The following is a 51,164-nucleotide window of genomic DNA, read 5'->3' as shown; positions in this document are numbered from 1 at the left end:
AAATAATGAATGTAATTGTCTTCAAAGTACACAATATTTTGAATAAATTTTCATTAAAAATGTAGAGCAAGAAAATATAAGCATACAAAAATAAAAAAATTATCTTCCATGTAAGTTTAAAATTTTTTTAAAAGTTTATTATTTTGAACTTATAGTGCAGACAACATTCTCAGTAGCACAAAAAATATTCAGTTCCTTCATCCTCTCAAATAAAAGCTAAACTCTAACTAGGTCTGCAACATTTTCTTTTTTTTTTTTTTTAAGACTTTTTTTTCCCCTTCCCCTCCTCCTGCCTTGCTGTTCTTGCTGTCTGTGTTGTTTTCTCATCTCATTTTCTCTCTACTAGGATTAACCAGGATTCGATCCTGGAGACCCCCAATGTGGAGAGAGGTTCTCTGTCAAATGTGCCACTTCAATTACTGCACTTCCCCTTGACTCTCCCCATGTCTCTGTTGTGATGCATCCTTATCTTGCTGTCTGATTCACTTGCGCAGGCACTGGCTCACCATGTGGACACTCACCCGGGCACTGGCTCGCTGAGCAGGCATACTTTCTCCTCTTCTTTTTCACCAGGAGGCCCCAGGGATTGAACCCAGGTCCTCCCATATGGTAGGCAGAAGCTCTATCACTTGATCCACATCCGCTTCCCACAACATTTTCTTTTAGCATCTTCTCTAGTGGCTAATAATCTATAAATTGGGGCTTTGAAAAAATAAGGGAAAGTATATTTTTATTAATAACTGAAACATAATGAAGGAAATACGAAGTATTAAGTTAAATCAGTCAAGGGTAAATTAACATTCTCTCTGTCCCCCACCCAACTAGTCCAACTAGTTTAAAAAATATTAGATGTCTGCACACCGATGTTCATAGCAGCATTATCCACGATTGCTAAAAACTGGAAACAACCTAGGTGTCCATCAACAGATGACTGGATAAACAAATTGTGGTGTATACACACAACAGAATATTATGAAGCTGCATGAAGAAATGAAGTCGTGAAGCCAATGACAACATGGATGAACTTAGAGAACATTATGTTGAATGAAGCAAGCTAGACACAAAAGGACAAATACTGTATGATTGTGCTATTATGAACTAAACAATTTCGTAAACTCATGGAGTTAATAATTTGAATATAGGTCACCAGAAAATAGAATGAGGATTGAGAATGGAAAGCTGAGGGTTAATCTTTGCAGAACAGGTTAAAAAGTTGTAAATCTTTGGAAATGAATAGAAATGGTGAAAGTACATAATAGTGTTTGTAACTAGTAGAGCTATTCAATGAGTATGACAGTGAAAGTCTAAGGCCATGTACATTACTGAAAATAAAGCTAAAAATGTAACATGGCACTGTGCAACACAGTGAAACTTCATGTAACATATAAATATGGGTAATACTGCATATATAAGACTGTTTTTACAAAATATAAATACAAAAAAACTAGAGAGATGGAAACAGAATAGCAGCTATGTATAGTAGGGGAAGCATAGAGAGATTGAGAGGTGATGAGTGTTTGTTTTTTGTTTATTACTGGAATAATCAGAATGCTCTAATAATGATTGAAGTGATGAATGCACAACTATGTGATTATACCAAATACTACTGACTGTATACCTTGGATGGATTTATGATTTATTAATATGTATCAATAAAATTGATTTGTGAAAAAACAAAAACAAATACAAACACCAGAGAACTTCAACATACCTCTACCACCCCAGATACCCATATCCACTAATTTCAACATTTTGCCACATTTGCTATATCATTCCATATAAGTTTCAAGTTATTTTTCTTTTAAACTATTCAGAATTATCAATTAAAATAAAAAAACAAAATATTTATTATAATTAATGAATTTCAGCATTTTTTTATTAGAGCAGTTGTAGGTTTTAAGAAAAATGCAGAAAGTACAGAATTCCCGTATACCCTCCTCTCACACATAAACGAGTTTTTCTATTATTAATATTTTGCATTGATATAGAACCTTTACCTTTGTTACAACTGATAAATATTATATTAATTATGTAATATATATATTATTATATATTATATAATTATATTATAATTATACTATTAATTATAGCCCGTAATTTACACTTGGGTTCACTCTTTCTGTTATACATTTGTTTTGTATTTTTTCTGCCAACTTGTGTACAACTTACATTTTTCCATTTATCCACTCTCAAATACACAATTCAGAAACTCCATACCAATCAACATTAACTCCCATTCCCCACTCCTTCCTGGCCTCTGGTAATCTGTATTCTAGTTTCTGGCTTTATGAAATTGTATATTCTAGTTATTTTATATAAGTGAGATCACGCAATATTTGTTCTTTTGTGTCTGGCTTATTTCACTCAACGTGGCTCCTTCAAGGGTCATCCATGTCGTGGCATGTATCAGGACCTCGTTCTTTTTTATGGCTGAATATTCCATTTTATGTATTTACCACAGTTTGTGCATCCATCTGTTGATGGAATTCGGGTTGCTTCTACCTTTTCACTATTGTAAATAATGTGACTATGAACATTGTTGTGCAAATATATCTGTTTGAATCTCCGATTTCAATTATTCTGAGTATATACAAAGAAGTGAGATTGCCAGGTCATACAGTAATTCTATCCTTGAATTTCTGAGGAATTGCCAAATTGTTTTCCACAGCAGTTGCACCATTTTCATTCCCATCAACAATGAATGAGTGTTCTTCTTTCCCCACATCCTCTCCAACACTTATTTTCCATTAAAAAAAAAAAAAAAAGTAGCCATTCCAGAGGGTGTGAAATGGTATTTCATTGTGCTTTTGATTTGCATTTACCTGGTGGCTGAGGACATTGAACATCTTTTCATGTGCTTATTGGCTACGTGTACATCCTCTTTGGAGAAATGTCCCTTCAAGTCTTTTGTTCATTTTTAACTGTGTTGTTTGTCTTTTTGTTGTTGACTTGTAGGATTTCTTAATATATTCTGGTTATCAAACTTTTATCAGATAGGTGTTTTCCAAATTTTTTGTCCCATTCTGTAGGATGACTTTTCACTTTTTTGTTAAAATCCTTCGATACAAAGTATGAAATTTTGGTGAAATACCATTTATCTACTTTTTTCTTTTGTTGCTAGGGCTTTTGGATATAAAGTCTAAGAAACCATTGCCTAATACTAGGTCCTGAAGATGTTGCTCTATATTTTCATTTAGGAATTTGATAGTTTGGGTTCTTGTATTTAGGTCTTTCATCAGTTTTGAATTAATATTTTTTATACAGCATAAGGTAAGGGTCCACCTTCATTCTTTAGCATATGGCTATCCAGTTTTCCAAGCACCATTTGTTGAAGAGATTTCTTTTCCCACTAAGTAGACTTGGAACCCTGAATATCAATATTTAAAGTCAAAATTATTTAAATTGTCAAGAAACTAAAACTTTATTTCAACTTTATTGTTGAAAGTTTTACTTTTTTGATAATTTAAAAATTGAATGTTGGTATAAAGATAAAACTATGAGCAATTCTAGCAAAATTCATGTTTTAGTTATATTTTGCTGCTTAGCATACCGCCTCAGTACCTGGTGGCTTAAAGTAACAACCATATACTATTTCTCACCCTTCTATGGATTAGCTGGGTGGTACTTTTCACTGGTCTCTCCTGGGCTCATTCATGAGATGGCAGTCATCTGCTGGGCCCTTGAGGCTGGAGGGTCTATGATGACCTCATTCACACATCTACAACATTTGTGGAGACGGCTGAAAGTCTGGGACGGCTCTCTCCACATGGTCTCGCATCATTCAGCGGTCTGAGCAATGGTGGCTTCCTTGCATGATGGATGAATCCCAAGAGAAGGAAAGCAGAAGGTGCCAGGCTTACGGCCTGGGCCTTGAATTGGCACAGTATCATGTCTGCCACATTCTATTGGCCAAGGCAAGTCAGAAGATCAGCCCCAATTCAAGGGAGGAAAATAAACTCCACCCCTTTATGGGAGATGTGGCACAAGTGGACAGGGATGGGAGGAATTATTGGCAGCCAATATATAGACATGGAATATTCTCTAAGGTAAATTGCAAAATAAAAATGCAAGGGGTAGAATAATAGGCATAACCTGATTTATTTATTTATTTAATTGAGATATATTCATATACCATAGAAACCATACGAAACATACATTCAGTAGGTTTTGGTATAATCACAGAGTTGTGCATTCATCACCACAATCAATATTAGAGCACTAAAATAATTTATTTTATATATATACACACACAGACACACAAACATACTCATATAACTGCATAGAAAAAGAACTAGAAGGAAATACACCAAACTGCTAAGAGTTTGGAGGTGCGAAAGGGAGCTTTCATATTTTATCCAGCCATTTATAGTAGCTTCATGTATTTCTCATATGCAAAATGGAGATAAAAAGATCTCAGTGTTCTTTTTAAAATTATATAATTATATAATTCACACACCATAAAATCCACCCTTTTAAACAATGTATATAAGCTAGGGTTCTCTAGGGAAAGAGAATTGACAAGAGATATCTGTAAATAGTATGAGATGTTATAAGAGTCTCTCACGTGACCGTGGGAATGCACGAGTCCAGATTCTACAGGTAGGCTCTTTCATTTAAATCTTTAATCCATTTGAGTAATTTTTGCATGTGGAGGAAGGTCACAGAGCTCTTATAAGAATTCAATGAGATGGTTATTTTATACTACATGGTACATAGTAAGCTCTCAGTCAGTGTATTAGTCAGCCAAAGAGTTGCTAATGCAAAATACCGGAAATGGGTTGGTTTCTATAAAGGGTATTTGTTTGGAGTAGGAGCTTACAGATACCAGGCCATAAAGTATAAGTTACTTCCCTCATCAAAGTCTATTTTCAAGTGTTAGAGCAAGATGGCTGGCAATGTCTGCCAGGGTTCCTCTCTTCCCAGGTTTTGCTTCTCTCTGGGCTCTGGTCCTCTGTTTTCTCTACAAGGTCAGCTGTAGACTATCAGGTAAATGTCTCTGTCTCTCTCCCTGGGGTTTCTGCCGTGTCTAAAGAACTGTCTCTAATCCTCTGTGTTCTTTTACTGGCTCATGTCCTCTCTTTCCCAGGGTTTGCTTCTTGGAAAGAGCTCACTTCCTGGAGCTCCAGCTCAAGACTCCAGCATTAAACTCCAAATCAAAACTCCAACATCAAAATACCTCAACTCTGTCCTTTGCCATGCCCTTTATCTGTGAGTCCCCACCCACCAAGGGGTGGTGACTCAATGCCCTAATGACATGGCCCAATCAAAGCCCTAATCATAACTAATCATGCCCAGGTTCAGATAATTTACAAACATAATCTAATATCTATTTTTGAAATTCATAACTATGTCAAACTGCTACAGTCAGCAAAACTAGTATTATCATTGCATGATTTGGGTAAAGAAACCATCAAACACAACAGTCACCTCACAAACTACACAGAAAGTTCAATCTTATTACTTTATGGCCACATCCTCTTTTTGAGTGAAAACATAAAAAACCACCTCTTTTGGTTGCCCACCTAGTCACCACCCTTGCTATGTGTACGTGAATATGTATGTGTGTATGTGTGTGTGTAGTTGTTGTTTCCAAAAGGATGAAGATTTGCCACAGGTAGAGAATTCAACGTAGAGGACGCTCCCAAGGGCAGACCCGTCCTGGACGATGACAACACCTCTGGTGCAAGTGTCGACTTCCCAGGGTGACTGCAGGAGGAGGGAAAACCACACACTTTGACAAGGGTATTTGGCGCGAAACTGCATAGTTTATCTTTGTGTTTCTAAGGCCATGTGCATATCTATTTCTTCAACTGAGTTTTGTACAGAATTAACTTCTGGATACTCACCCCTAAAAATTCAATGTTACACTACCCAAACACTCAAGTCAGGGCCCCAGCTACCCAAATATGCCGAATTTCTTCCCTGGATCTTCGGTATTCCCAGTGTCCCCATGTGGGTCTTTCTTTGGCACAGTCTTGTTGCATAGTGGTTTTTAATGGGCAGGGGTGGAGAATGATTCTGCCTCCATGGACTTTGGGGAATGCCTGGAGATGTTTTGGGGTATCACAACTGAGGGACTGAGGGGGTCCCTGCTGGCATAACAGGGCAGCCCCAAACAAGAAAGCCCAAAACATCAGTAGCACCAAGGTTGAGAAAGCCTGGCTAGATATATTAAGTTAGTCATGTTCATACCTTGAACCACCTTGAAGATGTGATAACTCTGGAACCAGGCAGGCCTGGGTTTACTCCCAGCTCTACTACACCACCTCTGTGACCTTGAGTGAGTTACTTAACCTCTGTGAGCCTTAGTTTCTTTATCTAAAAACACCCTAATATATATTATACATAAAATACATATATGTATATATCAAGATCTATATGTGTGTATATATATATAATTACCTAATATATCTATAAAATGTGTGGCACAGTGACTGGTACATATTAAATGCCCATATAATAAATTAATATTGTATGTGAGTATATAATACATAAATATGTTAACTCACATTAACATAAGTGATGCCAATATCCTTCAAAAATAATCCTTTAGTTTTTTTATTTTTTATTTTTTCATTTGTTTGTTTTAGGAGGTACCAGGGATTGAACCCAGGACCTCAAACAGGGGAAGCAGGCTCTCAGCCACTTGAGCTATATTCACTCCCCCTCAGTTTTTTTTTTTTTTTTGTCAGATTGATTGAAACATAATTTATAGAGCATAAAAGATAAAATACACCCTTTTTAAGTGTGCAGTTAATGAGTTGGGGTTTTTTAAAGATTTATTTATTTTTATTTAAAAAAATAAAAATATTTTCCCTCTCCGTTGTCTGCTCTTTGTATCTATTCATTGTGTTCTTCTGTGTCCACTTGCATTCTCATCAGGTGGTACCGGGAATCTGTGTCTCTTTTTTGTTGCGTCATCTTGCCAAGTCAGCTCTCCATGTGTGCGGCGCCACTCCTGGACAGGCTGTGCTTTTCGCACAGGGCAACACTCCTTGCGGGGCGTACTCCTTGAGCGTGGGGCTCCTCTATGTGGGGGAACCCCTCGTGGCATGACGCTCCGTGCGCGTGGCAGCACTGCGCGTGGGCCAGCTCCACACGGGTCAGAAGGCCCTGGGTATTGAACCCTGGACCTCCCGTGTGGTAGGTGGATGCTCTTCAGTTGAGTCACTTCTGCTTCCCAGTTCAATGAGTTTTGACATGTTTGCAATCACGTAACCACCACCACCAAGATGTCAAACAGATCCATCAAACCCCGAATTCCCTCATACTCCTGTGCAGAAAATCCTCACTCCCAGCCCCAGCTACAGGCCACCTCTGGTCTGCTTTCTAAGGTTTTGCCTTTTTCAGAATGATATGTAAATGGAATCATACAGCTTGTGGCCTTCTGAGTCTGGCTTCTTTCCCATTGCATAATGCTTTTGAAATTCATCCAAGGTTTTGCATTTAACTGCATCTTGTTGCTTTTTATTGCTGAGTCGTATTCCACTGTTCGGAAGTATCACAGTTTGATTATCCATTTACCAGTTGAGGGGCTTTGGTATTGTTTACAATTTTTTTCTTTTATTTGGTTTTGTTTAGCTAGTATGAATAAGACTGTTATAAACCATTAGCATACAGGTCTTTTGTGGACATGTGTTTTCTTTCTTTTGGAAAATACCCATGAGTGAAATTGCTGGGTCCCATGGTAAGTGGATATTTAACTTTATAAGAAACTGTAAAGCTGTTCTTCAATGTGACTATATCATTTTGCATTGGTTTTTTTTTTTTTTTTTTGCATTTTGCATTGTTGACCACATCCTTGTCAGCATTTGGTATTATCAGTTTTTGTTTTGTGTTGTACTTTTATTTAGCCATTCTAAGACATAGGTAGTGGTATCTCATGCTTTTAAGTTGCATTTTCTCTCACAACTGGCCATGTGGAGCTCTTCCCTTTTGATTTTGTTTCATAACAAACAGACTATTTTAGGTGATTTAAACCTTACAAAAACTGTATCAAGTAGATAGGAATAAGCAACATGTTCATACTGACAAGAATTAAATGCATGCATTCTCTCCATCACCTGTACAATCTCCAAAATGACGGCTTCCCCATTTCCCAAAAGAAAAGAACGTCTGGTTTTGTGCACTCTTTAGCAACCCAGAACGGCAGCCTATCTGCGTCATCTCTGCCATGTAATTAGAGGCCAGTGGTGCCCACGTGTTTTTAGGATCATTTTTAGGATTCTGTGGGCTGCATGGTCCAGGTTAGGTTACATTTCGGCATTTCACTGCCTTGCTTCTCCTTTTTCCCCTCAATGTTCTGTTTCTCAGAGGGACTTCAGACAGTGAAGAATCCACACTGTAGTGCAGAGTCTGCCTCTCTGAAGACAGTGGAATGATGAGAACGCAATCAAGCCTGCTTTCTAGAGCAGGCAAGGAAAGGAAGACAAAACCTGCCTGCCTGGATGGCTCAGATCTTGGCTCACCCCCCACAAGAGTGTACCACTTCATTTACTACAGTCATCTATCCACAAGAATTCTGTTTCACCAAGTGGGCACCGGCCCTGCTCACATTGTCCACATTTTCCTCTCCCATCGTCTCACAGAGAACCTGTCACCAACACCTCTTATCCTTGCCTGCCTAGTTAGGGTTGCCAGAGAAAAAACTAGATGCCCAGTTACATTGGAATTTCAGATAAACAATGACTAATTTTTTAAGTATAGGTATATCCCATGCAATAGTTAACATCTTCCTTCACTGCCAATATTGGAGAAGCTCCTTTATTTTTATGAAGGGAGCCAAGCTCTTACTTGGGAGAGAAACAAGAACCTATCTGACTTCTGTTAGACCTATTGCTCGTTTTCTGTCAGCAGTGGGGTACAGAGACAACTGCTTATTTTCACCACCTCTGCATCAATCTTGAGACTTCAGAAACATAGAGGATCCAAGCTAAAGGGCAGGGACCTGCCTTTCAGTAACAATCCTTGTAAAAACGAAACAAAAAGCAAAGCTCCTTCTGCACTGGCTCTGTCTGTGGTCAGAAGAAAAACTGACAACCCCTCTGTTCACCAGGGCATGGCCAGGAAAAGAAGCAAGACCATCTTTATTAAAAGGTCACTTAAAGTTATTTCTGGAACAAGGCTGGTGAAAATTACTTTATTTCATTTTAATATTTCTGAGTTCCTTCAGGGGCTAACAAACCCCCACAGATAAGGAACATGAGCAATTTCAAACCCTTCAGCCTCTCACATGAGGTCAACAGAGAATAAATGCAAAATACATAAAAAAGTAAGTAGAGTAAGCATTACTTTTAAAATAAGAGGAAAATACCTATTAAATGTGTCATGCCGCCAAGGTCCCAATGTGTGTCAGCTGGTTTTATCTAACATACCTGTGAATCAGGTGTTATGAGACTGAGTTAACAACTGAATTGCCCAGTTATTCGTGGGGGGAGCTTGAATTTGAATTAGGATTAGTCTGATTCTAGAACCAGAGGTTTTCCTGGTAATCCAAACAAGTGTCAACCATAATCATCCAAGCCAAGAAAAGGAAAACTTCCCAACAGCAATGTCTGGTAGCTAAGTGGGGGTTGTATTAATTTTGTACCAGATTAAAAGTTTTTGAAAATAATTCTTGGTGGGAGCAAAAGTGGCTCAAGCAGTTGAGTGCCTGCTTCCCACATGGTAGGTCCTGGGTTCGGTTCCCAATGCCTTCTCAAAAAACAAACAAACAACCAAAACAAACAAAAATAACTGATTCAGTGGGGCTGGTGTGGCTCAGTGGTTGAGCACCAGCTTCCCACATACAAAGTTCTGGGTTCAATCCCTCGTCCCTGTTACCTACAAAAAAAAAAAGCTTGGTAGTGTGTGGGGAATAATATCACAGTAGACCAGCCCCAGAGCACCAGCCTATGATTCTGCTGACCGAGCAGCAGAACCCGCCCAAGTGGCGCTGACAGTGATGCAAAGGATGGGTTCGAGGTGCCACAGCCACAGACTGTTTAAGAGGCAGCACTGGGATTCGGGCGAAGGGTCAGGAGTGGAGACTGGTATCTCAAAGGGGAGTAAAACGATCTTGTCATGGCCAGAGGCCAGAGCAAGGAGGAGCTCAGGAATCCAGCAGAGAAATCAATCACTTTTCTAGCTACCGAAGCACTATGGTGGGGCTGTGACTCTGAGGTAATGTCTGGGCCAGGTTGGCAGGGGGCTGGGACCTGTATGCTGAGGTGTAAAAGCCAACAACAGCAAGAGCTAACACTTCCCTAACCCTTACCTGGAACCAGGCTCTGCTCTGAGTGCTGTACACATATTAACTCATTTAGTCCTCACAACAGCTCAAGGTAGGTACTCTTTTTACCCTTTTTTGTAGGTGAGGAAACCAGGGCACAGAGAGGTTAAATACATTGCCCAATGTCCCACAGTGAGAAAGTGGCAGATTCAGATCTGGCAGTCTGGCTCCAAAGTCTGTGCTCTTAACCACCTTGCCAGGCTGCAACGTAGTAAGTATCTGTATGAAGGTTGTGGAGCAAGGGAGCACCAGTCAGGCCTGAAGTCAATGGAGGGATGGAGGAGAGCAAGCCGCTGAAGTAGACAAGGAGGGAATAATCAGAGAGGTGGGAGGGAACTCAGCGATATCAGGTGAGCAGGAGGATGAGGAAGTTTCAAGAAGAAAGTTCATCCAACAGTGTCCAGTGCTACAGGGAAATCCAGGAAAATAGGGCCTGAGAAATGGTCATTGGAAGTGGCCATTTGAAGCTTGTGTTGATGAAGATATGGGTTATTCCATAAAGATGCAGCTGCTGTTAAAAAAGCCAAAATCATAATGAGAAGTTTATTTCTCTCACATAACAGTCCAGTAAAAACAGTACAAGGCTGATATGGCAATGCCACATTGGTGGGGACCCAAGCTCCCTCTATCTTTTTGCTCTTCCATCTTCCACAAGAGATTTCCACCTCAGGTCTAAACTGACAGTTCTTGCCATTTCTCCAGAATGAAGATGAAAAGAAAAAATGTATGACACAGAAGTTACATGCATGGCAATACCTAGTTGCAAGGGAACCTGGACAATGATACAGTCTTTGGTGGGGCAGTATTATACCAGCTAAAACTGGTAGTTTCTATTACTAAAGGAAGAAGATGACAAACACTGGGATACAATTCTCTACCACAGAGGTCATTGGTCACCTTTGCAATTACAGTTTCATTAGGTGGGCTGTAGGTATGCAGGGAGATGATGGAAATACTAGAAGAAGAGAAGTTCCATCTGAGAAGGTTGGTAGTCACTGGAAACAGAGAGAGAAAACAGTTTGAGTAGTAGAATAGAAAAATGTACAAGATGGGGAAGTGGTATGTTTGTAGAGAGCAGAAAAAAGCAAGATGGAAGAAAGAGACCAGACACTGGAAAGGGTGAGGACAGTTGATGGATCAAGGCTCCAAAGAGATTGGAACCAGTCAGAATGGAGAGTACAGTTGGAGAAGTTAGACTTGGACACTTCTTTCTCTGAAACAAGAGGGAAGGAAAAGAAAATGAGTGAAGATACAGAGACACTTTATTTATTTATTTTTAAAGATTTATTTTTTATCTCTGTCCCCTTCCCCCCCCACCACCAGTTGTCTGCTCTCTGTGTCCATTCGCTCTGTGTTCTTCTGTGACTGCTTGTATTCTTGCCTGCAGCACTGGGAATCTGTTTCTTTTTGTTGCATCGTCTTGCTGCATCAGCTCTGTCAGCTCTCCATGTGTGCTGCACCACTCCTGGGCAGGCTGCACTTTTTTTTGCACAGGGCGGCTCTCCTTACAGGTCACACTCCTTGCACGTGGGGCTCGCTACGTGGGGGACACCCCTGTGTAGCACGGCACTCCTTTCATGCATCAGCACTGCCTGTGGGCCGGCTCACCACACGGGTCAGGAGGCCCTGGGGATCAAACCCTGGACTTCCCATGTGATAGGCAGACACTCTATCAGTTGAGCCAAATTCGCTTCCCCAGAGACATTTTAATGTGAAGAGTAAGGAAGGTGGGGAAGCCTGGGTTCAGGTGGCCCTAATCCCAAATGTGCAGGAGAGATAATCTGCCTCTGTAAACTGTGTTTCCAATTGTCAATGAGGCTGCCAGTTTTCAAAATGTAAAGATGCTGATTCATTTGTGTAGCCAGCATCGTCTACCTGGGGCACCAGACCACCCTGCCTCTCAGGAAGCGATTAATGAAAATGCAGTATTTCCCTCTTACAGCGTTAGTAGAACATGGCAGAGCTGCTCCTAAACCACAGAGCCAAATAAGCACTGTACACAGGGTGGGCCCGCCATATTTGTTAAATAAATGAATGGTGTATGAATGAATGAATGTATGAATGTATGAATGAATGAATGAAAGATGTATGAATGAATGAAAGAATGAATGAACACATTTCACACTCCATGACTTTGGATAGTTGTACATGTTCAGGGCATTTAAATCCTTTCTCAAGTAGTGCAATTCTTTGCAGGCTGACATTCATTTCAACAGATTCTATTTCCAAAGCCGCATCCCTCTTCTCTGACACATGAGAATTACATGCACCCTGGAATTTCTGAGATGTTGAGAATTTTACTAGGCAGCATCTAGGTCTTTTGTTTGCATTATTAGAGGAGCTTGGGAGGATCCGCAAGGCTAAATGTCAATTCCCCCCAGTTTAAAGAAATAAAATCAGCAATAGGCTGGTTTTTTTCCCAAAGGGAAAATATCCATTCATGGAAGTTCTTTTTGTGTATTTGTTTCCGATTGCCGTGGGTCACATCATTTCAGATCTCAGGCCAGCCATGAGAGAACTCAGGAATCCAGATATTTTAAACAAAGAAAACAACCTGCTCCCCCTCGGTTTAAGACATAAATGCCTCTTATCTGCTTTTGTTTTGGGAGATTACTTCCAGAGAAGACGGTGACATTAGAAAGAGAAAATCAGATCAGCTGGGTTTGAACCCTGTACCCTCCCATATGGTAGGCGGATGCTCTATCAGTTGAGCCACATCACTTCTCCTGAGGTTCTTTCTAAAACAAGCTCATTCCGTTGGAAAGACACATAGCATCTCCACTACAGAGAGAGACTCTTCAGATTCAACCATTACAACTCCACGAACTTCAAGCAGGTGGAATGGTTATGTCACTGCTAATTTCAACTCCCCTTTCTGAGGAAGCAGAGTTCTTGCTTTTTTCCACACCTCCAGACTGCTGCCCGAGCAGCCTTCACCTTCCGAAGGGCAAAGTTGCCTCTCATCTTCCAGCCTTGGAAATCTCCCTGAACTTGTTTCTTTCCAAGACCCTTTCTGTCTGCCTACTTTAAAACATTCTTTACAGCCCTGCCTCTCTAGCAGACAAAACCAGGTGTGCGAGGGTGTGGGGACAACCATCCTTGTCATTCACCAAGGGGGCTGGCTTTTCTTTTTTAGAAGAGTTATGAGCTTACAAAATAATCATGCGTAACATATAGGTTCTCATACATCACCCCACCAACAACACCTTGCTTTGTTGTGGAATATTTGTTACAAATGATGAAAGAACATCATCAAAATATTACTGCCAACTACAGTCCCTAGCTTACATTCGGTGTATGTTTCCATAAACCACCCTATTACTAACGCTGTGTATTGGTGTTGTGCATTTGTTCTAGTTTATGAGAGAATGCTCTCGTAGCTGTACTGTTAACCCAGGCCATCATTCACCACGGGGTTCGCTGTGTGAGACGGTCCGCTGCTGTGTACAATCCATTCAGAGTGTACGCTTCTTTCTCATGGTATCATTATCTGGCGTTGGTATGAGGGTGATGTGACCTCATAAAATGAGTTAGGGAGTCTTTCCTCCTCTTCAGTTTTGTGAAAGAATTTGAGGAGGTTTGGTGTTAATTCATCTTAGAATGTTTGGTAAAACTCATCTGGAAGTCTCTGGGCTTTTCACTGTAGGGAGACTTCTGATTACTGATTCAATTCTTTTTACTATTTACTGGTTTGTTGAAATCTTTCTTCTTAAGTCAGTGTATGTAGTTTGTGTGTTTCTAGGAATCTGTCAGCTTTTTCTAGGTTATCTAATCTGGCCTAAATTTGGCCTAAATTTGGGCATAGCATCCTTTCATAATCCTTTTTATTCTGGAACATTTGTTTCAGATTATGAAAGAACATGATCAGTCTATTACCACTAACTATGGTCCATAGTGTACACGTGATATAACTTTTCCATACACCCCCTATTATTAACACTGTGGGTTAGTATTGCACATTTATTATAGTTCATGAGAGAACGCTCTCATATTTGTACTGCTAACCACAATCTGTCATCCACCACAGGGTTTTCCGTGTTATAAAGTCCCATGCCTTGTATAATCCATCCAAAGCTTATGCTCAGTGACTCTGTTTCATCACAGACATGTATTGTCATCACCTCAATCTTAGAATGTTTTCATTACTCCAAAAGGAAAAATCCCGTACCCCCCATACCTCCCTGTTGTTGATCCTTAGCACTGATACACCTTCACTTCCCTTGATGCAAGAACATCATAATATTACTGTCAACTATAGCCCATAGGTTACATTAGTTGTTTGATTCTCATGTATCATCATATTCTTAACAACTTGTGACGCACATTTGGTCTAGCGCATAGAGGACCATTCTTGTGTTGGTCTATTAACCACAAGCCTCGTCCACCGCTGAGTTCACTATAGAGTGCCTAGCTTTCTTTCAAGGGCACTGGCTTTTTTTTTTTTCAAGTAGACATGCTTTTAATACTTACAGGACCCAATGGTGGCCAGTTGGGAGGTACCATGCCACCTCTGGGGGGCTACAGGTTTATGTAGGGAAATACAATGGAGGGGGAGTGCTCATATAGAGAACAGCGGGCATAGGTTATGGGTATAATGTAAGCAGGTACTGTTAATAACAAACGTGTTTATAGCCTACATGCATAAATACAGGTTAGCATCTTTTCACCTATTTACTGTCATTCCACCTGAGAGGGTGGGGTTGCTGGCCAGTTCAGCAGGGGACTGGCTTATGATGAATGTATTTAAGCACTACCTTGGCCTCCTCTCTCCTCTTCCAGAACACTGCACTTCCCAGAGCTGGGGAGCAGGGTATCAATACCAACACACATCCAGATTATTCCTCTAGCTTCTGGCTGGGGCCACCCCCCATTATTGGACATAAGAGCCTCGGCCTTTGTAGCCAGCACCCCAGAGTGGCCAGCGGGGCTCCTCCTGCCAGTGCACAGGGACACTTTCTTGCTTTTCATTTTTTTCCATCTGTGACCTCCCTCTTGTCTATACTGCGAAGACTACTCCCAGAGCAGGTCACACATTTTCACAGTGTTTAGTGGTGAAAACTAAAGGGGTAATTGTACTCAAACTACAAAGTAGCATCTGTGCGGAATCCTTGGTTTCCATCCTATCTCCTCCTCTGACCACGTGGTTTGGGTCACCTGCGATCTGTTCCTCTGCCAGGTCTGTCTTGGCCCGGGCCAGAGTCCCCGTGCTGGCCCAGCCCAGCCTGGCCTCCCCTTCTAATTACAGAGAAGCGATTCAGTGGTGGTTTTGTGTCTGAATCGTGTCCCATCATTTCCTGACACAACCAATATTGCATACCCAGGGTTTGGTTCTGGGTATTTAAGAAATACCACTGTGGGAGCCAACCAGGCAAAGAGGGACCTCGAAACCATCTCACGCTGAGAGTGGTCAGAGAAAACGAGCACATAGAGAAGCGAGGCCTCAGAGGGTGAACACGGACATCATACAGAGAGGGCAGAACCAGGGCAGATGAAACGCACGGGGGGTTTTCAGCTCAACATAAAGGATATTTTTCTTATACTAACCCAGCTTTACTAGAGCAGTGCAGACTGTTCCAGAAAATGGTGTCTCTTTACCTAAATTGTCCTAGCAAAGATTTGCTGGCCCTCCAGAAGAGAAGTTCCAGACAGGATTCTTTGGTTGGGTGGGAGACTGGCCTTCCAACGGCATAATCATCTATTTCTATGAGGAAGACAGAACAAGGGTCACGAGGTTTTTGGCAACTGTGATCCTGTTAAACCTTGCTGCCTGCTTGGCTCTAGACATCAGACAGTTTTCACCTATTATTATTTCCCTTTGAAATTCTGACATGCTCTCCAGGAATTTAAAATATTCTCTTCTGCAGGGCAACACAGCTTGCCAGCTTTAAATTTCAAACTTCAAAGTTGCTTTGGAAATAAAAGTTCACTTTTACAATTTTCAAGATTCCTAGCCATAGGAAAATGGACTTGAACTTTGGAAATTCACTTTTGAAATTTAGACGTATTGACCAATTTATTGGTCAGCTTGAAAGTCCCTTGGGCATGTCCAAGCAACCTGTTTGACTTACCCTTGCTCTCTGAGTGATTAGACCTGTCTCCCCAATGTAGAGCAGTTGTTCCCAAGCCTGGCTGCTCATTAGAGTCACTAGGGAGACTTTAAAAATCCCCTAAGTGTCCAGACTTCACACCCAGAACTGTGGATTTAATTGGGCTGGGATTAGGCCCAGGCCTGGGTAATTTAAAATACTTTCCAGGGCCATTGTAATGTGCAGCCAGAGATGAGAACCTCAGTTCTAAAGGGTTTGAGTTCTATTTGATCCATCCCCCACCCCACTATAATGGTGGGTGTGACAGTTTGAGATTATTTCATGAATCCCAAAAATAGATTTTGTTTTTAAACTAACCTATTCCTGTGGGTGAGGTGCCATTTGATTGCTTTAAATTGCTTGAAGCTCCTTTGATTAGATTACCTGATAAGATCACCTTAGGTCTTTTGATTGGACAAAGTCAGTGAAGCACGACTCAGGTTGAGTCTCTGCCCTCCTGATGGGTCTGCTATAAATGGGATACACAGACAGAGAAAGACAGACACAAGAAAAGCCATGTTTGATCCTTCTGTGTAAGAGAGAAGACTAGAGCATCGCTTGAGCACCAAGCCCTAGTGTCTGGGCCCACGAGAAGCTCAAGAGGAGACGAGCCCTGCTGTATGACTGATAGCTTACAGCTGAACTTAGGAAAAAAGGGGAACAGCCGAGACTCGCATAGGGGGCCCAGAAAGAGACGAGGCTGTGCCTGGTTGCTCTCAGCGAAGCGCAAACCTCAGTAGAGACTGGTGGCCGTCTTGCTTCAACAGTGGACTTTGGTGAGAAAGCATCTCCGCTGGTGCCTCAGTGTGGACTTGTCATGGCCTTGGAACTGTAAGCTTTTACCCCAAATAAATCCCCTTTATAAAAACCAACCGATTTTTGGTACTTTGCATCCGCAGCCCTTTGGCAAACGAACACAGTGGGGCTGAAAGTGAGGTAGAGGTTAAGGGATATTTTAGCATCTCTCATGACGAAATTGGGATTTTGTTACCACACTAAAATCACCTACAGTGTTTTGAGAGTTTCTGTTGAGTGCCCCTTGCTAAGACACAGCTTCCCTATGCCGGAACAAAAACATATTTCTCTGAAACTTCCAAGATCCCAGACAAGGGAGAGCCCTCCTTTAAAGAGGCTTTTTGACATGCTGATTCACAGCTGTTTGTATTAGCTGGGAAAATCATGCCCATCTTGACTACTGGAATGTAAGCGTCGTGGGAGTTGATGGGCCAGTAGCCTCACCCCTTTGCATGGTGCTAGGCCCAGGTCATCCTCACACACGAGTCAGCGCCATGAAGGCGCAGACCTCATGGCTCTTGCCTGCCTTGTGGGCCTACAACAATGTCTGATACAAAGTAGGTGCTCAAGAAATGTGTTCAATGGATAAATGAACGAATCCATCAGTCAAATGACAGCCAGGGCCCAGCTCCAGCTCCAGAGACTGCCAAGAGTATTTTAAAATAAGTAAATAAAATTCTTATTTCCAGAGTCTGGTTTCCCCAGAGCTTCTCAGAAGAGCTTAGGTACCAGGAGAGAAGGGCCTTCAGGATGGCCTCGCGAGTTAACTAGGGAGAAAGGGGGTGGCCAGGACAAAGAGCGGTCAACCTAGAGCCGGGGCTCTTAACCAGGGTCCGTGAGCTTGAACTGACATTCAAAAATCGTTATTCTTGTGGGGACGTGTTGGTGCCGGTGTGATATGTTTATTAAATAATACACAGTACAGCGTGCACTTAGTAAGGGGTCCGAGGTTTTCGACTGGCGAAGGAGTCCATGGAACAAAAACGGTTAAGAACCCCTGGTCTAGACGAGGCCTGGGATCTAATTCTAAATTAGTCAGCCTAATGCTCTCTCAAAGGCAGTCTCCCTGGTCTCCATCCTCTTCAGCCTGAAGTGCACCTCTGCCAAGCTGCCTCCCTCAACACAGGGGCTGGTACAGTTGTCCCTATTATTAACTGCACTAACTCCCACCCTTCAAATCCACCTTAAAAAAAAAAAATTGCCAGGTCCAAAAACTGACCCCTCCAAACCCTGGATAATTCCATTTTCACCAATCATGGACACTCCTGTTCTGCCCCGTTCCTCCTCAGAGAAAGCAGTGTGGAAAATCTTTGTGTGTGTGTGTACCTCAGAAAACTAGAACTAGGCTTGTCCAGCCCTGACAGAGTTAGCAATCATCTGCCAAAGCAGCATGCAAATCTGAGTAAAAGAAGCCAAGCAGCTGCATTCTCCCAATCCCCAGGGCTCTAGAACACACCCACAATGAGTAGAAATCTTTTCTTGGAAATGTCAAACTGTGGGATTCAATGAAAAGATTCTGACCTAATCACCTCTCTTCTGGGTGCTCATATTAGCCGCCTATAAGAGGCCTGATTTTAAAGGGAAGTACTCACATCCAGTGCTTTAGTTCCCTCTTTAGCATTGGCCTCTGGCCATGTGACTTGGAAACAGCTGAAAGGTTCTTCCTGAGTCTCTGACTGGTACAATAAGAAATTTTTACCTTGCAGCTCATTAGCTTTCTGAAGAAAGGTATTCACTATGTCTCGTCGTAGGGATTGCTCATGTCCAAGTCCACAAGGAAGAATCTGAGGCTTGGACCCAGTTAGCGAACATGTTGAATCTCTTGTATTTATCACATTCTCTGGCTGTGATTCAAAATGAAGGAATAAATGCCGGTGACCTGGGTGCTAGCATCATAGAGTGGTTCTGGGAAAATCTGCTCCCTACATCATTTCAACTGGGAAAATTATTCCCTGTGGCCTGCACCTCTAGGACATTCATCTTAACTGAAGAGAGATATATTCAATCAACTCGATCTGTAATAATAACCTGTGATTGTTAATAGAGGCTAATGTTCTAAGAGAAACAGCATTCAAATTTCTAACCAAGGGGTCATTTTTACTGATAATTGTGATCTCCTCCCTGCTTATCTCTCTCCCTGAAATACATATCCTAGACAGGGTGCAAAGAGATCACTCCCTCAGGAAATTTCACTGTCTCATATTATTGCAACCCCTGGGAGGTTCACTGAAATGCATGGTGGGATCAGGGACTGAGAAGGAAGGATGAGACAGATAATACGTTTAAAGTGGCATCTGGCTAGCAGGCGCCTGGTGCAGCTTTTCCCAACCTCCTCCTAAAGTACATGCAGACACAGAGAAAGATGAAGAACTCTAAGTAATTCAGTCATTTAAAAAATATTCATTCCGACATGTGCTAAATAAAAGACAGTCCCTGCTTTCAAGGAATTTATATTCTAGTCACTAGACCAAAGTTGGTCTATTGCTGAATAACAAATTATCTCAAAATTTAGTAGCTTAAAACAACAACATTTATTGTCTCACTATTTCCGTGGGTCGGGAATCCAGGTGTGGTTTAAGTGGGTCCTCTGGTTCTGAGTCTCACGAAACCTCAGCCGTCTCAAGCCTCAGCTCACTGGTGGTTGTTGGCAAGATGCAGGTGCTCAAGGTTGTGAGCCCGAGGCCTCCCACCAGGGCCTCTCTGTGGGCACATCTCAGCATGGCTGCCGGGAAGGGGTTTCAACAGTAAACCAGAACGGAGTCAGCCTGCAGACAGGCAGGAACACTTCTGAACTTTCCACCCACCCCCCACTCACTGCTGGGATTGGATGGCTATCTTTTTTTCCTTAAGACTTATTTTTTATTTCTTTCCCTCCCCTCCCCCACCGCCCCCATTGTCTGCTCTCTGTGTCCATTCGCTGTGCGTTCTTCTTTGTCTGCACGCGTTCTTGTCAGCAGCACTGGGAATCTGTGTTTCTTTTTGATGTGTCATCTTGCTGCGTCAGCTCTCCACGTGTTAGGCGCCACTCCTGGGTGGGTTGTGCTTTTTTCACACAGGGTAGCTCTCCTTACGGGGTGCACTCCTTGTGCGTGGGGCTCCCCTACGTGGGGTACACCCCTGCGTGGCACAGCACTCCTTGCACGCATCAGCATTGTGTGTAGACCAGCTCAACACATGGGTCAGGAGGCCCTGGGTTTGAACCCTGGACCTTCTATGTGGTAGGCAGATGTGCTATCGGTTGAGCCAAATCCGCTTTTGGATGGTTATCTAAAACATTTAAGGCCTACTTTCTGCCTTTAGGCTTTCTTCTCATGGCTTCCTGCATTTATGTATTCACTCCATGAACATTTTGGTGTTCTTTTTGTGTTCCAGGTATTATTTTGAGAAAGGAGGATATAACAGTGAACAAAACAAATTTCCAGGCTTTATGGAGTTTACATTCCAGTAAAGACAGAAATAAGAAATATATAGTATATCAGAGGTTTGGAAGGCTGCTGTAACAAAGTACAATAGATTGGGTAGCTTAAAACAAAAAGAATTCATTCTCTCACAGTTCTTGAGGCTAGAAGTCCAAAATCAAGGTGTGCCAGGATATGCTCTCTGTGAAGGCTCTAGGCAAGATTCTCTTCTTGCCTCTTTGAGCTTCTGGTGGTTGCAGCAATTCTTGGCATTACTTGGCTTGTAGCTGCATCTCTCCTGCCTCTGCCTCCCTGTGTGGCTTCCTGAGTCATCACACGGGCCTTCTTACAACCCCAGGCATTGGATTTAGTGCTTACCCTCATCCAGTAGGACCTCACCTTAACTTGATCGCATGTGTAAAGACCCTATTTCAAACAAGCTCACATTCACAGGTACCTGGGGTTAGGACTTCAACATATCTTTTTGGAGGACACAGAGTAAGGGAGAGGAGAGGGCCAAGGTGTGTATATGTGAGTGCATTTTGGGTGGGTGGGTTATAATAAGATCCATTTGAGCAGAGAACTGGAGAAAGATAGAGGCCCTGGGGGATGGGGGATACTTGGTATGCTGAAGAAATGGCAGTAAAGGCAATGGGGCTGGAGCAAAGTCAGTGAAGTGGAGAATAGTAAGACTTGAGGTCAGAGGGGTAGTTTGGTAGTGGGGTTTCTGCACAGTAATTTGAAGGGCTTTGTAAGCCATTTTATGACTTTGGGTTTTACCCCAAGTGAGATGGGATAACATGGATAGATTCTGTGAAAAGGACTAAGATCACTCTGGTTGCCAGATTTGAGAATAAACTATCCATGGAAACAAGGGTGGAAGTCAGAAGACGAGTAGGAAAACTATTGAAATAATTCAGGTAAAAGTTATTGGTTTCTTATAAAAATGTGGTAGCAATGGTGGTGGATATATTTTGAAGGTAGAGTGAACAGGATTTTTTTTGAAGGACTGAATATGGAATGTGAGAGAAAAAGAGGAATTAAGGACAATACCAAAGTTTTAGGGCTGAGCAACTGGTAACATTTATAATGATGAGGAGCACTGGGATAGGAGCAAGCTTGGGAAAATGCAGAAATCAAGAGTTTCCTTTCAGATCCCTTCATTTAAGGTGCCTATTAGACATCCAAATGGAGATGCCAAGTAGTCAGTTGGAAACATGAATCAGGTATCAGGGACTGATTCTAGGCTAGAGATATAAATCCATGAACTCACTAGAGTTAGGGTAGATAGAACGCTGGGCATTCCAAGAGTGAGAAGCAGTGGGGATGAGGAGGGATGATGGGGAAGCAGGGGAGGAGTGGCCAAGAAAGGTAGGAGGAGAATCAAGAGAAAGTAGTGTCTAAGAAAACAAGTATTCCAAGGAATTGAATCTTCCTCTAACTTATCTGTGTTTTCCAAATGCTATTGTTCAGAAGAATCAGTCTACAGAATATATATATACAATACCTTATTTACTCACTTTGTGAGAAACAAACAGTTTTTAGGATAATTCTGATGTCCTTGATTGTCGCTGTAAGTGCTGACTGAAGAACGTTAATTGAGGTAGGATTGAACCCCACTCTAGGTTCCAGAATGTTGGGAGGAATTCCAAAGTACTGTGAGGGCAGAGGCAAGAGCCTTTCAGGTGGCTGGGGAGTCGAGCATTCGGGGTTTGTTTGACTGAATTTTTTTTTTTCTTTGGATAATTGCATTTTTCTGTTTTTTACTTTTTACTATAGGGAATATCAGATACAAAAAAATTAGCAGAATATTATAGTAAGCCTCTGGGTTCCCGTCATGCAGTCTAATAATTATCAACTTATGGCCAGTCTTGTTTCATTTATATTCCATCTACCACCACCCCATATTATTTTTTTAATTAATTAATTATTTTTAAAATTTATTCCCCCCCCCTTCCTGCAAGATGCCTCCCTCGTCTGTCTGCTCATCTTTAGGAGGCACTGGGAACCGAATCTGGGTCCTCCCATGTGGGAGGTGGGCACCCAATTGCTAGAGCCACATCTGTTCCCCTATATTATTTTTCTTTCTTTTTTTCATTATTCCCCATATTATTTTGAAACAGCCCCTACATCATATCATCTGTAAATACTTCAGCATGAATCTTTAAAAGTAAAGTCTTTTTTTTACATTAACACAATACCATTATCACCCCAAAAGTTAAAATTACTTGATATTATAAGAAATCCAGCCATGCCCAATTTTCAATTGTTTCATAAATATCATTTTTTTAACTGTTTGAATAAGGTCCACAAATTGAGACTGGGAATGTATCTCTTAAGTCTATATACATTCCCCCTCCATTATCATATATGTATATATGCATTTCTTCCCTCTCCTTTCCCCAGCAAATGATTTGTTGAAAAGAGCAAAGTATTTGTCCTGCAGAGTTTCCCACAGTCCAGATCGTGGGGGCTGCATCCCCATGGTGGTAGTGTTTGACAAATTTAATATGTTCCTCTGTCCTCTGAATTTCCTGTAAAATGGGAGTAAATCTGAGGCTTAATAAAGTTTGTTATTAATAGATTCTTTTTACAAGACTACTTTGTAGGTGCTACTGTTTTCTTTTACCAGGTGTCCCTTAATATCTGGTTTTGTCTCTTTTCATTTGCAGCTATTGATGATCAAAGCCTAGATCCATTATCACATTAGATATTGCAAAATGTTCTAACTCTATCCTTGTTTTTTCATTTATTAACTGTAATATTTCTACAAGGAGAAACTTTCCCACAATCTGTATTTGATTTCTCAGTGAAACAGATCATATAGGAAAGGCAAGAAAATGCTTGATTTTTTACCTTTACCCACCTATTTTCAAAATAATGAGTTGATTTCTAGTATCCTCCCACAGAAACGATTCAAGGCTTTACTTTTTGGGGGGGGGGGGTGTATTATGAATCCAGGGATTTAATTATTGGATGTGTTTCAATTCACTGCGGTTATCCTCACTGATGCTGAAATTATCCCCTCTTTGGCCAGTGGAAGCCCCTTCACGTTGGAGCTCACATCCTTCTGACACATAATCCTCACTGTCTGGTATGACAAGATGTTCAGATTTATCTTATATATTTCCTATCCAGACCTGGAATTGGTCATTTTCCCCAAGAGGCCCTGGTTCCTTTTAATGGGAAAGGACTTGAAGTTGTCATGTACTATGTTAGGTCACAGAATCAGAGTCAGGCAGTAGTTATAGGAGATGTAACCTCAATGAGAAAAGCTATACTAGAGTCCTCTAGAGAGCAGAATTTGACTTGAAACCATTCATACCAACCTTCTCTCAAGCTGTTGATCTAAGAAAATGATGCTATCATCTCCTAAGCAGACAGTGGGGGCCAAGCTGAAGGGTAGAAATGAAAAACTGGAGCCCATGAAAAAAAGTACTACTGGACAGGAGAGCGGATCCATCTCTCTGAAGAACACGATGGAGGACAGACAAATTCCTGGAAATGCAGACTACTGAGGAAAACAAAATGAAAATGTTGGGAAATTGTATGGCATTCTCAATAGAATGGAAAAAGAAACATCTTTCATAAAACAGCAGGTGCAGCTATATGATAGAAGTAAGCTGAGAAGAAAATAAAACAAGATAAATAGAAAGGAATATAGGTGAGATGAAGAAATCTAAGGGAAAATAAAAGCACAAGAGCAAGAATATGATCAGACTATATGTATTGTTTTATAACCTATTGTCTTTTACCTAACACTATGGGAAACATCTTTCCGTACATCATGAAATATATATATTTTTTACCATGATATTTCTAATGACTGGGCTGCATGGGTAATTCAACATATCAACTATCCTACATCATTTAACTAATCCCCTCATGTTAGAAAATTAGGTCTTTTCCACTTTGGTTTTTTAAAATTATTTTTGTTCTTTTTGCCCTTATGAGCAATGTGAGGAGGACACATTCTTGTACATCTGCCCGTTTATTCAACAACTATTTATTGAGCACTATTAACTGCTAGTAACAATGCTAGATGTTGGGGTACATGCTGGTGAAAAAGATGGACATAATTCCCCCATCTTAATGGATCTTGCGGTCCAGGAAATGAAACAATTAATTAAGAAATTTCAACACGTTTATGTAAATGGTAGAGAGAAGAAATACATGGTGATAAGGACGTACATGAGCAGGAAGAATAACCTATTTTAGGTTTTCCTAAAGTGACATTTAAACTGAGAACTGAAGAATGAGAAGAGGTAAGCTAAGAAAAGTATGGAAAAACAGTATTTTAGGAGAGAATAGCATGTTCAAAGATCTGAATGTGAGAGATAGGAAGGCACACTTAAGATGTTGAAAGAAATTCAATCTGAGACTGGACCTGTGGTGACAGGTCATGAAGGGTTTTGCTACTAGAGGATTTTAAGCTTGGCAGTGCCATGGTCAATATTTTTCTTATAGAAGGAGATTCTGGAGCACAATGGAGATTAAAGCATAGATAATAGAGGTAAGGGAGGTCAATTGGAAAGCTGTTCAATAGCCTAGGCATGAAAATGGTGGTACGCTTATAACAGATTGTTGACAGCATGAGGTGAAAAAGCAATGGATTTGAAAAATATTTTGGAGAGAATGATTCATTTGATGTGGATGGCAAAGGAGAATGAAGTCAAAGCTGGCTCCCAGGTTTCTGGCTTTAGCAACTAGGTGGTGTCATTTACTCTTAACGGGAAAGAGGTGGGAGAAATAATGGGTAATGTTGCCCTTAAGTTTCCTACAAAATTTCTAAATGGGGAGCTCAACCAGTCAAAGGCCCACCCCCAGTTTCGGTTCCCAGCGCCTCTTAAAGAAGACAAACAAACAATGAGCAAAAACAACAAGCAGACAACAAACAAAAAAAAACCCCAAGTGAGACAAGCAAAAACAAAACCAAAAGGGAGCAGATGTGGCTTAAGCAGTTGAGCACTGCCTCCGACACGGGAGGTCCTGGGTTTAGTTCCCAGTGCCTCCTAAATACAAAAACGAAGCAGACAATGAGCAAAACAAAAAAGCAAAAAACAATGAGTGGACCTGTACAAAAACAATGAGCAAACAGCTGAGGGAGCCATCTCTGAGGGAGGGGGGAGTTCCTAAATGGGCGTCTCCACTATGCAGTTGGATTTACAGAACTGGAGCTCAAGAGAGGGATCTGGCCTGGCATTTTAGGTTTGCGATCCATCAGCATGTGGTTGTAGTTGAAGCCATAGGAATGGCTGAGGTCTCCCAGTAAGAACATAGACAGGGGCAAGAGAAGGAACCTAGGACAGACCCCAGAGGCACAGCGTCAACATGTAAAGGACGGGCAGAGGAAGAAGACCCTGCGGAAAACACTTAGAAGAGAGGTAGGAGGAAAACGGGGGGAGGGGGCGTGGACGGCTGATTTGAAGAAGCAAAAGGAATAGCTGTGTGAAGAGGAAGGTAATGGCTAAGAGCGTCAAATAATTCCAAGAGGTTAAGAAAAACAAGGACTGAAAAGTCTCCATAGGATTTAGGGACCATCGATGTGAACTTGGTGACCATGACAAAAGCAGTGGCCGTGGTGGGTTGGGCCTTGTAACCAGATTTCATTGGTAAAGAGTGAATTGAAGGTGAGGATGTCTTCATTTTTCATTTGACTTTTGACCCAATTTCACAATCTTTCGCTGAGTAGACTATGGTGTTTACCATTGTCTCCTGAAATGATTTGGAAGGTAGACAGCCTGGTTTTAATTCTACTACTCAGTGGTGGAGCCAGAATTTAAATCCAGGCAGTCTGGATCCAGAGTCCATGCTCTCAGCCACTAGGCTATATTGACTGCTTGTGACCCAAAGCATCCTAACAGACTAGTAAATTAATTTGCCCTTGAAAACCATATGAGCAATAACCCTACCTCTAGAAATACACCTTAAAGAACTAATCAAAGAATTATGCACACAGGTATTCACCGCAGCATTATTTATAATAGCAAAACAATGTAAATTTGCATGGATTTTATTTTTTTTAAATAATAGGAATCAGCTATTCTGTCTATTGCTTGACTTATCTTTTGGTCTGTGTTAATAGTTTTTAGTCTGAATTTTGGTTGTACATTGATCACATTCTTAAAAGTTGATTGAAAAACTATATATGTTGAAATTTATGCTCTGCTTGCTTCCAGGATTGGCTGACTTTACAGCACAGAGCAAGGCTTGACATCTAGGACTGAAAGAGCTGAGTCCACCTGAAGAAGGCAGAAGGGACAGGCATTTTCTGGTACCAGAGTTAAATATATTGCAAGACCTGGGAAATTTGGTTCTAAGATGTCTGGCAACAAAGCAGAAACAAACATAATAAGTTACAGAATTTTCATTGTCCAATATGACAAATAATCTTAACAAAGTCTTCTGCGGAGGCATCTTTTTTCTGGGATCTAAATTCAGGCAGGAACCTAAGATGGGAATGCTTATGTAACAGGTATTGAAGGACACTGCAGTTTATTGTTAAGCAGTTTTATAAAGAAACTGAAAACCATTCAGCTGCATGGCTGTCCTTGAACTTGCCGTAAAGGTAGACAGCAAGCCACTGGCTTCTAACTTGAAGGCATTTATGCAACAGCTAAACTGCGGGGTCCAGGTATTTTGCCTTTTGCTCCTAACAGTTTCTCTCCTCTGTGGAATTCTACCACCTTTGATGCATGTTCACATCCCGTGCTGCTCTGGCTTTGCAGTAAAAGCACCTTCACATGAATACAAGCCGGGGGCGTGTGAGAAGAGGTTGTAGCCCAAAAAGGCCAGCTGTAGGCTAAAAATTTCTTTGAAGATTTGCAATTTATATTTAAAATTCCTGTGAATTTTACAGTCTGTTTCATAATATGTGTTTATATATAAAAATGTGTTTTTCCCCTTAAAAACTTCTAACAAAATTGGTGATCCAGGAAATGGGCTGCAATTATCCTATTTGAGTATCCCTTGGCAAGCCACATTGGACCACCCCCCCCAATAACCTCATCCTCACAGGCATACTATTATTTTAATTTGCTCTTGGGCCAGTATTCCCAGAGTCTAGATGAGTAAACTGCTTCTTGCTAATATTAAATGCCTTAGAATAAAACATAATATACTCTTCCAATATATAGAGCAGAGGGTCTACGTAAGTTTTGGTTGACAAGTGTTTAAAAAAAAAGGTACATTACTTTGTGAGCATTTATGAGTTGGGTTTTCTGTGTAGGCACAAAGATCAGGAGTGACCACATTTGACGTTTTGGCAATTTTTTTAAGAAGAACCTTTTAATCTCTAGCATTGATGATTGATCAAGACCTACCTGCCTTAGTTAGGCAGGTACAAAGGCCCAGCGAGAGCAGTCTGGGTGGTGGGCATCTAGCAGGCCTGACCTCACTGGAATAACAAGGAGTTTTGAAATCCCCAAAGTGACATCGGCTCTCTGTGAGAGCAAGCATGCTTGAAGAACTTCTACACATTCGGGTATTTATACTGTAAGCTCAGTCCTTTTCAGTTGGCTCTTTCTCTGGGCAGGACTTCTGGGTCATAAAAGCAGCTCTGAGGGGAGGGTGCTGGTGGACAAATCCTCTGGCTACATTTAGGGGGCAGCTGGGTAGTCCATGTGGAAGGAAGGCCCAGGATCACTTGAGAAAAGACCTATTCTCCTGAAACTAGAGGCTGCAACCTCCATGAACAGGACTCCGAGAACATGGGCCATAGGTAACCCAGCGGGCCTCCAGAAAGTTCCAGCTAATGAGGAAAAACATACTTCATCGAGAGAAAGTATTTAAAGTAGATGCTGACCACCTCTTCATGGAAGACCCTCGAAATGGCCTCAGTGGTACAGTTATTTAAAGAAAAACTATCCCTCGATGAACCATCAGAATGAGCAAGTTATAAATTGCATTCCTAAAGAGCTAAAATTTTGAACTATCAGGTACCTTTTTTTTTTTCTTTTTGAGGTACCGGGACCTCATATGTAGGAAACTGGCACTCAACTACTGAGCCATATCGGCTTCCCTTAATTGTTTTTTTCATTTGTTTTGCTTGTTGTTTGTTTTTTCAGCGGGCACCGGGAACCAAACCTGGGACCTCCCATATGGGAGGCAGGCACTCAACAACCTGAGCCTCGTCTGCCTCCTATTAGGTACCTTTTTTTTTAAGATTTATTTTTTATTTATTTCTCTTCTCTTTCCCCACCCCGTTGTCTGCTCTCTGTGTCCATTTGCTGTGTGTTGTCTGTGTCTGCTTGCATTCTTGTTAGTGGCACCAGGAATCTGTGTCTCTTTTCGTTGCGTCATCTAGCTGTGTCGGCTCTCCATGTGTGTGGTGCCACTCCTGGGCAGGCTGCACTTTCTTTAATGCAGGGCAGCTCCTTGTAGAACGTACTCCTTGTGCGTGGGGCACCCCTATGCGGGGGACACCCCTGCATGGCATTTCTCTCCTTGCGTACATCAGCACTGCCCGTGGGCCAGCTCACCACATGGGTCAGGAGGCCCTGGGTTTGAACCCTGGACCTCCCATGTGGTAGGCAGATGGTCTATCCGTTGAGCCAGATCTGCTTCCTAGGTACCATTTTTAAAGAGTCATTTAAATACTCACAGAACGGGTAAGTAATACTACATGGTTTGGTCAGTGGGAAGCACCAGCAGAAGATCAGAGGACAGAAGTAATAATCTGGGATATTTATTCCCACTGAGCCACCCACAGGGTATTGGTTTCAGTTGTGACATTTCTCTGGTACAGTTACAGTTCTCAGCAGATTCTAGCAACTACTTCCTCCCCTGCCCCTTCAGGCTTGGGGACAGCAATGTTGCCCGATAGCAATGCTGCCCACACATTTGTAGATAATCCCTTCAATAAACTCTCCTCAATTCCTTTTTTGGGCTGAGTGGTTTTTCTCTGCTGGGACCGAAACCCAGACATGATCCTCATGCCAGGACTAGGCTGATGAAGTAGATAACCATCTGAACATGGCTGGACAAAGATCACAGTGAATTGTACCTTATTCTTAAGACTTTTTCCCCAGAAGTGCCACACAACATTTCTGCTCATTCATTGGCCAAAGAAACATAGGATGTATTAATTATCTATTGCTGTGTAACAAATGATCCCAAAATGTAGTTACTTAAAACAATAAACATAAGAACTCAAACAACTTTCTAAGGGTCAGGCATCGGGGAGTGACTTAGCCAGTTATTCCAGCTCACAGTCTATTTAAAGGTTTGACTAGGGCTAGCAGATCTTCTTCCAAGATGGCTCACTCGCATGCCTGACAAGTAAAGACTGGTTGTTTGCAGGATGCCTCAGCTCCTTGCCATGTGAACCTCTCTAAGGTCCTGCTTGAGTGTTCACATGACATGGCACCTGACTTCCTCAGGAATGAGCAGGATGACAGAGCACAGTGCCTGCTTCGGCAAACACGTGTACTAAAATTGTAGTGGGGAAACGGACTTTGGCCCAGTGGTTAGGGCGTCCGTCTACCACATGGGAGGTCCGCGGTTCAAACCCCGGGCCTCCTTGACCCGTGTGGAGCTGGCCCATGCGCAGTGCTGATGCGCGCAAGGAGTGCCGTGCTACACAGGGGTGTCCCCCGCGTAGGGGAGCCCCATGCGCAAGGAGTGCACCCATAAGGAGAGCCGCCCAGCGCGAAGGAGGGAGCAGCCTGCCAAGGAATGGCGCCGCCCACACTTCCCGTGCCGCTGACGACAACAGAAGCGGACAAAGAAACAAGACGCAGCAAAAAGACACAGAAAACAGACAACGGGGGGAGGGGAGGGGAGGGGAATTAAATAAAATCTTTAAAAAAAAAAAAATTGTAGTGATACAGAGAAAATTAGCATGACCCCTGTGCAAGGATGACACGCAAATTTGTGAACTGTTCCATATTTTAAAAAAAGAGCACGCAAGGTGGAAGCCACAAAGCGTTCCATGAGCTGGTCTCAGAAGTGGAACACTTTCACTTTCACCATTTTCTCTTTATTATGCGTGAGTCACTTGGTCCAGCCCACACCCAAGAAGAGAGAAATTCAGCTACGTCTATTGAAGGGAAGAGCATCAAAGCCTAAGTGAATATTTTAAAACCATTGCAGCAGGCCACACCTAACCTCAAAGCATACGCTCTTCCCGGGAGGAGAATCGCAAGCATTCGGCCTGAAGTACTCATGCCTACCACTGTGTGGTTATTTTTTTTGTTTTTGGCTGGAAGAATCCTAGGAGATTTTATCAGCCACTTATGAGTTAAGCAAACTCTGGATCCAAGCCTTGCTCTGTGTTTGTTCTAGAAATCTTTGCTCTGTGAATCTTAGGGTTATGGTGTAGGTATATCATTTGAACCTCGGGTGGTAGGGGAGGAGGGACAGAACAGCCCCAGGGACTTCCCTGAAAAGGTAAGTGCTTCCCCAGGGAAGAGGAGGGTCTTCACCTAAGAAACTGGGTCACATCCTTAGGGGAGATGCCGTGGTCACGGGGTGGTTTTCCCGGGGCGAGGTTTATCCGTTGCACTCTGGATGTGCTGGCCCCTGCGGTTGCCCCGAGGGTGGGAAACTTGACTGTGTAATTGTAATAGGGGGGAACTGTGTCTGCACGTTCCCCTGGGGGGGAAAGAAAAGGAAACTGGATCACCAAGTGAGGGTCTAGGCAGGGATGAGTGGAGTCTCTACCACTTTCTATGAGCCTCCTTGTCCTGACCTTGGACTTCCCTGGCAGAAGGAGCCAACGCAGTATCCCCCTGTGGAGGCAGGAGGCCCGGAGCCAGAGAGAGGGACATCTGGAGAGTCACAACGTCACCCCTGTCTTGTGAGCCAGTTGGTGTTCATTCCTCATTTGTATGGTCCTATGCTTTGGGCAAAACCTTATAGAAGTGGGCTAGTCTTAGCTCAACTGTCTGGGCCATAAGAGAAATACTAAGTATTCACAGAGCAGTAAGGCAGAAGCAGTGAGGGAGTGGCAGGGCTAGGTGAAGAGAGACTCCCAGGGAGAGGGTAAGACCCCAGCTCCAGCTGCCTCTCCCACCAAGAGATTCTGCTCCCTTGACCAGACAAAGAGATTCTAGGTTTTAATAATGTACTTGGTATTCCATACTGCCAGCTACCCCATTCTTCATTCAGTTCTTGAGTTCACAACCACAGCTGTCAGCACAGCGGCCTAGGAATGTAGGCAGTGTTAAGATCTTGATCCATGGGTCCCAATACCCAAGGATGTATCTGTGAGGGAGGTCTGCAGTCATTTCTAGACCAGAGATGGGTGAGAGCTCCAGGCCAAGGCAAGACCTCCAGAAGGGCTGGAGATAATTTCTATCTCATGGATCTGAGGCCCTGCAGAGACCTGAGGGAGGACGTCCCCAGGATCTGGGTGAACTTTCTGGTCAGCTGCTCTCCCCCCAGCAAAGAAATGTCATCGGAACAACCTCGACACTTTGTGCCGGCCCGCCTCTCTGTGGCCTTTGGACTGGTGGGGTCAGGGCAGCGTCCCGGCCTTGGAGAGGCGGTTTACAGGCCTGGAGCTGGGATCTGCTGTGCCATCCTTTCATTGATTGCATCTGTGTGATGCACAAGCCTGGTTTGTGACGAAATCAAAACACAACTTTATTTTTTGTCCCCCACTGCCCTTTAAACTTTATTCAGTGGGGAAAGCTTTTCTTCTCCTACAGGATGAAAACTCAGCAGGCCTTATGATTTTTCTGCCTAGTTTTAGGTAATAGCCTTCTAATTCGTTTAAGTCAGAAAGAGTTTCAAATCAGTAATTAAATATTAATCACTCTCTGGTCTGCACATAAAGGAAAACCTCCTTCCTCTCCCTCGGCCAAGGCTTATAGCTGGTGTTACCATCTCTTGGAAAGGGGGTACGATGGGCCCCTTTTTTCTCCAATCCAACCACCTCCCCCTCCTCACTCCATAGCGGCTGCTTCAGTATCACCATCGTGAGGGAAAGGGCAGGGAGGTGAGGTAAGGCGACTCTTCACATGCTGCTTGGCCGGATGGCTTTGCACTCTCTGGGCTGGCAGAGAACTAAAGCTGACCGTCCTGGGTGCTCTGTGGATTGTCCAGAGACTCCGTCCCTGAGACCTTTCTCCCACCGTTCCCTTGACACCGGTGATGCATCTGTTTTCTGGATGGTCACTTGTGATGTCTTTACATCCAGCTTCTTGTTGCTAGGGCCCCAGTCGCGCCCTCCTCTTTTTGGTCTGATCCATGGGAAACGCCACACTTCCCTGTGTACCATGAACTCCAGGATGATCCTAAGGCAGTGCTCTGCTTTTAAAACCCCGTGTCAGCTCATCTGTTGGTAACACTCCAGAAGGGAAACAGACCCCAGGCCTCTACACACCCCCGCAATTCCAGAGGACTTGTGGTGTGGTTGCTTGTCTCTAATGATGGCTGGCATCACTTCCTCCCCCCTTTATATGTCTGACACTCAACTATTGAAAAGTAGAGTCTTTTACTCCATCGCTTAACTCGAAATCACACTGTGACTGCTTAACCAATAGCATGTGGTAAAGTGACTCTATGCCCGTTCTGGGCCTCACCTCTAAAATAACTGCAGCTGTCTTTTATTCCCTCTTGAAATCCAGCCACCATGCTATGCGGAACCCAGGGAGCCACATCGGGGAGAGTCAAGACCCTGGCCAACCATGGCAGCCGTCAGCCTTCGGCCCAGCACTAACGTGCCAGCCGTGAGAATGAATCGTTTTGGAGCTGATACTGTGAGGAGCACAAGCAAGTTGTTCCTACTCAGGCTGGCCTGAATTGCAAAATTTTGCACATATTATTGTTGTTTTAAGCCACTGACTTTTTTGGCGGTGGTTTTTTCAGCAATAGGTAACTGAAACACTTGGTAAGCTCTCCAAGAGGCCCCATGTAAGTCTTTCACATTGGGTTTGAGGTGAAGTAGATAATACCCCACTTCCTTCCCACTTGGGTAGGGTGAGGATTCAACATGGCAACAGATCTCTCCAAAGACATCTCTTCCTAAATCATGCTCTCTCCCCACAACCTAATCCCTTTATATATCCACGATCTGACTGAGGAGTCCAAGAGAAGTGGAACTGGTTCTTTAAAATTGCCTCTGTGTAGGACGACCAGTAAGATGGTGGCAGAGTAAGGAGCTCCTAGAGTCAGCCTCTGATACACGGCTGTTAGCAAACACCCAGAGCTCTCTGGAGCTAGCTGAAGCACCTGTTTGGGGGCTATAGGAGACCAGAGAAGCATCCTGTAACATCCTTGAAGAAGTGGAAGGAGGAGACTGCCCACCTGCAGAGAAGACTTGTAAGCAGAATGCTCCATGCCGCGGAGGCTGGTGCCCATCCTCAACGGAGGCACAAGCTGCCTCGGGAGCTGTTCCAAGCTCTTCCGGCTGGAATTGAAAGCTCCACTTCCCCAAACAGGGGAGGAAGACACAGTTGGGCACCAACTTCAGCTACTGATGAGTAAGTTCGGCAGGCTAAAGTATAATTCTAAGAACAGCTAAAGTTTGAGTCTGTCTAGGTCAGAAAGAGGCCGGGAGCTGCCATCTTAACACTGTGCCTGGCACAAGGGGAAGCGGGGTGGACTGAAAATCCCAGTGCTGGTGGGGACCGGCTTCCTTCCCTCCAGATCAGACTGCAGCTCTAGCCATTTCTGCTGTTGAGATTTGGGGCTTTGTAAGTGCTGGAGAGGTGCTCCTGTTAGAGATTCCAGAATGTGGCTCCTTCATTCTCTATCCAATCACTACTACTCTCCCCAAAGCATCATTATTTATTCAGACTCTGCCTGCCTGCACTAATACTCAGGCAACACAGCAAATGGTTCTCAACAGCTTACCTGTGGTTCAGCCCAGCCGAGCCTCGGCCCATGGCCGCCTACCCGGACCGTCCTGGCCCCGAGGCTGGCCCTGGCCCTGCAGGCTCCGCGCTGCCGGACCAGAGCCTCCTGTGGAATGTCTTCCAGGGGGTTGATAAAGACAGGAGTGGTGTGACATCAGACAGCGAGCGTCAGCAAGCACTACCCAATGGTACATGGACTCCATTTAATCCTGTGACTGTCAGGTCCATCATACCTATGTTTGACCGAGAAAACAAGGCTGGCGTGAACCTCAGCGCGTTCACTGGCATCTGGAAGTACATCACAGACGGGCAGAACGTCTTCCGCACCGACGACAGGGACAGTTCTGGGATGATTGACAAAAACGAGTTCAAGCAAGCACTCTCAGGGTACCGGCTCTCTGACCAGTGCCACGATATCCTTATTCGAAAGTTTGACAGATAAGGAAGAGGACAGATTGCCTTTGATGACTTCATTCAACGCTGCATAGTTCTGCAGAGGTTAAGGGATATATTCAGGTGCTGTGACACCAACCAGGACGGCTGGATCCAGGTGTCTTACGAGAAGAGCACTGGCCTGTGCGAGCAGCAGTGGGACTCACCGAACAGACTGGCAATGCCAAACCTCTTACCCTGTCACTGAACGAGAAAACACGGATGCAGCTCAATGCTGTCCGACCTTCAAATTTTATATAATTAATATTTAGGGACCTGACTGTATATATGTGGATAAGCTGATTAACGTTTTTGTAATCTTAATAGCTGTATCAATATTCAGACACAAACATTTGATTTGGTGACTAATTGTGCCACTAGGTAAATATCAATTCAGATACTCTGCAGGAGCAGAATGCATCATGTGCTGTTCTGATACCTCTAGTTCTATAGTGGAAATGCTATTATTAGTCAGTAGGAATTTTAAATGATAGGGAATTTGAACATAAGGCTTTTCATGTGCCTTCCTTTTCTAAAAGGTCTTTATTGTATTCATTTGAATATACAACGTAAGCAATAAAGTAAATGGTAAACACTTCGTTTACTTGCAACTTTTCAAAATAAAAGGCTGAAGAAATGCAAAAAAAAAAAGGGAGCTTACCTGTGTGACTTGGTCTATGGCAAGTCATAGGTAAACATATCTTGTGTTTAAAATATAAATATAGGGAAGCAGACTTGGCCCAGTGGATAGGGCATCTGTCTACCACATGGGAGGTCCACGGTTCAAACCCCGGGTCTCCTTGACCCATGTGGAGCTGGCCCACGTGCAGTACTGATGCACGCAAGGGGCACATGCACATGCAAGGAGTGCGCCCCGTAAGGAGAGCCACCCAGCGCATAAAAAGTGCAGCCTGCCCAGGAATGGTGCCACACACACGGAGAGCTAACACAGCAAGATGACGCAACAAAAAAAGGAAACACAGATTCCCATGCCACTGACAACAGAAGTGGACAAAGAAGAACACAGCAAAAATGGACACAGAGAACAGACAACTGGGGTGGTGGGAGGGGAAGGGGAGAGAAAAAAAAAATATATATATATATATAGTTAAAAATAAATTAAAGGGCAGGTGATTGGAACGTCTCCTGTGGCTGGGCCCTTGCCCTTGGTGTGACCTAATGGGGGCAGCAGCTGTGGAGGAGATCAAGGCCAAAATCAGACATGTCTGGGAGGCAGATGCAGTCTGGAGGGGCCATCTGGCTCTCTGAGCCTAAGGTCCCATCTCCTACCAAGGTCCTGCGGAGGTCCCAGCCGAAATCAGGCTCTGATCTCCCGAGCACTCTTCCTGAAATCTGGCTGAAGGCGCCCCATGCAGTTCCAGCCTGAAAGCCCATCATCTTGAGGAAGATAGTGGCCCATGTCTTAGAGATCCCAGCTGTCCGGTCACCTCGTGGGAGCCCAAGAATTGCCTTTTTCCTGGAGAAAGGAAACAACCCTCCTAGGAAGGAAACTACCAAGGAGGACCTCTTCCAGACAAGCAGCGTACCTGTCACCACAGCCACCACTCCGGTGCTGTACCCCTTGGAAGTCAAGTCCAACTCCAAGAAAGGACACCCAGACCCCAGAGACTTGGAAATGTCTACGAAAGTCAGGCGTCCAGCCTCCACCTTGGCCTCCACCCAGGCCGCCGCTCCTGCTTTGGCTTCGAGGGGCTGCTGGGGACAGAAGACTTGGCTGGAGTCTCACCTGTCGTGGGTTCAAACTCAGCCGAGGTCCCCAGGGTACCCGTGAAGCCCTGGACCCCAGACATGACCCTCCCTGGAATCTCTCCAGTGACCGTGAAAGAGAATCGGGAGAAGGTGCTGGCAATCCTGAAATGGGAGCTAGATGAGTGGGCCGCGGCCGTGAATGCCAAGTTGGAAGCTGCTGAGCAGTTTGATCTCCTGGTTGTATGAGATGAAGTGGGGGTGCCCAGGCTCCCCCCCTCCCCCATCATAGCCCTTCCCTGTGGTAACTGAGGAGATACTTGGGGTCGCCCTACCCTGGGCTGCCTTGCTGGTTGCCACATGGGAGGTGTCTACCTCTCAGGGCTCCTGCTGCAGTGGTCCGGTTTCTAGTCATTGGCCCATTGGCCTCTGAGTAGCCGGGCCAGAGGACGTTAAAGGGCTGGGCTTGGAGGGAGAGCTTCTCTGCCCTCACTGACATGTCTGGCTGCCCCAAACCACCCCCAATGGGAGTCTGGCACTGAGGCTGTGGGCGGCTTTTGGCTTTTCCTCCTGGGTTCCCAGCCACAGGCCATCTATGTAAAGAGGCATCAGGTTTCACAGGTTTCCTCTAAGATTACCTTGATGGTCCTGGAGAGAACTGATGGGTTGGGGGACAGTCCTCTCTTCATGGAAGATGCTGGACTCTCAGCCTGTGGAGCCTAAGTTAGGAGGAGAAGGGAGCCCCGGTGGGTCTTGGCCCAGCTTTTCCTGCATGGACGATCTGATTTATAGTTCTGTGCTCTGCGTTGCTGATGGAGCACTGGCTGTCTGGGGCTAGGAGGGTACGTTTAAGGACAGGGGCACCAGGTGTTACAGGCCCTGGGTACCATGGACACTGAGGCTCACGGGCTGGGAGATGTCACCTGCACAGAGACTGGAGGCTCCCAGCTCTTGTCCCTCACACCCATTTCTGACACAAACATGGAGCCTGCTCAGCTATAGATTTATGGGCTGAAAAGTCCCAGTCCCTTCTGCATTTTATAAGTATTTATAAAGTTCTAGGAAGCTTTTCTTATGCCCCAGGAAGGGGCAGGGCTTGGTAGAGATTTTAACTTTGAGCTTTCTTTATAGATGAAACCTTTGCTCGAGGTAGGTGCTACAAGTTGAACTGGGGGTCCTGTTGTCTCAGGGGTTTTCTACCCTGTTTCCCAATACTGGTAGAGAGTATGGTTTTGAAGGCTGCCCTAAGCACCGCTGCTCCACCGTACTCCAGCCCATTACAGCTTTTGACATATGCAAGTTGGTGTACTTGGGTGCTCAGTGGGATGTGGAGGGGCTTGCAGATAACAGAACATCGGGGAAAATGAGTGCTCAAAGGGGCACTTGGATGAAATAGTGTGGGCCCCGTGGCGCTAATGAAAACCCTTGCAAGGCCTGGGAATCCTGGGATATCTGACACACCCTGTGCCCTGCAAACAAGCCCTCTTCCCGTTGGACCCAGTGCCCTTCCAGTCAGACCACACCCAAGAATCACCCCCCATTGGCTGACAGTTCTTGGGAGATGTTTTCGTCCTGCAGAATCCAGGGTAGACAGACATTGCGTTCTCATCACTGCAAACTTTTCACTGGCCCAAGGGACTAAGATTGTAGAGTTAAGGAAAAATTGGGATTTTCTTTTTTCTTATTAAAAGACCTAACTGAAGAATAATTAATTAATTAAAATGTGTATACTTAAGTTTCAAAAAAAAAAAAAGCTTGTAGCTTTAGCCTGGGCCCCAGCACCACCTCCACAGGGAGGAAGCTGGGGGGAGCTGTGCCAGCCGCTCTGGGAAATTACCAGCCAAGGGGGGAGGTCAGTGATTAGCCTACTTTGGCAGCACAAGCTGCCTCAGGAGCTGTTCTGTGGCTGGAACTGGAAGCTCCATTTCCCAAAAAAGGGAGGAGAAGACGGTTGGCCACTGATCAGTAGACTCAGCTGGTGAAGGTATAACCCTAGGAACAGCTGGGGTATAAATCTAACCAAGTCAGAAAGAGGTCGGTGGCCTCCATTTTGACTCCACCCCCAGCATGAAGGGAAGTCAGGCTGACCAAAAATCACAGTGACAGTAGGAACCAGTTTCTTTCACCCAGATCAGCCTGCAGCCCTAGCCTAAGCTTCAGCCCCACCTCTGGCAGGGAGGGGGCTGACAGGCCCTGTACCAGCCTATCCAGGTAACTGCAGGTACATTTGGCTGGAACAGACTAAATAATTGGAAGGCTAATGGGACAACTGCAGTCAACCTTGGACCCATACTGCATAGATTGCTGCCCACACCTGCAGCAGCATTCCTTTCCCAGCCAGGGGAGAAGGGTGAGAGGCTTCATCAGTCTCTATGGGCAACTACAGTCTAGCCCTTCATGGATTGTATTATTCCACACAGCTGTGACTCCGTCCCTACCCCTGGCAAAGGAGAAAGTTGGGAGAATCTTCATTGGTGCCTGAGGCAATGAGGGCAGCTTGAGCCTCCACAGCTCCTAGCACTAACTACATCCTTGGCTCATGCACCATCAGCAAGGGAGAAAGGGCAGGAAGCCCTAAACTAAAGAGAAAAACTGCACCCAGAATAAATAGCTAGATGCCAAGACACCAACAAAAAATTACTATCCACACCAAGAAACAGGAAGCTAAGGCCCAGTTAAAGGGACAAGATAAGCCTCCAGATGACAGAAAGGAGTTGAGACAACTAATCATAGATGTCCAAACAAATCTCCTTAATAAATTCAATAAGATGGCCAAAGAGATTAAGGATATTAAGACGACTTTAGATGAACACAAAGAAGAATTTGAAAGCATACATAGAAAAATAGCAAATCTTATGGGAATGAAAGGTACAATAAATGAACTTTAAAGAACATTGGAACCATATAATAGATATGAGGAGGCAAAAGAAAGGATTGGTGAGCTTGAATAAATACCCTCTGAAAGTGAACATGCAAAAGAACAGATGAAAAAAAGAATGGAAAAAATTGAACAAGGTCTCACGGAACTAAATGGCAGCAAAAGACATGCAAACAGGGAAGTGGATTTGGCTCAACAGACAAAGCATCTGCCTACCACATGGGAGGTCCAAGGTTCAAACCCAGGGCCTCCTGACCCATGTGATGAGCTAGCCCATGCACAGCGCTGATGCGTGCAAGGAGTGCCATACCATGCAGGAATGTCCCCTGCATAGGGGAGCCCCATGCACAAAGAGTACGCCCTGTAAGGAGAGCCGCCCAGAGTGAAAAAAGTGCAGCCTGCCCTGAAGTGGCACTGCACACATGGAGAGCTGATGCAGCAGTATGACGCAACAAAAAAAGACACAGATTTCCTGTGCCACTGACAATAATACAAGCGAACACAGAAGAACACACAGCAAATGGACACAGAAAGTAGTCAACTGGGTTGGGGGGAGGGGAGAGAAATAAATAAAAAATAAATCTTTAAAAAAAGACATGCAAACAGATGTGTCATGGGTGTCCAGAAGGAGAAGAGAAGGGAAAAGGGGCAGAATTAATATCTGAAGAAATAATGGTAGAAAATTTCCCAACCCTATCAAAGGACATAGATATCTGTGTCCACAAAGCACAACGTACTCCCATCTGAAAAAATCCAAATAGACCTACTCGAAGACAGATACTCATCAGAATGTCAAATGCCAAGGACAAAGAGAGAATTCTGAGAACAGCAAGAGAAATGCAATGCATAACATATGAGGGATACCCAATAAGATTAAGTGCTGATTTCTCACCAGAAACCATGGATACAAGAAGAGAGTGCTCTGATATATTTAAGACACTACAAGAGAAAAACTTGCAGCCAAGAATCTTATATCCGGCAAGACTGTCTTTCAAAAATGAGGGCTAGATTAGATTATTCACAGATAAAGAGAAACAGATAATTTCTAAGCAAGAGACCAGATTTTCAAGAAATACTAAAGGGTGTGCTAGAGCTTAAAAAGAAAAGACAGGAGAAAGAGGCATGGAAGAGAGTCTAGAAATAAAGATTATATCAATAAAAGTAACTAAAAGTGGCAAAAGAGTGGTGAAAATAAAATGACAGATAAAACTCAAATTGTCAGGAATAAACTTAACCAACGATGTAAAGCACTTGTATTCAGAAAACTGCAACTCAATGTTAAAAGAAATTTTAAAAGGCCTAAATAACTAGAAGAACATTCCATGCTCATGGACTGAATAAATATCATTAAGATGTCAATTCTTCTCAAATTGATATACAGATTCAATGCAATCATAATAAAAATTCCACCAGCATTTTTTTTTTAAGTTGAAAACACAATTACCAAATTTATTTGGAAGGGTAAGGTGTCCTAAATAGCCAGAAACATCTTTAAAAAAAAAGAGTGGGGAAGCAGATGTGACTGAAGCAATTGGGCTCCTGTCTACCATATAGGAGGTTCAAGGTTGGATGCCCAGGGCTTCCTGGTGAAGGCAAGCTGGCCCACGCAGAATGCCAGCCTGTGCAGAGTGCTGGCCTGTGAGGAGTGTTGGCCTGTGAGGAATGATGGCCTGGGCAGAGTACTGCCCCATGCAGGAGTGCTGCACTGCACAGGACTGCTGCCCCGCGCTGGAGTGCTGGCTCATGTGGAGAACTGGTGCAGCAAGATGACACAAAAAAAAGAAACACAGAGAAGAGATAATAAGAGATGCAGCAGACCAGGAGCTGAGGTGGTGTAAGAGAATGATCGCCTCTTTCCCACTCTGAAAGGTCCCAGAATGGGTTCCCAGAGCTGCCCAATGAGAATACAAACAGACACAGAAGAACACACAGTGAATGGACACAGAAAGCAGACAATGGAGGGAGGGAGAAATAAATAAATATATAAACAAATCTTTTTAAAAAATAAAAAAGGAAGCGCGAACCTTAACTCTCCAGACTTTAAATCATATTACCTAGGTATAATGGTAAAAACGGCATGGTACTGGCATAAAGACAGACACATAGGGAGGCGACTTGGCCCAGTGGATAGGGCATCTGTCTGCCACATAGGAGGGCCACAGTTCAAACCCCAGGCCTCCTTGACCCGTGTGGAGCTGGCCCACATGCAGTGCTGGTGTGCACAATGAGTGCCATGACATGCAGGGTTGCCCCCACTTGGGGGAGTCCCACGCGCAAGGAGTGCACCCCGTAAGGAGAGCCGCCCAGCACGAAAGAGGGTGCAGCCTGCCCAGGAATGGCACCGCACCCACTGAGAGCTGACACAGCAAGATGACGCAACAAAAAGAGACACAGATTCCCGTGCCGCTGACAACAGAAGTGGATAAAAAGAGGAACGCACAGCAAGTGGACACAGAGAACAGACAATGGGGGTGGGGGTGGGGGTGGAGGTGGGAAGGGAGAGAAATAAATAAAATAAATCTTAAAAAAAAAAAGACAGACACATAGACCAATGGAACCAAATTGATGGTTCAGAAACAGACCCTCACATGTATGGTCAAGTGATTTTTCACTAGTTTGTCAAACCAACACAGCTCAGGCAGAACAGTCCATTCAACAAATGGTGCTGAAAGAACTGGATATCCATAGTGAAAGGAAGGAAAGAGGACCCCTATCTCACATCTTATCCAAAAATTAACTCAAAATGGATTTAAAAAAACTAAAAATAAAAGCAAGAACCATAAAGCTTCTAAAAGAAATTGTAGGAAAATATCTTCAAGACCTGGGGGTAGGTGGTGGATTCTTAAAGGAGATAAGAGGAGCACTGAGATGGACTAATGATGTTTAATGTATGTAGACGTTTTAATTAGCTTTACTGTAAAAAAGCGTGGAAATGTATAGAGTGGATGGTAACACATTGTAAGTAACAGCTAGTTTATAAATGGGGATGTGGCTGAAAATGGTAGTCTAGGCATGTAAATGCCAATTGACAGAATGCTAGAGAAAAATCTAGGAACTGAATAGCATAGTAAACCAAGAGGTGGATGAGAATTGTGGTTGATGGTACAGATGCAAGAGTGTCCTTTGTGAGCTAGAGCAAATGTACATCACTACTGCAGGGTGGTGGGAATATGGAGACACAGGTGGAAAATACAGCTGGCATTACCTATGGACTGTGGTTAGCAGTAATAATATAATATTCTTGCATCTGTGCCAAAGATGTACTGTTTTGATAATGGATCAGTATGGAAAATGTGTGCCAAATGTACACTATGGACATCATGACAATCAGATGATATTATATTATTTGTAACAAATATTCCACCACAGCGTGGTGTGTTGATAGAGGCGTGGTTTGGGAATTCTGTACATGTGCATGATTTTTTTATGTTTACAACTTCTGTCATAAAAAATATATTTAAAAAATAATAATAGGGTGGATTGGGAGAACATACACCAAATGTAAGATAAGGACTATAATTAGTAGTAAGATTTTGGCAATATACTTTCATAATTTGTAACAAGCTTCTCACAATAATGCAAGGTGTTGGTGGAGGGTTGATGTATGGTACCCCTGTATGATATTATGCATGTTTGCTTTGTAAGTTCACAACTTTTACTATATACTTATTGCTTATGTACATTCATATATAAATGATATAAAGATAATAATAGGGTGGGTTGGAGGAAAATACTTTGGTTAGTAGTAATATTTTGACAATGCTCTTTAATTTTTTAGTTAAAAATGTTTATCAACAATGCAAGGTATTGGTGGTAGAGTGAGTTATGAGTCCTGTATGATGCTATATATGTTTGTTTTATAAGTTCACAACTATTACTATATACTTATTATTTATGTATGTTTATGTATAAGGGATATGCTTCAATAATTTTTTTTTACGTCAAAAAAGCAATTGCCCCTGTGAGTTCAGGGTATACAGGAATTCTCTCTCTTGCTCACTTAGATATCTGATATCTCTCACACTGATGCCTTGCTTGAAACTGAGGCCAAAGTACCTCGTGTTCATATCCTGTGAGTCTGGGATTGGCTGGGGCATACCCTGATGTATGGGAGTCTTTAGGCAGAAGATATACAGCATAGAGAAATAATTTTTCAAATTTTTTTTAGCCAGGAAATCCCAGGTAAATTTTTTTTTTTTTCCCCCAGGTAAATTTTATGTGAGGATCTAAACCAGTTAAGGCTATGCTATAGTTAAAGAGAGGGTAGGAGTCCTGAGGCCTTCCTTGCCTCCTATGTAGCCTGTGAGGTGACAAATAAATGCCCTGAATTCTGCATTGCACAACTTGATTATCTCCAATGTGAAGAGCTTGGGCTATGGAGCAGGTGAACCTCTCTGAACCTTAGTTTCTTCATCTGTAAAATGAGGAAGATGGTAACTAACTCATGTTTCCAGTCAACAACAACACTCTCTTTCCTCCCTGGGTCCAGCAGAGAGTGGCTGCTGTACCCTAGACCTCTGGTTAATATCACTGGATGGGACAACTCCAATCCCCCCTTCCGGAGGGTGTCCAGACCATCCCATATCACACTGGAATCTGAAACCAGACTCCCACAGTAAGAGAAGTCTTAACAAGGGCCCCACAGGGAAAAGTTCAGCAGAGAAAGGCTGAGGGTGGATTTGAGAAGATCACGAAAATGCTAGATGAACCACACAGAGACCCAGGAGAACTCTCCCCTAAAAACCACTGTTGGGTGCTTACTACACGCCAGACACGATGCTAAGTGTTTTTAAATTCATTGTCTTGGGAAACGGACTTTGGCCCAGTGGTTAGGGCGTCCGTCTACCATATGGGAGGTCCGCGGTTCAAACCCCGGGCCTCCTTGACCCGTGTGGAGCTGGCCATGCGCAGTGCTGATGCGCGCAAGGAGTGCCGTGCCACGCAAGGGTGTCCCCCGCGTGCGGGAGCCCCACGCGCAACAAGGAGTGCGCCCGTGAGGAAAGCCGCCCAGCGTGAAAAGAAAGTGCAGCCTGCCCAGGAATGGCGCCGCCCACACTTCCCGTGCCGCTGACGACAACAGAAGCGGACAAAGAAACAAGATGCAGCAAATAGACACCAAGAACAGACAACCAGGGGAGGGGGGGAAATTAAATAAATAAATAAATCTTTTTAAAAAAATAAAATAAAATAAATTCATTGTCTTATTTTAAATCCCCACAACAACCCCATGGGGTAGATATATATTTTAGTTTGCCTGGATGCAATGAAGTACACCATTCACTGGTATTGGCTTACCAACAGGAATTTATTGGATCAAGGTTTGGAAGACCAGAAGTCCAAAAGGCGAGACATCGGCAAGGCTCTGCTTTCTCCCCAGGTCGGCAGCATTCTGGCGCTGGCGTGCTGCAGTCCTTTGCGCTCCTTGGGTTGCAGCATATCTGCCTCTCATCACATGGTGAGCTCTCTCTCCTCGAGTCTGCTTTTCCTGTTTCTGCTTCTTGCTTCCCCCTGTGGCCTTCTCTAAGTCCTCACTTCTGGTTTCCTCTCAATAATATGGATTAAGACCCACTCTGATTCTGCTGGCTACCCCTTAACTAATAATAACATCTTCAAAAGATCCTATTTACAAATAAATTCACAACTACAGGAACGTGGATTAAGATTAGGAACGTGGGGTACGTAATTCAATTTACCACATTATTACCCTTTTATTTTTTAGGAGGTGTGGGGTATTGAACACAGGACCTTGTATATGGGAAGGAGGCGCTCAACAGATGCTCAACCCCTGAACTATATCTGCTCCCCAAAGAGAGTTGGATGTTACATTTGTTTGTTTTGTTTTTAGGAGGTACCGGGGATCAAACCCGGGACCTTGTACACGGGAAGCAGGAGCTCAACCACTTGAACTACATCTGCTCCCCTATTACCCCTTTTTGCAGGTTAGAAAATTGAGGTTCAGAGAGCTTAAACCAGTAACCCCCAAATTTGGTTGACCATCAAAATAATCTGGGGAGCTCTTAAAATGCACATTCCCAGGCTCCACCCCATAGCAACTGAATCAGAATTCCAGGGGTCCAAGGTCATGTACCTAGCCAATGGCAAAACGGGGCTGACTAGGATGAGGTGCAAAATATAAGGGGTCCTCACTTCTAGGCTCCATTCTGCCTACATGACCCAGAGAGTGAGGGCCTCCTTACAATTTGCGCCCTAGGCACCCCCTTGCCTCACCCTAGTCCAAAGGCATTTCCAGGACCCAGGCCTGTCTGTGGAAAGTCCACGCTCTTAATCACAAAGCTCCTACAGCCTCCAGGAGGCCTCAGGGCAGTGGCTCTCCAACTTGAGCGTGCATCAGAATCACCAGGAGGGCGTGTTAAAACACAGATGGCTGGGCCTCAACCCCAGAGTTTCTGATTCAGTGGGACTGGGTGGGGGCCAGAAAGTTGCCCTTCTAACAAGTTCCAGGTGATGCTGATACTACACTTTGAGATCCACCACCTGAAGGTGGAAGGAGAAGCCAGCACCTCAGAGCAACAGCTCCCTTCTCTTGATTTCTTCTCTAAAGGTCTGCTGATGAAGTGCTCAGAGCAGCTGGGGGGCTCCACCCTGTGACCCCGAGGCACGCCAAGCTGAAGGTAATCCCGCCGTCGCCCACCCACACATGCAGCACCTGCATGCCAGGTTTTCTAAGCTGTTCCTGGTTTCAATGAGGAAAGGGTATTCCAGGGAAAGGATTTTCCAGCAGGGAGAGATCAAGCCTCCCCAAGGTCAGGGGCCTCTGGTGTCGGTTTCCGACCACTGCATACCGACTCCCTCCATCTGCGGGGGCTTTCTGGGGTGGGGCTGTTGAGGGCTTGTTGGTCCCTGTGCTTCTTGCAGCTCCACGCTGTAGCAGCTGACTAGGCAAAGAAGAACCTGATTTTAAAGTTCCTGGGCTTTCTGCTTCCTCATTGAGTAATTGTCCCGAGAGCAGTTGCAGACATTTGCGCTAATTAGTTGAATTTAATTTTATGAGTGCCTTGTTAGGGCCCCAAACGGAATCTAGGAATGAATGGCAGCTTACATGCAAATGAGTGGAATTCATGGTCCCCAGCCTTTTATGGTTTTTGTTTTGTTTTTAAACAGCCCTACCGTCCATAGGCCAGCCCTGGGTATTTCCTTCTAATTCTCAAAAAGGCGTTTCTGATTCATTAAGCACCTAACTGTACAGCTCTTGAGGGAAGTTTCTTCTAAAAACGAAAACCCAGCATCAGCAGGCCTCGGCCTCCTCAGTCGCTTCCGTCCCCTACCAGCTGCAGCCTGAGCTACCGCAACGCGCTCGCTGGTGCCTCGACTGGAGTTAACCAACCTATTCTTGATCGCAGGCAGGTCTCTTCCCTTCTCACCATTCTAACCCGCGCCCATGGCCCATCGTGTTCTAGAGGAAAGAGCTCTAAACTGTGGGTAAGGACGTCGCCGCAGCCCCTGACCGCTGCGTGCCCTTGGCCAGGTCACCTTTCTGCTCTTAGTCTTAAGTTTTCTCATCGGGAATGGCAACAGGATGGCAGTTTTTCCTGAAGGAAATGAGAGGCCTTGCTGGGAAGAGGAATCCAGGCAGGAAACCAGGTGACCCTCGGGCTGGGAGAGAAGGGACTTCCTCTGGGGTTTTGGGAACTGGACTTGGAGGAGTGGGGAAGGCAGAGGGCAGCTCTGGCCGCGGGGGCGAGTCGACCCTGCCTCAGTAGGAGGGAGTGCGCCCGGCCCTGGGCCGCCTCTTTGCTGCTGGCCCGGCTGTGAGGGGCAGGCTTCAGGGCGTCTCCTCCTCCTGCTGGGGGACAACTAGCGCGGGCTTCCCTGGGCCGGGCTTGTGGGGGGTCCTCTAGGGAGAAGGGCTGCGTGAGGATGAGTTCAAGGGGCTGTCTCCAGCACCCCGTCACCGGGGAGCCCAGGCCGGGCCTCGGCCGACCGGAGCTCTGCAGAGAGAGGAGTCCTGGGCCCAGTCCTGAGCCCGGAGAAGCAGCCGTGGAGCGGGAGGCAGGCGTCCGAGGCCCAGCGGCTCCCGGAGTGGATGGGGCCCTGCCCCCAAGGCAGGTCCTGAGTGGACACAGCCTGGCACCGCTGGGCCAGATGCTCTGTGGGCAGCAACCACAAGTAATGGCCTTTTGGAGGAATTAATTGGCTTTTTTTTCCCTCTCAGAGAGGTGAAGTGACAATGACTGGGAAACACCCAGGGTGTCTCTGAATTCTCTATGGAAAATATGAGAGGATATTCTTAATACGCAGTAGGTTGGGAACGTGGAGCAGCTTATTTTGACCTTAAAAAAAGTTCCTTGCGAAGTGGACTTGGCCCAGTGGTTAGGGCGTCCATCTACCACATGGGAGGTCCACGGTTCAAAACCCGGGCCTCCTTGACCCGTGTGGAGCTGGCCCATGCGCAGTGCTGATGCGCGCAAGGAGTGCCGTGCCACACAGGGGTGTCCCCATGTAGGGGAGCCCCACGCACAAGGAGTGCACCCGTAAGGAGAGCCGCCCAGCACAAAAGAAAGTGCAACCTGCCCAGGAATGGTGCCGTCCACACGGAGAACTGACACAACAAGATGATGCAACAAAAAGAAACACAGATTCCTGGTGCCTCTGATAAGGATAGAAGCAGTCACAGAAGAACACACAGCAAATGGACACAGAGAGCAGACAACTGGGGCGGGGGGCGGAATGGGAGAAATAAATAAAAAATCTGAAAAATAAAAAAGTTCCTTATTTTTAGTCAAGCTATTAAAATGTGACATCAGGTTATTTGGAAGAAGCAGACTGCGATCTCTATGGCCTGTCAGCAGTAATGCATTATGATTCTAAAAGCAGTCCTGATCTTAACTGAACAATGGCCAGCACTACTGAGCACTTGGCACAGTGGGCCAGGCAACGTGCATTATTATATAAAATAATACATTTCTGCAAAGTAGGTGCTATAATTATCCCCACTTTGCACTGAGGAAACTGAGGCTCAGCAAATGTAAAGTAACTTACCCAGAGTCACACAGCTTCTAAGAGGTGGAGCCAGGCATCTAAGCAGGCCTGTAACTTAACTTTAGAATGCCATGATTTGCAGCCTGGAGCCACACTCCAGGATGCTTCCCCAGGTAGAAGTCAGGAACTCACATGTCTCTGGAACAGAGAGACCCTTCCCCAAGTATGAGGACAGGGGACTGGGAGGAGATCAGCTCACAGCCTGGGCATTGCTGGGAGAGGGCCGGGGTTAAACACTGGGCTATCCAGGCAGAAGCCAGCTGTGGTAGAATTTTTTTTTTTTAAATCCTCTCCATGTTTTATCTCTGTTGAAATAGAATGCAGTTAGACAATGCAAATGTGCGTCCAAATGGTTTGAAGGAGACCCTGCCGGCCAAGAGGGGAGAATCGGCAAGCAAAGCATCGGTTTTTGTAGGAATTTTGAGAAGAAAGGAAGATGTTTAAAGGAAAAACTCCTTTTTCAAAAAAAAAAAAAGGAAGAAAAATCTCAAACTGTGCCTGGGGAGATTGAAGAAAGGAGAGGGGTTTGTGGGCTCAGATCAGAAAGGAAGGCATGTCCTTCCTCACAAGCTGGACAGAGGGAAGCTGGGTGGGTGGGTAGGGAGTCAGGGATCCTCCACAACCGGAGGGTCCCCTTCGAGGGCATGTCTGGCGTCCCCTGCCCACCCGCGTCCCCTCTCTAACACAGCGCGGGGACATTCTCCCAGTGGTAGTCTCCTGGCCGCGAGGCCGGCTAGGCGTGCGTCAGTGCAGGGGCCAAGGAAAGAAAGAGTGGGCAGAAAATCAGGGGCATCATCAAGTGTGGGCGGTTAGAAAAAGCGGGCTATTTCCCCTGAGGAGTTACCCTGATGAAATCTAGCCTAGAAAGTTCCAAGTTCAAAGGTCTGTTTACTTTATTATCTTTTTACCCAAGGAATGTGCCTGTTGGGTTAATGTTTATTTTATTGAATAATCTAGTTTTAGGCACGTCAGTAAAAGGATGTATGACTTTTATAGGAGACACCCTTTTGCCGCTAATTTCATATCTCCAGCCAAAGGTTCTTCCTGAGCCCACAGCCTCTACTGCCACCTGGGGGTAGAACTCGGGCAGGGAGGACATTTTAATTAGATGCCAGAACCCAAGTCTGGGGTTTGAATCCTAGCGCAGCTCACTTAGGAACTGTGTGACAAACCAGACAGAGCTCATCGCCCTGAATTTCAATTTCCACCCCTTTAAAAGTAGAAACTGTAACACCTATTTTGGGGGGAGGTTGTGGTGATCAAATGATTCCATGTGTATGTAGTACCTAGTACGTAGTAAATGTTTAATAAACTGTAACTATTAAACTTATTAGAAAAGTAACTGATATCTCTGTGGAGGTGGTTTTCAGTGTTTGCCATGGGGCTCTGTTCTCATCATTTTCATCACTGACTCAAGTGAAGCTACGAAAGGCTGGTCTCCCACTTCTATGGGAGACGCTCTGCTAGAGTCAGAAGCCTGGAGAACTTGACTGGTTGGAGCGCTCAGCCAAATCGAATGGGAGAAATGTAACAGGGAGAAATGTAAGGTTGTGTATTACATATAAAGTCTGCACAAGTACCTTGGGGACTTGGGTGTGCCTAATTGACAAAAGAGACCAAGTAAAAACACGGGGATTTTAGTGGACAAAGAGCTCATCTTTAGTCAATGATGTGATTTACACATAAGGAGCAACATATATGGAAAAAACCTTTAAAATGTTCATAGATTGACCTCATAATCACACTACTACTAGGAATCTGCCCAGAGGAAATAATCAGAAATAACTGTATACAAAAATATTCAATACAATGTGATTTATAAAAGTAAAATCTAGAAACAATAAATGTAATAATTGAGGGCAAGTAATTAGGTTGTAGCTTATCCATGCAGTCTTTTTTTTTTAAAGATTTATTTTTTAATTTATTTCTCGCCCCCCCCTCCCCCCCCGTTGTCTGTTCTCTGTGTCCATTCGCTGTGTGCTCTTCTGTGTCCACTCGCATTCTTGTCAGGAAGCACAGGAAATGTGTGTTTTTGTTGCTGTTGAGTCATCTTGCTGCATCAGCTCTCCGTGTGTGGTGCCACTCCTGGGCAGGCTGCACTTTTATCGCACAGGGCGGCTCTCCTTGCAGGGCGCACTCCTTGTGTGTGGGGCTCCCCTATGCAGGGGACACCCCTGCGTGGCACAACACTCCTTGCACGCATCGCACTGAGCATAGGCCAGCTCACCACATGGGCCAGGAGGCCCTGGGTATTGAACCCTGAACCTTCCATATGATAGGTGGACACTCTATCACTTGAGCCACATTCACTTCCCTATCCATGCAGTCTTTAAAAATAATTTTCAAGGGGAAATGCTCAATATATAAGTTGGGGGGAAAGCAGATGACATTATGAGAAACAGATGATCACTACACACTGATGAAAAAGGTTCAACTCATCAAAAAGATATAAAAATTAAAAGCCCGTATATACCTGCTAAGATAGCATCAATGTGTACAATGCAAAAATTGACAAAACTACAAGGGAAAATTGAGAAATCCAGCATCAAAGTAGGAGATTTTAATACACCTCTTTTGGCGGCTGACTTGGCCCAGTGGTTAGGGCGTCCATCTACCACATGGGAGGTCCGAGGTTCAAGCCCCGGGCCTCCTTGACCCGTGTGGAACTGGCCCATGCGCAGTGCTGATGCGTGCTAGGAGTGCCCTGCCACGCAGGGGTGTCCCCCACATAGGGGAGCCCCACGCGCAAGGAGTGTGCCCGTAAGGAGAGCCGCCCAGCGGGAAAGAAAATGCAGC

General features: G+C 44.3%; 2 non-coding genes and 2 pseudogenes across 2 annotated transcripts; all 4 read left to right on the top strand.

Annotated features, from left to right (window-relative positions):
* Positions 1-30,337: 30,337 nt before the first annotated feature.
* Positions 30,338-30,442, top strand: LOC111765936 (U6 spliceosomal RNA). The gene has a single exon (XR_002798135.1). It is a non-coding gene; the product is annotated as a U6 spliceosomal RNA (small nuclear RNA).
* A 333-nt stretch (positions 30,443-30,775) lies between these two features.
* On the top strand, positions 30,776-35,366 carry LOC101419543 (programmed cell death protein 6 pseudogene; annotated as a pseudogene).
* Positions 30,987-31,145, top strand: LOC111765942 (U1 spliceosomal RNA). Its single transcript, XR_002798140.1, has one exon. It is a non-coding gene; the product is annotated as a U1 spliceosomal RNA (small nuclear RNA).
* A 639-nt stretch (positions 35,367-36,005) lies between the features above and the next one.
* LOC101419991 (sororin-like) lies at positions 36,006-36,739 on the top strand (annotated as a pseudogene).
* The last annotated feature ends 14,425 nt before the right edge of the window (positions 36,740-51,164 follow it).

This window comes from Dasypus novemcinctus, chromosome 4, assembly GCF_030445035.2.
Source record: "Dasypus novemcinctus isolate mDasNov1 chromosome 4, mDasNov1.1.hap2, whole genome shotgun sequence".
In the NCBI taxonomy this organism is placed as follows: domain Eukaryota; kingdom Metazoa; phylum Chordata; class Mammalia; order Cingulata; family Dasypodidae; genus Dasypus; species Dasypus novemcinctus.
The sequence above is the reverse complement of the archived record's forward strand: the minus strand, read 5'-3'. Positions and strand labels throughout refer to the sequence as shown.